Source organism: Mercenaria mercenaria, unplaced genomic scaffold, assembly GCF_021730395.1.
Source record: "Mercenaria mercenaria strain notata unplaced genomic scaffold, MADL_Memer_1 contig_3082, whole genome shotgun sequence".
NCBI lineage: Eukaryota > Metazoa > Mollusca > Bivalvia > Venerida > Veneridae > Mercenaria > Mercenaria mercenaria.
The window spans coordinates 1-62,781 of record NW_026461189.1 but is presented as its reverse complement, the minus strand read 5'-3'; the positions used below and the strand labels follow the sequence as shown (position 1 = coordinate 62,781).

Sequence of the window (62,781 nt, the reverse complement as noted above, 5' to 3'; positions counted from 1 at the left end):
TTCATGAAAATTGGTCAGAATTTTTATCTTGATAATATCTAGGTCAAGTTCAAAACTGGGTCACATGAGCTCAAAAACTAGGTCATGGAAGGGGAGCGGTGGTCTAGTGGTTAAGGTGTCGGCCGCTCAATCCAGGGGTCATGGGTTCGAGCCCCACTGGGGTCACGACCATGACTTCTCATATGACACCAGTACTGGTTTTTCCAGGAAGCGGACTCGAAAGTGGTTCCAATAAGCTTGAAGCTTTCATCACAATCGAGCTAAAACAAATTAGTATAAACTAAAACTGGGTCATGTGGGAAGAGGTGAGCGATTCAGGACCATCATGGTCCTCTTGTTCCCTGTAATTACTGGATAGATTTGCTGCAGACTTAAAATCATCCACATCATATTACACAAATATCCTAACTCCAGCACCAATATTTCATGAACTATGGCCCCTTTTGTGTCCCCATAGTGGTTGAAAACCATTTTCAGGGACTATATGAATGCACTTTTTCATCCGTTATTCTGTCCGTCCATCTGTCTGTCCACAATTTTGTGTCCGGTCCATAACTGTCATTTATTAAGGGAATTTAATATTACTTGGCACAAATATTGCCCATGTCATGTGCAAAACTCTGACCCCTGGCTCAAAGTTAAGGTCACAATTGGAGGTCAAAGGTCAACAGGGCTTTTTCCCCTGTCCTGTCCATAACTCTGCCATCCATGAAGGGATTTTAATATTATTTGGCATAAATGTACCTCATAATAAGTGTGTCATGCTCTATTTTCAGACCCCCTAACTCAAATGTCAAGGTCACATTTGGCAGACAGATGTTAACATGGCATAAACAGGGTCTGTTTTGTGTCCGGTCCAGAACTCTGTCATCCATCAAGGGATTACAATATTACTTGGCATAAAATGTTCCCCATGATGAGAAGACATGAGACAACGTATCATGCGCAACACCCGAAACCTTTAAGCTTTAAGGTCATCTTGGAGATCAAAGGTCAATAGGATTTTTTTCCTGTCCCATCTATAACTTTGTCATGTAAAACAAGATTTAAATATTAATTGGCACAAATATTCCCCAGGATGAGACAGTGTGTCATGCACAAAACTAGGGCCCTTAGCTGAAAATGTCAAGACCACACTTGGAAAGGTCAGATACAAGAATGACTTTGTCCAGAGCATTTCTTCTTCTGAATGGATTTTGACGACAATTGGCATGGATGTTTCTTGGATGGTCCTCTACCAAAATTTTTCAAATGGTTCCGCTTGGTTGCACATAGGGGCCGCCAGAGCTAAAAATAGAAAAATCTTCAAATGACATCTCCTCCTAAACCGATAGTCCGATTTTGAAATATTTTCACACAAATGGTCCTTATGTCACCCTCTAGCCAGATTGTTCAGATTATGTTGATTCGTCAAAAAAACATGGTCGCCAGAGGGCGTGGTCACTTTTCCCTATATGTATATAGTGGAAACTTTAAAAAATCTTCTTGTGTGAAACTGCTGGCTCGATTTTAGAATAATGTTACACAAATGGTCCTTGTGTGACCCTCTATCAAGATTATTCAAATTATACAGATACATCAAAAAACATGGCCACCAGAGGACGTGGTCACTTTTCTCTATATCTACCGGGTATATAGTGGAAACTTTAAAAATCTTCTTGTGTGAAACTACTGGCCCAATTGTAGAATAATTTTACACAAATGTCCTTGTGTGAACCTCTACCAAGACTGTTTAAATTATTTTGATTTGTGAAAAAACATGGCTGCTAGAGGACGTGGTCACTTTTCCCTATATGTTTATAGTGGAAACTTTAAAAATCTTCTTGTGTGAAACTGCTGGCCCGATTTTAGAATAATTTTCCACAAATAGTTCTTATGTCACCCTCTACCAAGATTGTTCAAATTATTTTGATTTGTCAAAAAACATGGCGGCCAGAGGGCATGGTCACTTTTCCCTGTAAGTATATAGTGGAAACTTAAAAAATCTTCTTGTGTGAAACTGCTGGCCCGATTTAGAATAATTTTACACAAATGGTTCTTGTGTGACCCTCTACCAAGATTATTCAAATTATTCAGATTCCAACAGTTTGCAGTCAGTTTTAATCAAACTTGCACACAACTTGTATTGGCATAATATCTCGGTTCCTTCGGGAAACTGGTCAGATCTCATCATAGGTTCCAGAGTTATGGCCCCTTCAAGGGCCAAAATTTGCTATTTTGGCTTGTGAATGCAATAGAGACCACATTGCAATGGATTTCAATCAAACTTGCACAACACAACTTGTATTTATATCGCGGTTCCTTTAAAAAACTTGCCAGATCCTGTCATGGGATCTAGAGTTATGGCCCCTTAAGGGCCAAAATTTGCTATTTTGGCTTTTGCAGGAATATAGAGACTTCGTTTATGGTTTGATTTTATGCATACTTGCAGAATATCTTAAGCAACAATATATCTTGGATTCCATGATGAATCCGTCAGATCCAATAATAGAGGTATGTCCCCTGATTGACCCCTGAAATAGCCAAAATGTGTTAATTTTTACCTTGTGAACACAAAAAAGTGACATTTTACATTCAACAATCATATTTACACACAACTTATTAATAAGATACAATAATATCTCTGTTCCATTCGAAAACCGGCTAGATTCCTTCATGGGTTCTAGAGTTACTGCCCCGGAATGGTGCAAAAGTTTCTATTTTGGCACTTTCAGCCATATGGAGGTTTCACTTTTTATGCTTTGATTTGATACAAACTGCCAAGAATGTTAATCTTGATGATCTCTAGGCCAAGTTCGAAACTGGGTCATGTTAGGTCAAAAACTAGGTCATCAGGTCAAATCAAAGGAAAAGCTTTCTAATACCCTGGATGCAACATATTTGATCCTATTTTCATGAAACTTGGTCAAAATGTTTATCTTGACGATTCCTAGGCCAAATTCTTACCTGGGTCTTGTGGGGTCAAAAACTAGGTAACTCACTCAAATCAAAGATAAAGTATATTAATAATGTATGGGCCATATTAATGAGTATATCTTCATGAAACTTGGTAAGAATGTTATCATGATGTTTCTTATGCCAAGTTCGAAACTGGATGATGTGGGGTCAAAAACTAGGTCACCACTCAAATCAAAGGAAAAGCTTGTTAACACTGAAGAGGCCACATTTATGACCCTATCTTCATTAAACTTGGTCAGAATGTTTATCTTGATGATTCCAAGACCAAGTTTAACAGGTGAGGGATATAGGGTCCTCATGACCCTCTTGTTTAATATAAACTCATATAAAAATTAGTATAATATCTAACAGTTTTCATTGATGATTTCCACTTTTAGTATTTTACCATTCGCACCATTTTGGTAACTAATACCTAGCTAAAGTTGATGCAGTTCTCTACCTTGTACGATAAAATACACGCCTATGTGTGGCTGAAAATATGCATAAAGGCTCTTAAAGTTTTTATCTCACTTGTCACAGGTGAGCTTTTGTGATCACCATTTGTCTGTCATCCTCGTCCGTCGTTCGTCCACAATTTCCTTGTGAACACGATAGAGACCACATTTTGTATTTGATTTTTATCAAACTCGCACACAACTTGTATGGGCATAACATCTGGGTTCCTTTCGAAAACTGGCCAAATCCCATCATGGGTGCCGGAGTTACGGGCCCTAAAATGACCAAAATTTGCTATTTTGGCTTGTGAACACGATAGAGACCACATTTTACAATGGATTTTAATCAAACTTGCACACTACTTTTGGTATAATATCTCAGTTCCTTTCGAAAACTGGCCAGATCCCGTCGTGGGTTTCAGAGTTATGGTCCCTTAAAGGAATGAAATTTGCTATTTTGGCTTTTAGGCAATATAGAGACTTCTTTTATGGTTTGATTTGATATAAACTTGCAAAATATTTTTAGCAACAAAATATCTTGGATTCCATGATGAATCCGTCAACTCCAATAACAGGTACTGGAGTTACAGCCCCTGATTGACCCCTGAAATAGCCAGAATTTGTTAATTTTACCATGTGAACACGATAGAAGTGACATTTTACATTCAATTTTAACCACACTTACACACAACTTAAGTCACAATAAAACTTTGTTCCTTTTGAAAACTCGGTAGATTCCATACTGGGTTCTAGAGTTACTGCCCCGGAATGGGGCAAAATTTTCTATTTTGGCACTTTCAGCCATATAGAGGTTTCATTAATTTTATGCTTTGATTTGATACAAACTTGCACAGAATGTTAATCTTGATGATCTCTAGGCCAAGTTCGAAATGGGTCATGTGGAGTCAAAAACTAGGTCACCAAGTCAAATGAAAGGAATAGGGTGTTAATACCCTAGATACCACATTTATGACCCTATCTTCATGACACTTAGTCAAAATGTTTATCTTGATGATTCCTATGCTTTGAAACTGGATCATTTGGGGTAAAAAACTAGGTCACCCGGTCAGATGAACGGAAAAGCTTGTTAACACTCTATGGTCCATATATATGATCCTATCTTCATAAAACTTGGTAAGAATGTTTTTTCTTGATGATTCCCATGCCAAGTTCAAAACTGGGTCATTTGGTGTCAAAAACTAGGTCACACTAAAATCAAAGGAAAAGCTTGTTTACACTGCAGAGGCCACATCTATGACTCAGTCTTCATGAAACTTGGTCAGAATGTTTTTCTTGATGATTCTAAGGCCAAGTTTAACAGGTGAGCGATATAGGATCCTCATGACCATCTTGTTGTCAAGTATATGCCCTAGGGTCCATAAACAGTACAGGGATATTAAATGCATGTGAAGTTGTGTATCAGGGGATTTGTTTGGGATTTCAGGCAGCAAGTACAGAGTTATAGCTCTTTAGCCAAAGATTATGTAATCGAACGAAAAGCTTGTGCCACTCAGATATCAATATGTATTTGACCTAGAGTCATGAAACTTAATAGGAATGTTGTTCAACACATGAAGTTGTACACCTTGAGTTTTATTTGGGATTTACCCCTGCCCTTAACCCCCACCACCGACCCCCATCCCCAGCCCCCAATTTCTTGTTTACTGTCATTTTCTTTTATTTTGTGTTTCTTGATGATGTTTTGTAGTATTCACTGTTTTCCACAAATCCTATTATTAGCAGTTGTAGTAAAAATAACACACAGGTATTGTTATCACAGTATTTATTGATTATTTCACAGGGCATCAGATAGTACAATTTCTGATGATTCAACATATAACATTTCTCATTTGGAAAGTTCAAGATCACAAGCCCAGTCATTTGGAGCTTCTCCATTGCAACTCCCGACTGGCTGGGAGGAAAGGGTGGATGCAAATGGAAGAATATATTATGTTGATCATGTTTACAGGAAAACACAATGGGAAAGACCAACAGTGCAGTAAGTTTTTTTAGCTCAGCTGTCACGTAGTGCCCTTCGTCTGTCGTCCGTCTGTTTGTCGTCCGTCTGTCCACAGTTTCTTTTGAACACGATAGAGACCACATTTTGCAATCAATTTTTAGTTCCACTATTCAGAGAATAGGGCGGCTATTCTACTCGCCCCGGCGTCAGTGTCCGCGTCAACGTGAGCTTTCTTGGTTAAAGTTTTTCGGCAACCTTTGTTTTTTTGGTTACTATTGCTTATATCTTATCGTAACTTCACATTAATATTGTCCAGCAAACAATGTGCAGGGGCTGGGCCCATTATACCCAAGGTCAAGGTCACCAAGGTGTTATACTTCAGTTATTAGCTCGACTATTCGAAGAATAGTCTAGCTATTTTACTCACCCTGGCGTCGGCATCGGCGTCACACCTTGGTTAAGGTTTTGCATGCAAGTACATACGGCTTTCATTTAAAGGCATATAGCTTTGAAACTTGTTTTTTATTTTTCTAGGTCAATCACCAACCTCACTGGGTCAAGTCCCATAGCTCTGACATGTATTTTGAGCAAATTATGCCCCCTTTTGGACATAGAAAATCCTGGTTAAAATTTTACATGCAAGTTACTATCTCCAAAACTACTGCAGATATTGATCTGAAACTTCACATGTGTCTTCGAGGTTATAAAACTAGTTGATAGCATCAAGTCCCATAACTCTGACCAGCATTTTGGCCAAATTATGCCCCTTTTGGACTTAGAAAATCCTGGTTAAATTTTTACGTGCAAGTACATACAGCTATTACTAAAAGGCATACAGATTAGAAACTTATTTTTTCTTTTTCTAGGTCAATTACCAACCTCACTGGGTCAAGTCCAATAACTCTGACATGTATTTTGACCGAATTATGCCTCCTTTTGGACTTAGAAAATCCTGGTTAAAGTTTTACATGCAAGTTACTATCTCCAAAACTACTGCTGATATTGAATTGAAACGTTATATGTGTCTTCAGGGTTATAAAACTAGTTGATAGTATCAAGTCCCATAACTCTGACCTGCATTTTGGCCAAATTATACCCCCTTTTGGACTTAGAAAATCCTGGTTAAAGTTTTGCGTGTAAGTACATACAGCTATTACTAAAAAGTATATAGATTTGAAACTTATTTTTTTCTTTTTCTAGGTCAATTACCAACCTCACTGGGTCAAGTCCCATAACTCTGACTTGCATTTTGGGCAGATTATGCCCCCTTTGGACTTAGAAAATCCTGGTTAAAGTTTTACAGGGAAGTTACTATCTCCGAAACTAATACAGATATTTAATTGAAACTTCACATGTGTCTTCGGGGTTATAAAAATAGTTGATAACATCAAGTCCCATAACTCTGACCTGCATTTGGCCAAATTATGCCCCCTTTTGGATTTAGAAAATCCTGGTTAAAGTTTTGCGTGCAAGTACATACAGCTATTACTTATAGGCATACAGATTTGAAACTTATTTTTTTCTTTTTCTAGATCAATTATGAACCTCAGTAGGTCAAGTTCCATAACTCTGACATGTATTTTGGGCAAATTATGCCCCGTTTTGTACTTAGAAAATTCTGGTTAAAGTTTTGCATGCAAGTTACTATCTGCAAAACAAATGCAGATATTAAATTGGAACTTCACATGTGCCTTCAGGGTTATAAAACTAGTTGATTGCATCAACCATAACTCTGACATGCATTTTGGTCAAATTATGTCCCCTGTTGAACTTAAAACTTCTGGTTAAAGTTTTGCATGCAAGTTACTATTTCTAAAACTAATGTAGATACTGGATTGAAACTCTATAGATATTTTAACATTTAGGGTAATATTTTCCTGCTCCTGGGACAATATTTCGAATAGTCTAGCATTGGCTGTCTTACGGACAGCTCCTGTTTTTAATGTTAAAGTTTTTTGGCAACCTTTGTTTTTCTATCATATCTTTGTTACTATTGCTTATATCTTACTGTAAGTTCACATAAACATTGTCCAGCATACAAAGAAAGTATGTGCAGGGGTTGGGCCCATTATAACCAAGGTCAAGGTCACCAAGGTGTTACACTTGGGTTATTTTTAAGGTTAAAGTTTTTCGGCAACCTTTGTTTTTCTGTCATATCTTTGTTACTATTGCTTATATCTTACTGTAAGTTCACATAGACATTGTCCAGCATACAAACAAAGTATGTGCAGGGGGTGGGCCCATTAGACCCAAGGTCAAGGTCATCAAGGTGTTATACTTAGGTTATTTTTAGTAAGGTTAAAGTTTTTAGGTAACCTTTGTTTTTCTGTCATATTTTTGTTACTATTGCTTATATCTTACTGTAACTTCACATAAACATTGTCCAGCATAAAAACAAAGTATCTGCAGGGGCTGGGCCCATTATACCCAAGGTCTGGGTCACGAAGGAGTTATACTTGGAATTATTTTCATGTTAATTTTTCGAAAGCTTCGTTTATAGACATATCTTTGATACTTTAAAAGATATTGACTTTAATTTAAAAATATTTCTTTGTATTCATCATCTGCATTTTTTTTGACAAACTTCGTTTTCTGGACAAAACTTTGGTACTATATAAGATAATGAATTGAAACTTAAAATACATTTTACCATCATCATCATTACCCCTTCCATACTTGACCTTTAACCCCTTTGGGTAGTAGGGTCTTTTTATATCTTGGTGTATCTTCTTTTTAAAGTAGAGGTCTCTTATTGAGACATAAATTTATTTTACTGTCAAATCGCCGAATAGTGGAGCGCGCTGTCTAACGGACAGCTCTTGTAAGCTCATTTGTCACATAGTGACAGAGTGAGCTTTTTTGATCACCATCATCCTTCGTCCGTCTGTCCGTCGTCTGTTCACAATTTCTTGTGAACACGATAGACCACATTTTGCAACAAATTTTAATCAAACTTGCACACAACTTGTATTGGCCTAATATCTTGGCTCCTCTCGAACACTTGCCCGATCCCATCATGAGTTCTAGAGTTATGGCCCCTTAAAGGGCCAAAATTTGCTATTTTTGGCCAGTGAACAAGATCATGACCACATTTTGCAACCTGTCGTGTGTCCATCAACAATTTCTAAAAAATCCTTCTTGAAAACAACTGGGCAGAATTACACCAAACATCACAGGATTGATCCTTAGGTGGCCCCCTTTCAAAATTGTTCAAAGAATTGAATTCCATGCAGAACTCTGGTTGCCATGGCAACTGAAAGGAAAAACTTTAAAAATCTTCTTGTCCAAAACCGCAAGGCGTAGAGCCTTAATATTTGGCATGTAACATCATCTAATGGTCCTCTATGAAGATTGTTCAAATTGTGCTCCTAGGGTGGAAAGAGGCCCTGCCCCGGCGGTCACAAATTTTACTTAGATTTATATAGGAAAAAACTTTAAAAAAGTCTTCTTGTCTAAAGTCACAAGATCTAAGCCTTTGATATTTGGTATGTAGCATTCCCTTATGGTCATCTACCAAAATTGTTCAAATTATAGCCCTGGGGTGAAAAGAGGCCTGCCCCAGGGGTCTGAAGTTTTACATAGACTTATATAGGGAGAAAAAGCTTTAAAAATCGTCTTGCATGAAACTGCAAGGCCTAGGCTGTTGATATTTGGTATGTTGCATCACCTTATGGTCCTCTACCAAAATTGTTAAAATTATGCCCCTGGGGATGAAAGGAGGCCCTGCCCTGGTGGTCCCAAAATTAACATAGACTAATATAGGGAAAACAAATCTTCTTGTCTGAAAGTTCAAGGCCTAGGCCTTTGATATTTCGTATGTAGCATTGCCTAGTGGATCTCTAACAAGATTGTTCAAATTAAGCCACTGGGGTGAAAAGAGGCCCCGCCTTGGGGGGTTACTTGTTATTTGACTTATATAGGAATAAATACTTAAAAAATTATCAGATCATATTTTCTAAACTGTTTAATTATAGTTACCTGATGACCCCTAGTGATTAGGCGTCACTTGACTGTGACCTTGACCTACTGACCTACTTTCTTGTTGTTTTTTTTAGCTCACCTGTCACAAAGTGACAAGGTGAGCTTTTGTGATCGCGCGGTGTCCGTCGTCCGTCGTCCGTCCGTCCGTTCGTGCGTCCGTGCGTGCGTGCGTCCGTAAACTTTTGCTTGTGACCACTCTAGAGGTCACATTTTTCATGGGATCTTTATGAAAGTTGGTCAGAATGTTCATCTTGATGATATCTAGGTCAAGTTCGAAACTGGGTCACGTGCCATCAAAAACTAGGTCAGTAGGTCTAAAAATAGAAAAACCTTGTGACCTCTCTAGAGGCCATATATTTCACAAGATCTTCATGAAAATTGGTCAGAATGTTCATCTTGATGATATCTAGGTCAAGTTCGAAACTGGGTCACGTGCCATCAAAAACTAGGTCAGTAGGTCTAAAAATAGAAAAACCTTGTGACCTCTCTAGAGGCCATATATTTCACAAGATCTTCATGAAAATTGGTCAGAACGTTCACCTTGATGATATCTAGGTCAAGTTCGAAACTGGGTCACGTGCCGTCAAAATCTAGGTCAGTAGGTCAAATAATAGAAAAACCTTGTGACCTCTCTAAAGGCCATATTTTTCATGGGATCTGAATGAAAGTTGGTCTGAATGTTCATCTTGATGATATCTAGGTCAAGTTCGAAACTGGGTCACGTGCCGTCAAAAACTAGGTCAGTAGGTCTAAAAATAGAAAAACCTTGTGACCTCTCTAGAGGCCATATATTTCAAGAGATCTTCATGAAAATTGGTCAGAATGTTCACCTTGATGATATCTAGGTCAAGTTCGAAAGTGGGTCACGTGCCCTCAAAAACTAGGTCAGTAGGTCAAATAATAGAAAAACCTTGTGACCTCTCTAAAGGCCATATTTTTCATGGGATCTGTATGAAAGTTGGTCTGAATGTTCATCTTGATGATATCTAGGTCAAGTTTGAAACAGGGTCATGTGCGGTCAAAAGCTAGGTCAGTAGGTCTAAAAATAGAAAAACCTTGTGACCTCTCTAGAGGCCATACTTGTGAATGGATCTCCATAAAAATTGGTCAGAGTGTTCACCTTGATGATATCTAGGTGAAGTTTGAAACTGGGTCACGTGCCTTAAAAAACTAGGTCAGTAGGGCAAATAATAAAAAAACCTTGTGACCTCTCGAGAGGCCATACTTTTCATGTGATCTGTATGAAAGTTGGTCTGAGTGTTCATCTTGATGATATCTAGGTCAAATTTGAAACTGGGTCAACTGCGGTCAAAAACTAGGTCAGTAGATCTAAAATTATTAAAATCTTTTGACCTCTCTAGAGGTCATATTTTTCAATGGATCTTCATGAAAATTGATCTGATTATTCACCTTGATGATATCTAGGTTAGTTTCAAAACTGGGTCACGTGCGGTCAAAAACTAGGCCAGTAGGTATAAAAATAGAAAAACCTTGTGACCTCTCTAGAGGCCAAATTTTTCATGAGATCTTCATGAAAATTAGTGAGAATGTTCACCTTGATGATATCTAGATAAAATTCAAAACAGGGTCACGTACCTTCGAAAACTAGGTCAATAGGTCAAATAATAGAAAAACCTTGTGACCTCTCTAGAGACCATATTTTTCAATGGATCTTCATGAAAATTGGTTAGAATTTTTATCTTGATAATATCTAGGTCAAGTTCAAAACTGGGTCACATGAGCTCAAAAACTAGGTCACTATGTCAAATAATAGAAAAAACAACGTCATACTCAAAACTGGGTCATGTGGGAAGAGGTGAGCGATTCAGGACCATCATGGTCCTCTTGTTTTAAAGATACATCCTTGAAATTTGGATGACATGTACAGTTTTTGCACACAAAATTTAAAACTGACTTACAGTGACCCTGAATGTGATCTACTGACCTACTTTCTAATATTTTAGCATCTGTGTGTCCATTTAAACGTGTGGCTCATATTACTCAGGAGAGCGATTCAGGGTCATCATGACCCTCTTGTTTTGACTTGTGAACAAGATTGAGACCACATTCTGCAATTGATTTTAATAAAACTTGCACAGTACTTGTATTGGCATAATATCTTGGTTCCTTTCGAAAACTGGCCAGATCCCATCATGGGTTCCAGAGTTATAGCCACTTGAAGGGCCAAAAATTGCTATATTAGCATTTGCAGACATCTCGGAATTCAAATCTCTAGCTCAGAGGCCATGAAAACAGATGTAAAATGTTTAATGTCATTTTTCTTCACTGGTCTGTAACTTGTTTATACATCGATAGACATTATAGTTTGATAGGAATGTTCCTTACAAAGGGTGACATACCCATGACAAGATTTAGATCAAAGGTTAAAGTCACGCTAAGGTTCAGTCTCAATTTTCTCTATTTAACAAGTGTGGGGGATATAAACTTTCTTTTTGTAAACTATATTCAATAGTTATTGTCACAGGAACACTAACCAAAACACCTTACAAAGTGCAACTGGAGCAAGGCCTAAAACAACAGGTATCAGTCAACATCAAGCTAATGATCAAGCAGAAGCTATAAATCGTATGCAGCGGTTACGTGTTGATCTTCCTGCTGAAAATGTTGGAGAGCAGAACCAAGGTGAACAGTACCGGCCAGACAGTTTAATGGTTGGAAAGCATAATGAGAATAGTTATCATTCAGCGCAGTTCCAAACTCAGCAAAGTTATAATCCTTCATTGGCTGCTATGCAAGGAGAGCTTGGAAAGACACATGTACAAGGTGAGCTTTATAGTAATGAGTATGGCCCTGATCTTTCTGGGAGAAGTCACTTTAGTGAGAACAGTACAGATGGACAGTCAGGGAATACAGATGATGATGAACCAGATGCAGCTCGTAGGCGTTCTCTGGAAAGAGAATATAATCAAAATCTTCCACCCCAAACACTTACTGTGACAAGGACTGTGGGTAACTCTAGCAGAACACAGGCAGCAGGTGCAAGTAAATCAGATACTACACAAGCTAAAGTTGGTGGTAATGTAACTGTTGAACCAGGTGGACCAGATGAAAAAGTAGACAGCAGCATTGATAATATAATAAATGAACTGGGAAAAATAAAAGCTGCTGTAAAAAAAAATGATGGAGATAATGTTGTACTCCCAAACCCAAATAGTATATATAACCCAGAAAGTGTAAAACAAAATCCTGTAATTCAAAAGGATCCAGATGTTGTTGATGGTAACACAAAAGAAAGAGATGAAAGACTAAAAGATATTTTTGATTCAGAGCAGGACATGAAAGGGAGACTTAAAGTTTTAAACGAGCAAAATCTAAAAGATTTACTGAGCAGTTGTGGCAATGAACCTGAACACAAGGGAGGATATGGGGATATATTTGTGTGTAAGTATGTTTCTTCCTCGGTTCTGGTATTTATTTAAATTCTAAATAAGTACTTATGTTATGGTGTATTTATCATATAACAGTATACAACTGTGTTAAATCCCATGCCTATGATAAGAAAATCTGTAAATAATTATATGTTGTATTTTAACATAATTATCCATGTTTGCAATAATATTTAATCAGTCGGTATTAATAGCTCATTTGAACACAAAATTTTTGCCCTGTGTTAGGCGTAATGTGATACTTGAAGAATTTTTTACTTTTAACATTTGAGAGATGACAATGTATGCCTAACCTTAATTAGCCTTTGTTAAAATATTAATATCCTTTTCGAAAGTTTCATACTGGGCCATCTGAGCCAAGATCTAGAAGTAGCATTTGAAAAAAAAAATCTATACACGAAATTAATTTTGTTCAGAACAATTGAGGTTATAGTAGAAAGTTATTTGGGTTAACTGTTAGGTCTCTAGGTAAAATCAAAGAAAACCTTGTAAACACTCTAGAGGCGACATTCCCACTAACATGAGACCTAGTCAGAATATTTGTCTTAATGAAATTAATGTCAAGTTTTGAAACTGAATCATCTGGAGTGGAGTTAAAAACTTACCAAGTCACTGGGTCAGATCACAGAAAAAGTTTATGTACACTAGTGGTAGATCTAATTCATATGAAATCTGAGAATCTAGGTTAATTTTAAACTTATTTATGTGGTTAAAATGTAGGCCACTGGATTAAAAAATAGAAAAACTTCATTTGTGCTGAAGTTGGCATACGTTTGTTTTAAATGATACTTGGTCTAAATATTTATCTGATGCACATGAAAGCTGATCAGAATGTGTATCCTAATGAAATCAAGGTTTGAACATTGGTCACCTGGGATGAAAAACTTGGTCACTGGGTCTAATCCTTTAAAAACGTTTGCTAACACAGAGTTTCCAAATGAACTACATTGTACTTAGTAAAATGTTTGTCATGATGAAATCTTGGTCAAATTTTCTGGGTAAAAAACAATGTCACCTGGTATAGTCAAAGAAAAACCTTGTTTTCATTCTGAAGTTATATTCTATGCCTGATAGTCATGAAACTTGATCAGAGTGTTTGCCTTGATGATAGTGTGTCAATCTGTGAATCAAAAGTAATTCACTCCACTCTGCTTGAATGTACTTCAGGGCTTCAAGAGCTAGAAAAATGTTTAAATGGCTTCTCCTAATCATACTTGTCATACTTGGTCTTAATTGAATGCAGTCAGAAACAAGGTTTAAAGGTAATGGTCAGGTAAGTGAGTTCCTTTTGTTTATATATTACAGCCAAAGGAAAAATCCCTGGTATAGACATGCATCTGGTGGTGAAAAGAGTGAAGTTTGGTGAGGAAGCAGCAGAGTTGAAGCTGAGGTCCCTTACAAATGTATGTTATAAAAAAATGCCATTTCACTTAAGGGTATTTAAAAAAAAAAAATATATATATTATGAAATTACAGCTATTTTAGTAATTCAATCATAGGGACTGTATGTTAAATATGTATTAAAGGCAGAGTTAACATTCATGTTTGAACTTGCATTGTTCAGCGATTTTATTCTAACATCTAAGATTTCAGTGACAACTTTTAATAAAATTTTGCATATTTTCACCTTGTGACATGCCTAGCTCAAAAAGTATTTGATATAGATTCATAAAACCTTGCATGAGTCTTAATGAGTCTTAATCATGATATGAACTTGCGCACCTCCTATTTTTCATCTGGCTCCGACACCATTGCCAGAGTTATGGCCCCTGAAATAGTCAAAAATGCACATTTTCACCTTGTAACAGGCCTAGCTCAAAAAGCTTTTTAATATGCATGAGTCTTAATCATGATATGAACTTGCGCACCTCCTATTTTAACATTCATGTTTGAACTTGCATTGTTCTGCGATTTTATTCTAACATCTAAGATTTCAGTGACAACTTTTAATAAAATTTTGCATATTTTCACCTTGTGACATGCCTAGCTCAAAAAGTATTTGATATAGATTCATAAAACCTTGCATGAGTCTTAATGAGTCTTAATCATGATATGAACTTGCACACCTCCTATTTTTCATCTGGCTCCGACACCATTGCCAGAGTTATGGCCCCTGAAATAGTCAAAAATGCACATTTTCACCTTGTAACAGGCCTAGCTCAAAAAGCTTTTTAATATGCATGAGTCTTAATCATGATATGAACTTGCGCACCTCCTATTTTTCATCTGGCTCCGACACCATTGCCAGAGTTATGGCCCCTGAAATAGTCAAAAATGCACATTTTCACCTTGTAACAGGCCTAGCTCAAAAAGCTTTTTAATATGCATGAGTCTTAATCATGATATGAACTTGCGCACCTCCTATTTTTCATCTGGGTCTGCCCTCTATTTCCAGAGTTATGGCTCCTGAAATAGTTGAAAATGCACATTTTCACCTTGTGACGCATCTAACTCTAAAGTGTTTCATATAAATGGATGAAACCTTGCATGAGTCTTTATCATGATATGAACTTACACACCTCCTATTTTTGGTCTGTCTCCGCCCCCTATTTCCAGAGTTATTGTCCCTGAAATAGTTAAAAATGCACATTTTCACCTTGTGACGCACCTAGCTAAGTATATGATATAAAGGGATGAAAACATGCATGAGTCTTTATCATGATATAAACTTGCGCACTTCTTATTTTTTGGCAGGCTCCATCCCCTATTTTTAAAGTTATGGCACCTGAAATAGTCAAAAATGCACATTTCCACCTAATAATTTGCCTAGCTCAAAAAGAATTTGATCTAAATTCATTTAACCTTGCTTGAGTCTTTATCATGATATGAACTTGCACACTTGGCTTTCTTTTTGAGAATATTAGTGCTTATTACAGAGTTACAGCCCTTGAAATAGCCAAAATAGTGGATTTTTTGTTTGTGACGCTCATAGCTCAAAAAGTATATGGCCTAGAATAATGAATCCTTTTCATAAAATGTTTGTTGAGGCTATATTACCCCCTTAAGACTGTAAGACTGCAAACATTTGAATTATTGTCCCTTAATTGTGACAAATGTACCAGTGGGGGGGGGCACACCCTGTGTCCTACAAACACATTCTAGTTACCTCTGAAACTACTGGTCAGAATTACGCTAAACTTGGTCAGTAGCATCCTGGCATGGACCTCTATCAACATTGTTCAAATGGTTCACCTTGGCCCTTAAAGAGCCACCAGAGCTTAAAATGGAAAAACCTTTAAAATAACTTTCTGTCTTCATCAAACTTCAACTGTAACATCATTATAGGGTCCTCTCCCAAGTTTGTTCAAATGCGGGCACATAACCCCTTTTAAGGGCTTTTAGAGCTAAAATTGGAAATACCTTCAAATGACTTCTTCTCATGAACAACTGGATGGATCTTCATCAAACTTGGTCTGTAATATCATTATAAAGCCCTCTCCCAAGTTTGTTCAAACGGGGGCACTTGGCCCCTTTTAGGGCCCGCTAAAGCTGTATATAGTAATATCTTTAAATGACTTCATCTCATGAACTGCAAGATGAACCTTTATCAAACTTGGTCTGAAGCATCATTATTAGGTCCTTTCAAAATTTTTGTTCAAATGGGGTCCTTTTGCTTCTTTTTGGAGGCCAGTACAGTTAAATATAGAAAAACCTTTAAAAGACTACTTGATGGATCTTCATCAACCTTGGTTATATCGTGATTATAAGGTCCTCTCCCAAGTTTGTTCAAATGGGGGTACTTGGCCCCTGTTTTTGGCCACTAGAGCTAAAAATTGAAATACATTTTAAAGACTTCTTCTTATGAGCTGCTAGATGGATCTCTAGCAAACTTGGTCTGTAGCATTAGTTTAAGCTTCTCTCCCAATTTTGTTAAAATGGGGGCATTTGGCCCCTTTTAGGGGCCACTAGAGCTTAAATAGAAATACCTTTAAAACACTTTTTCTCTTGAACCACTTGATGTATCTTCATTAAACTTGGTCTTTAGCATTATTATAAGGTCCTCTCCAGAGGGTCCAAGTGCACCCTTTTAAACAAATATGGATGCACTTGGGGCCATTACAGTTAAGATAGAAATACTTTTGAATGATTTCTTCTGATGGTAATGTGTTTTTGTGCGTGACAGGAAATCATAGAAAAAAACGTTTAAATAAGTTTTGTTTTAATGAACAGCTTAAAGGATTTTCACCAAAATTAGAGATAGAAGCAAATTCAGATGCTTAAGGTTTTCCCCAGGTAAGGGACTTACATGTAGGTCCAAAAGAGTATACAGTGAGGTCCATCCGTCCTATGCAGACTTTAACTCACCAGTGTGAGCGGGCAAGTTAAATTTTACACCCCTGTAAATTAAAATGATGTTTTCGTTAAATATGTAGTCAGTTTGACAGTATGTAAAATTGCCATTATTAGGAATAAAGACCGTTTTAGTAAATCTTGAAGGGTGACAAAGTAACTTGACTTTGTGATGATACTAATTGATGCAAACCGTTACCTCATAGTTTAACAACATCAGTTCCCTTTTCAGTATTTGTCCTTTAATAAAACAATCTGTGTCTGCTAAATTGATAAAATGGGCTGATCCATCATTCAATCTGGGCAATACCACCTATTATTTGAAGGGGCGTTCACTGAAAATTTACTGACTGAATAGCAAAAAGTGCAGACCATGATCTGTGTGCACATACATGCAGGCAAATCTTGATGTGCACTGGTCACAAAGGCAAAATCACTGCCACAATGCCAGCAGACTAAAAGTTTAGATTATTACTATTGTGTTTTGTAATTTTCAGGAAAAACTGTGTGCCAGAGCAATGCATTTTGCAATTGTCCCCTTGCTTGCGATACGAGAAGAGCCTGGAAATAGGTAATGGTGAAATATTTCCACATTTTCATTTCTTCTGAAAGGATTGCCCAATGATGTTTATGCAATATCAAACCAGGAAGACTCCAGAAAAGTTCTGGCTTTGTTTCCCTTCACAAAATACGTAGTAGATATATGGTAAATAATAATGTTACACAAATACTTCACAAAATAGGGTAAAAATAGATGACAGCCTCCCAGAATTTTGACCAGTAAATACATTCATACTCTAAATTGTATTGCAAAATTTCTGGAGATAAAGTTCTCAAGTAATTTTGATGACTTCCTTTCTTCATTGCTGACTTTTATGTCAGATATTTTTAGCTCATCAGAGCACGAAGTGCTCAATCTGAGCTTTTACGAAGTGCTCAAGGTGAAACAATTTGACTGTTAACACACTAGAGGTCACAACTTTGGCCCAATTTTAATGAAACTTATAAAATTTGTACTTCAAGTTTGATTTTTATGAAATAGTTTAACTTACTGAATATGCTTTTTTTAGCTCACCTGTCACAAAGTGACAAGGTGAGCTTTTGTGATCGCGCGGTGTCCGTCGTCCGTCGTCCGTCCGTGCGTGCGTCCGTGCGTGCGTGCGTCCGTCCGTAAACTTTTGCTTGTGACCACTCTAGAGGTCACATTTTTCATTGGATCTTTATGAAAGTTGGTCAGAATGTTCATCTTGATGATATCTAGGTCAAGTTCGAAACTGGGTCACGTGCCTTCAAAAACTAGGTCAGTAGGTCTAAAAATAGAAAAACCTTGTGACCTCTCTAGAGGCCATATATTTCACAAGATCTTCATGAAAATTGGTCAGAATGTTCACCTTGATGATATCTAGGTCAAGTTCGAAACTGGGTTACGTGCCATCAAAAACTAGGTCAGTAGGTCTAAAAATAGAAAAACCTTGTGACCTCTCTAGAGGCCATATATTTCATAATATCTTCATGAAAATTGGTCAGAACCTTCATCTTGATGATATCTAGGTCAAGTTCGAAACTGGGTCACGTGCCTTCAAAAACTAGGTCAGTAGGTCAAATAATAGAAAAACCTTGTGACCTCTCTAAAGGCCACATTTTTCATGGGATCTGTATGAAAGTTGGTCTGAATGTTCATCTTGATGATATCTAGGTCAAGTTCGAAACTGGGTCATGTACAGTCAAAAACTAGGTCAGTAGGTCTAAAAATAGAAAAACCTTGTGACCTCTTTAGAGGCCATATATTTCATGAGATCTTCATGAAAATTAGTCAGAATGTTCACCTTGATGATATCTAGGTCAAGTTCGAAAGTGGGTCACGTGCCGTCAAAAACTAGGTCAGTAGGTCAAATAATAGAAAAACCTTGTGACCTCTCTAGAGGCCATATTTTTCATGGGATCTGTATGAAAGTTGGTCTGAATGTTCATCTTGATGATATCTAGATCAATTTCGAAAGTGGGTCACGTGCCATCAAAAACTAGGTCAGTAGGTCAAATAATAGAAAAACCTTGTGACCTCTCTAAAGGCCATATTTTTCATGGGATCTGTATGAAAGTTGTTCTGAATGTTCATCTTGATGATATCTAGGTCAAGTTTGAAACTGGGTCAGTTGCGGTCAAAAAGTAGGTCAGTAGGTCTAAAATTATTAAAATCTTTTGACCTCTCTAGAGGCCATATTTTTCAATGGATCTTCATGAAAATTGATCTGAGTGTTCACCTTGATGATATCTAGGTCAGTTTTGAAACTGGGTCACGTGCGGTCAAAAACTAGGCCAGTAGGTATAAAAATAGAAAAACCTTGTGACCCCTCTAGAGGCCATATATTTCATGAGATCTTCATGAAAATTAGTCAGAATGTTCACCTTGATGATATCTAGGTCAAGTTCGAAAGTGGGTCACGTGCCATCAAAAACTAGGTCAGTAGGTCAAATAATAGAAAAACCTTGTGACCTCTCTGGAGGCCATATTTTTCATGGGATCTGTATGAAAGTTGGTCTGAATGTTCATCTTGATGATATCTAGGTCAATTTCGAAAGTGGGTCACGTGCCATCAAAACTAGGTCAGTAGGTCAAATAATAGAAAACCTTGTGACCTCTCTAAAGGCCATATTTTTCATGGGATCTGTATGAAAGTTGTTCTGAATGTTCATCTTGATGATATCTAGGTCAAGTTTGAAACTGGGTCAGTTGCGGTCAAAAAGTAGGTCAGTAGGTCTAAAATTATTAAAATCTTTTGACCTCTCTAGAGGCCATATTTTTCAATGGATCTTCATGAAAATTGACCTGAGTGTTCACCTTGATGATATCTAGGTCAGTTTTGAAACTGGGTCACGTGCGGTCAAAAACTAGGCCAGTAGGTATAAAAATAGAAAAACCTTGTGACCTCTCTAGAAGCCATATTTTTCATGAGATCTTCATGAAAATTAGTGAGAATGTTCACCTTGATGATATCTAGGTAAAATTCAAAACAGGGTCATGTACCTTCGAAAACTAGGTCAATAGGTCAAATAATAGAAAAACCTTGTGACCTCTCTAGAGACCATATTTTTCAATGGATCTTCTTGAAAATTGGTCAGAATTTTTATCTTGATAATATCTAGGTCAGGTTTAAAACTGGGTCACATGAGCTCAAAAACTAGGTCACTGTGTCAAATAATAGAAAAAACGATGTCATACTCAAAACTGGGTCATGTGGGAAGAGGTGAGCGATTCAGGACCATCATGGTCCTCTTGTATTAGGATTTATCTCCCTTGCTAACGTTCAGACTCGTCAGACACTTGAAAAATAAAATCAAGCGTCTTAGTGATCGAAACAGGAAGTGAAGCACACGTGCTTCAGTTTATCTTTACGATCAGAACGTTCCAATTATAAAAATTACAATGGGATGGAGGTTAAACTGTTTCATAAAATTCAAACTTGAAGTACAAATTTTATAATTTTACTTCAGTCAAGTTTAACTTACTGATTATGCTTTACCATTAGGATAGATTTCAAAGCAGTACTTAATTACCTCTCTATCCTGGTGGTGATACTGGTAATTTCATCTTACTATCATGATTAAATTTCTGAAATATGTGTGTGGAGTGTCTAAATATGCTACAAATTATGCTATTGTTGGTGAACTGGGTAGATATCCACTAGCTGTAGATGCCATTTGTAATACTGTGAAATATTTCCAACGACTGAGTGTTGGTAATGTCAGTTCATTGTTGTTAGAAACTTTCATAGAGAGTTAAAATCTGAATTATTGTAACAAACCTAGTTGGGTTTCAAGTGTTTATCATGTTTTTTATCAGTTGAACATACAAACTTGAATGATAAGAATTTACTGTCTGTTGTCAAGAATAAGTTGATATGTATGTACAAATCAAAGTGGAGTGAGTCATTGTCATTTTGTAATAATAACAGTATGGGTAAATTAAGAACTTATGCTAAAGGGGGGGTCCCAGTTAGGTGTCTGCGCAAGATGTTTTTTGATTTTATTAATATTTTGTTGTAATATACCTACATGTATTAAGTTTTATTAACAAGTGTTATTGTTACCAGGTTTTACTTACTTCCATAGATATTCACATTTAAAGTGGGTGGGGTAATCTGACATGTGACCAGCCAGGAACACAATTTCTGTTATTCTTTTAAAAATGGTTCAAACTTTTTACCTGAAACTTTCATGATAAAATAACTATGCAATGGACATTCACACAACATGTTGCATTTTAAATTGTACTGAATACTTTTTTCATCACAGAGCCACAAAGTGGTCTAATCAAATTTACTGATTTTCAATGGACGAACTTTACCAAAAAGCTAAAACATTTTTCATTAGTTGAGATATTAAGGTGTTATTTTCAGCAGATATTGTAAACTAAATAAACATTAAAATGACAGTATATCAGTGTACTCTGATTAATATTGGTAGAGTGGCACACTCTCAAACTGGGAAAAAGTGGGTGGGGTAAATAAATATTCGAAGCAACACTACAAAAATTGTGCAGTTGTTACGAAATGGCCTCAGATTGTCTATTACTATCTTAATTGTGCCACCATGAGTGGTGGGGGCATATATATTTGCATTTGTCTGTGCGTCCGTCCGTCAATCCGTCCGTGCGTCTGTCCGAAGTTCGTGACGCGCTTAGATCAAAAAGTATTTGATATAAATTGATGAAACCTTGCAAGAGTCTTTATCATGATATGAACCTGCACACCTTCTATTTTTCGTCTGGCTCCGCCCCCTAATTTTAGTGTTACTGCCCCTGGAATAGTAAAAAATGCACATTTTCTCATTGTGACACGCCTGGCTCCAAAAGTATTTGATATAAATTGATGAAATCTTGCATGAGTCTTTATAATGATATGAACTTGCAAATTTTCTATTTTTCGTCTGGCTCCGCCACTATTTCTAGAGTTATGGCCCCTGAAATAGTAAAAATTGCACATTTTCACCTAGTGACACGCCTAGCTCAAAAAGTATTTGATATAGATTCATGAAACCTTGCATTAGTCTTAATCATGATATGAACTTGTGCATCTCCTATTTCTAATCTGGGTCCGCGCCCTATTTCTAGAGTTATGGCCCCTGAAATAGTCAAAAATGCACATTTTCACCTTGTGACATGCCTAGCTCAAAAAGTGTTTGATATAAATTGATGAGTGTTTATCATGATATGAACTTGCGCATATACTATTTTTATCTGGGTTTGCCCCCTATTTCCAGAGTTATGACCCCTGAAATAGTAACTGATAAATGCACATTTTTACCTAATTATGTGCCTTACTCAGAAGTATTCTCGGTGCCTTACTCAGAAGTATTTAAATATAAATTCATGAAACCTTGCTTGAGTCTTTATCATAATGCGACCTTTGCACACATGGCACTTCTTGAGAATTTTAGCATCTGTTACAGTGTTATGGCCCTTGAAATAGCTAAAATAGTGGATTTTTTGTTTGTGATGCTCACAAAGTATATGGTATAGAATAATGAATCCTTTTCATAGTTTTTTGAGGCTATACCCCATTAAGACTGCAAACATTTGAATTATTTCCACTTATTTGTGCCAAATGTACCATGCGAGGTGGTGGGGGTGGGGAGGGGGACACACCCTGTGTCCTACAGACACATTCTAGTTTTATTAAATACAGACTTGGTTGATAAATTTTAACATTTTTTTCCACTTTAATAAGACTTTATACATGTGTGCCATGGAAAAATCAATGCAGAAAATTTAATGTTAATTTGAACAATAGCTTTCCTCAAAATATACTGCCTCAGGCAAAACATTTTGTGAAATACTTTGAGCTTTCAGGGTTAATTTGGTTTGTCTACATGTCATGTTCAAGGTCCATGCTTTTTCCATGACACACATGTATAAAATGGGATTTTTTTTTGTTACAATTTATCAATCAATGCTGTATTTAATAAAATTAAGATAGTAATAGACAATCTGAGGCCATTTCTTAACAACTGCACAATTTTTGTAGTGTTGCTTCGAATATTTATTTACCCCAACCACCTTTTCCCAGTTTGAGAGTGTACCACTCTTCCAATATTAATCAGAGTATACTGATATACTGTCATTTTTATGTTTATTTAGTTTACAATATCTGCTGAAAATAACACCTTAATATCTCAACTAATGAAAAATGTTTTAGCTTTTTGGTAAAGTTCGTCCATTGAAAATCAGTAAATTTGATTAGACCACTTTGTGGCTCTGTGATGAAAAAAGTATTCAGTACAATTTAAAATGCAACATGTTGTGTGAATGTCCATTGCATAGTTATTTTATCATGAAAGTTTCAGGTAAAAAGTTAGAACCATTTTTAAAAAAATAACAAAAATTGTGTTCCTGGCTGGTCACATGTCAGATTACCCCACCCACTTTAAATGTGAATATCTATAAAAGGAAGTCAAAACTAGTAACAACAATACTTGTTAATGAAACTTAATACATGTAGGTATATTACCACAAAGTATAAATAAAATCAAGAAACATTTTGCGCAGACACCTAACTGGGAACCCCCCTTTAAACAGCAATTTTGTAGAGAGCCATACTTTAATATTTTACATGAAAAAGATGTAAGAGTTTTCTTTACTAAGTTTACATTTAGTGCTCATAAACTTCATGTTGAAACAGGTCATTATAAGAACTTGCCATGTGATCATATAATCTGTAATATTTGTTATGGTTGTGTGGAGGATGAAATTCATTTCTGTATGTGTTGTCCAGCTTATGATTGTCATAGACTTGAATTTTATGAGGCAATAAATAAGTACTCGAGAAACTTTAAAGATATGGACTGTAATACAAAATTTGTATGGTTAATGAGCACAGAAAATGCTAGTGTTATTTTGTTGCTAGCTAACTTCTTGTATAAGATTTATAACATTAGAAAGACTATTGTATGATCTTGCTCTGCTCTGTTCGTTTTGCAGTGGTCATGTTAGTTAGATCTGGGTATCGGTCGCTCTTTGCAGGATTTTTTGGGTGGTCTGGCGGGAGAACAGTCATCTTTTTCTTTTAGATGGCTGCTCACTCGGCATGCTTCTCCTGTCGTCATGTGTTTCCTGGCTGTGGTCTGGTGCATACTTTGATGAGTTGTTTATTGGATGGCTTCTGCGGAACGAACTGCGCAGGGTTTCGTGTTTTTAATGGGAATTTAAATAATATCTCATAATCAAGATCTTTAGAACATCCAATATTTGTGCGTAAGTTACATAACGGTCTGATGTCTCTATCAAGCTTAATGTTTATAGTATTGATAATGATAACTCTACTGTACTTTTACACAATCTTTTTTACATGTAACATCATCTGCAATACTATAGATGATATTATACATGCCTTATAAACACATTTTGATATTTTATTAATCTTCAGTTCCAAAGGAAATATTTTAGCTCATGTGTACATCTAATGTTATTTAAATTAATTGTCTGCTAAACTACAGACAGCTGTCTGCAAAACTATAGATAGCCCTGTGATGCTCTAGAGTTTGACAAATATTCTTTCAATAGTGCCTGATTGTGACAACAGACTGTTTCATCTGAAGCTTATATTATTTTTATGGTGTATTTGCATATATAGGTGTTAGGCCTATTGGGTATGTTATTTTGTTAAGGGGGTGGAGGGGAGAAGCCTTGTAGTAGGCACTGTTAGATTTATTAAGCCTTAGTTAGTTGTTTTTACACCAATACGAATCATGCATTATTTGTGTTACTAATATTATTTTTATTTCCTTCAAATACTTTTATCTATGTGATTATTATGTCATGTAATGTGACCCATGATAAAACAATATTTTATTCTATTCTTGATCCCAATATCACTTGTCTGAATATTCATAATCATCCTAATTGTGGTACATGGTTCTTTTAAAATAATATAAAATAAAAACTTCTTTGACACAATCATCAGCATTTATATCTTGTAACCTGATTATCCCTATGTACATCACTTATATACATATATACATCAGACTCATTATCTTATCTGTATTTCAAATTCATTGAAGAAAATAACCATTTGCGACTCGCTAAAGGGACAAAATTATACTATTTCAAAGAAAATAGCACTTCCAGTGCTTTTTTTTCCTACGGTGCAAGATAATCTAGTAACTTGATATTTAAGCCGACGTGTCCCTCAAATAGTATTTTACAAATGTTGTCTTGCGGCTCCAATCAGATGAAGCAAGGATAGAGTCTTATGAAGCACCTTTGTACAAAGCATAAGAAGATCCAATTGCTCTTGTGCTATGACCACGTGTCCTAAGGTTCCTATTGTTTAATGTCAGCTTTAAAGTCTACAATCCAGTGAGCTATTGTTTGAGAGGTTATAGGTTTGTGAGGTTCTTTCAAACTGAGAAAAACACTAAGTTCCTCTATTCCAGGAATTTGCATCAGGTTTCTTACGGAATTTCTCTGTTTTCTTTAAATAGTAATATATACTGCACTTCAGATCTAGTAACTTGTCTTCTTCAAAAACTGGAATGAATATCTTTGCACCATAATGGTGTTCTCTGTCTTGTTTTGACAAACCTTGTCTTGTAAATGTGATTCCTGTGCTCTGTACATTCACTGAACCCTCTCCTAGCCGCAGGGATTGAAGATCACTGCATCTCCTGAAAGATGTAATTGCAATGTGGAAAACAGTTTTAAAAGTAACTAACTTCAAAGAAGCAGTTTTCAAAGGTTCAAAAGGTTTCTTCCTTAAGGCTTACAATACAGTCTCCAAATTCCACTCTGGTACCAGTCTTCTTTGCGGTGGCCTAGAATTAAAAACACCTCTAATGAGACGAATGATATCTGGATGCTGACCAACCTTGAAACCATCTTTAGTTAGTAAAACAACAGACAGCATGCTTCTGTAACCTGCAATAGTTCTATACATCAACCCTTCTTGAAAGAGATCTGCAAGAAAATCAGACATATCAATCAAAGATGCATTATTGGGATTGATTTCCCTTGAACTTCACCAGCTACTTTTTATTTTGCATTGTAGTCTTTCTGGGTACCAGATCTCCAAGAGGCCCTGAATAAATTTCTAGACTTTCCAGAACAGCCTCTCTTTTCAAACTGTCTGTTGATAGTCTCCATGCCATTAGTCTGAAGAGTTCTGGCTGTGGATGGTATATCTGTGTTTGAGGTTGAACTAGAAGGTCTGGTACTACAGGTAACTGAACTGGACATGCTATCAGTAGCTGGAGTAGCTCCGTGTACCAATGCCTCCATGGCCAGTGCGGATCTATTAGTATTATTTCGCAGTGGAATTGTGACATATGTCTCAGAACTTTTGGAATCAGGCAAATTGGTGGGTAAGCATACGCAAACATGTTCTCCCACAAAATTGAGAGAGCATCTATTGCATATGCTTCCTGAGTTGGAAACAAGTGCAGAAAATTTTCGTCTGATGGTTCATTATCGATGCAAATAGATCCATCAATGGGTGACCCCACATCAAAAAAAATACTCTGCACTATTTCCGTTTTCAAGGACCATTCTGTTGCTAAATTTTTTCTGCGACTCAATTGGTTGTCTAACACATTTTCTTTCCCTGCTATATATACTGCTCGTAAATTGAATTGGTTCTTGATTTCCAGATTCCACAAGTCCCAAGTTTTCATGCATAAATGACTGGACCGAGTGCCCCCCCCAACCCCACCCCGGTGATTGATGTATTGTACACAAGTCGAATTGTCAGATTTTATCAAAACAGATTTCTGTTTCAATTGAGGGAGGAAATGTTTCACAACAAGTAAACACTGCTGCTTCCAATTCTAACAGGTTTGTATGCCATTTCTGTTGTTCTATTGACCAGTTCCCTTGAAAAAATTGGTTCCCCATGTGACCCTCATACATGGTTTTCGAAGCATCTGTTGTGATTATAACTTCTGACATCGCACCACTGTAATTGGCGACCCTTCAAAATGTTTCCTTTTTGTCTCCACAAATGCAAGTGACTGAGTAGGTGTTGAGTTATGGGTATCAACATATCTATTGGACACTTTGAAGGTTTCCAAAAACGGAGCAGATGTAGTTGTATGGAACTCATGTACAGACATGCATTGGGAACCAACTCAATGCAGGTTGCCATTAATCCCAGCAGATGCAAGAAGTCCTGAGCTTTGGCATGTCCTTTCACTAGAGGTTCTAATGCTAACTGTATTTTGCGGAACCTGAGTCTCCTCTGTCGGCATAACCAGGCCAAGATGTAATTGAAAAAGGGCTCCCAGATAAACAAACGATTGACTGGGTACTAAACTGGACTTCTTGACATTTATCATGAACCTCAGGGAGACCATAAGATTGAGACATACATTCTGATCTTTTAGTAAAGATTGTTTTACTTGATTCAGGCAAAGCCAGTCGTCAAAATACACTCCTAGTCTGATGTTCAGTGTTCTCAAATATGCTGCTACTACAGACACTAGTTTTGTCCATACTCTGGGAGCACAAGTCGGACCAAAACACATTGCTTTCCACTGAAAACACTGGCGTAGATACTTTCTGTGATTGGGAAATATTGGAGTGGGAAGGTACACTTCTGCTAAAACTATCGTAAACCCCCAATCTTTTGGTCTCACCATGTTGATCACTTTTGCTAATCTATCCATTTTGATACATGTTTAAAGGTCTTAAATTTATCACTGGATGCATTTGGCCATTCTTTTTTGGAACTAAAAAAGAAGGTATTGTAAAAACCTTCTTGACTTTTTTGAATTGGAACTTTTTCTATGGCATCTTTTTAGCCCACCATCATCATCAGATGGTTGGCTATTCAAATCACTGCGTCCATCGTCCGTCCTTCCGTCCGTTAACAATTTCTCGTTATCGCATCTTCTCAGAAACTACAGGGGGGGATTTTGACCAAACTTTGTCAGAATGATGTATTAGTACCCTAGTTGTGTCCCTCTGAAAATCAGACTGGTTCAACAATTTTTGAATGAGTTATGGCCCTTTGTTTATTTTTATAATTTACATAGATTTATATAGGGAAAAACGTTGAAAATCTTGTCCAAAACCACAGGGCCTAGGGCTTTGATATGTAGCATCATCTAGCAGTCCTCTACCAAGTTTGTCCAAATTATTTCCCTAGGGTCAAATATGGCCCGCCCCGGGGGTTACATGGTTTATATAGACCTATATAGGGAAAAACTTTGAAAATCTTCTTGTCCAAATCCAGAGGGCCTAGGGCTTTGATATTTTGTATGTGACATCATCTAGTGGTCCTCTACCAAGATTGTTCAAATTATTCCCCTAGGGTCAAATATGGCCCGCCCCGGGGGTTACATGGTTTATATAGACTTATATTGGGAAAAACTTTTAAAATCTTCTTGTCCATAACCTACAACATTCAAATTTGGACCACACATATAGTTCTGGGTGGCTAGATGAGCCTTGACATGAGTTGACCTTGATCTTGACCTAGTGACCTACTTCCACATTTCTGTAGCTACAGACTTCAAATTTGGACCACATGCATAGGGTTGTGTACCGAAATAAACTTTGACCTCGACACTGACCTAGTGACCTACTTTCACATATTTGAAGGTTGAAGCTGCAACCTTCAAATTTGGACCACCTGCATAGTTTTGTGTACCGAAATGAACTTTGACCTTGAGATTGACCTAGTGACCTACTTTCACATTTCTGTAGCTACAGCCTTCAAATTTGGACCACATGCATAATTATGTTTGTGTACCGAAATAAACTTTGACCTTGACATTGACCTAGTGACCTACTTTCACATTTTTGAAGGTACAGGTTTCAAATTTGGACCACATGCATAGTTTTGTGTTCTGAAATGAAATTTGACCTTGATTTTGACCTAGTTACCTACTTTCACATTTCTCAAGCTACAGCCTTCAAATTTGGACCACATGCATAGTTTTGTGTACCGAAATGAACTTTGACCTTGAGATTGACCTAGTGACCTACTTTTACATTTCTCAAGCTACAGGCTTCAAATTTGGACCACATGCATAGTTTTGTGTTCTGAATTGAAATCTGACCTTGATTTTTACCTAGTACAAATGTACCTACTTTCACAATTCTCAAGCTACAGCCTTCAAATTTGAAGCACATGCATAGTTTTGTGTACCGAAATGAACTTTGACCTTGAAATTGATCTAGTGACCTACTTTCACATTTCTCAAGCTACAGCTTTCAAATTTGGACCACATGCATGAACCACATGCACAGTTTTGTGTACTGAAATGAAAATTGACCTTGATTTTGACCTTAAGCTAGTCTTGAAATTTGGAACATGCAAAAAAAGGTCAATCGTGGGCACCAAGATCACTCTGTGATCTTTTGTTGTATTAAAATATCTATTTCTTTTGAAATAAGTTCTTGATCTTTTAAAGGTACTATCGTTTGTCTTATGCCGTTGAATTTCGTTTTTTTTACAAACTCTAATTTGTAGCCTTCTGTCAGTGTTGATAAGACCCACTGATCTGTAGTAACTGTTATTGTTTGCCAATTGTTCAGGAAAATTTCAGACTACCTCAGACAGGTATCTCGGGTTTCTAACATATTATATCTGCAGTTTTGCTTACCTTGTAGTCATTTTTTTTTATCTTAAAAGGAGGTATAGCTGGACGATCAGCAGTCTCCCTTGAAATAGACTTTCTTGTGTCAGTATTCCGCCTGTAATTAGACTGAGATTGAGTAACAGTAATTAATGGCAATGAAAATTCTGTTGGTTTATGGCGTTTGTCAGGTTTGTCATACTGACTTTCACTGAACTTTCTTTTCTTCTCAGATAAGTCTGGGACCAGGTCATTTAACTGGCCTTTCTGTACTTTCCTACTTTTTATGCCCCCGAAGGTGGGCATATTAAAATCGCACTGTCCGTGCGTGCGTGCGTGCGTGCGTGTGTGTGCGTCAGGTAAATTCTTGTCCGGGCTGTAACTCTTCCATTCATAAAGGGATTTTGAAATAACTTGGCTTAAATGTTCCCCATAATGAGACAACGTGTCATGCGCACCACTCAGACCCCTTGCTCCAAGGTCAAGGTCACACTTAGAAGTTAAAGGTTAACTGGGATGTTTCGTGTCCGATCCCTAACTCTGCCATTTATTAAGGGATTTTGAAATTACTTGGCATAAATATTTGTCATGATCAGACAACATGTCATAAGCAAGACCCAGACCCCTGGCTCCAAGGTCAAGGTCACACTTAGAGGTCAAAGATTAACATGGTTTGTTTCTTGTCCGGTCTAGGACTCTACCATTGATGACGGGATTTTGAAATTACTTGGCATAAATGTTCCCTATAATAAGATGAGGTGTCATTCGCAAGACCCAGACCCCTAGCTCCAAGGTCAAGGTCACACTTAGAAGTCAAAGGTGTTTCTTGTCTGGTCCATTACTCTGCCATTTATCAAGGGATTTGAAAATAATTTGACACAAATGCTAACCATATTGAGATGTGTCATGCTTATGACCCAGGCCTCTTAGGTCAAGGTCAAGGTCACAAAATGGTATGTGATTTTTTTTGCGCATACAACTGTGGCATTCTTGGGCCTGCTTCGGGGGCATTTGTCACCAATGGTGACAGCTCTTGTTAATTTTTCACTTAAACCCTCACCAAAAACTCCCTTGGCTGATAAAGGTAATTGATGACTTTTGTCTGAACATCTTTCAATGAATCAAGTCCGGAGTCTGAAGCTGCTTTTCTTCTTTCTAAATGGTGATCTAACACTTTCCCAGAGATGTCATACAAGTCTCTCACTGTCTGTATGGCACAATCTAAATTAGGTTCTTTCTCTTTCAAACTATTCATCAAAGAACCAAGACCCTGCTGGAGATATGCCAGAGAAATAATGCTCATACATGACGCAACTTGACCCTGATATGCAAGAGTTTCAATAGGTTTGAATGGGTAAGAATGTAAATGTCTAGACTTACCCCAAGATTACAGCTCGAACCCCGTGTCTTTTCCGAAGCATTGGTTCAATCAAGTCATCAAGTCCAGGAACATTTAAAAATTCCTCTGATTTTTCATTCACAGGAAAACACTGTCTGTAATCATCTCTATATTATTAAGCAGAAATCCTATCAGGAGTACCTGAATGCCAGGACTTTTCAAGAATATCAACTTGCGACTTGTCAAGGATCAAGCCAAACGTAGACTTATCCGAAGGCTTATTTGTCTGAAAAATGTCATCTAATTTTTCTGTATTGCTGACAAATTTTGTGAAGTTACTGTTTTGTCTACTGTCAGAACTTGAAGCTATTGAGACTGAATGATGCAATGCTAAACTTTCATCATCACTGTCATTGTATAAATTTCACATTTCTGAATGGCCCGCCCGCTTAGCTCAGTAGGTAAGAGCGCTGGTCTACGGATCGCGGGGTCGCGAGTTCGATCCTCGGGCGGGGCGTATGTTCTCTGTGACTATTTGATAAACAACATTGTGTCTGAAATCATTAGTCCTCCACCTCTGATTCATGTGGGGAAGTTGGCAGTTACTTGCAGAGAACAGGTTTGTACTGGTACAGAATCCAGGAACACTGGTTAGGTTAACTGCCCGCCGTTATATGACTGAAATACTGTTGAAAAACGGCGTTAAACCCCAAACAAACAAACAAACATCATTTCTGAATGAGACGCTTGTAAAGATAACACATCAGTGTCTCTGTATGATTTAGCACCATTCTCAGCATGTTGACGAGGTAGAACCTCTACCTCTGGTACACTGTGCAAATTCAAACGCTGCCCCGAAGGCCCATTATTAAAATTCTGTAGCAATGAAAAGAGCGCACCAAACTGTGCCTCTGTACCTGTCTCTATGTCAATAATCTTCTTTTCTAAATCTTTCAAAGTAAGACGTTCAGAAGTAGATTTTTCACCATGACCTTTCCCCCCACCGGTGGTTGCACTATAGGCGCTGGCATGTCATCCTCTGAAGGTGAGTCACCTGGCTTGTTACCAGCCTTCACAGTTGCTTCAGTCATGCATACTAAACTTAAAACTCAAAACTCAAAAAACAATAAGAAAATTAATGACTCTTAAATTTTTTTTTACATCTGAACGTTTTGAGCGCTGAAGATAAACTGGAGCTCATGTGTGCTTCACTTCCGGTTTAGAACACTAAGACGCTTGATTTTATTTTTCAAGCATCTGGCGAGTCTGAACGTTAGCAAGGGAGATAAATCCTAATGGTAAAGCATAATCAGTAAGTTAAACTCGATTGAAGTAAAATTTGTCAGAATGTTACCCTCAGTAAAATCTTGGACGAGTTCGATATTGGGTCATCTGGGTTAAGAAACTAGGACACCAGATGAAGTCAAAGGAAAAGTTTGTTAACTCTCTAGAGGCCACATTTATGACCCTATCTTCGTGAAACTTGGTCAGAATGTTTATCTTGATGACCTCTAAGTTTGGTTTTGCTGTAACTCTGCGATTCCAGCAGGTATGCAAATTTTGATTCCATACCTCATGTTTTTATTTCGATGTAAATGAGATGTGAAACCAAAATTTGTAGTCCTGTTTGGCGCCATATAACCTATACTGTGTTGGTGCGCCGTAAAACCCAAATAAATAAATAAATAAATAAATTGAATCTGGGTCATGTGGGGTCAAAAACTAGGTCACCCAGTCAAATCAAAGGAAAAACTTGTTAACTCTGAGGCCCACATGGTAGATGGGGAAACCCAATGTGTAGCCTTTAGAAATAAAGTCGTTACTTACTTACTTACTTACTTACACTCTAGAGGCTACATTTAAGACCATATCTTCGTGAAACTTGGTCAGAATGTTTATCTTGATGATTCCTAGGCTAAGTTTGAATTTGGGTCATGTCGGATCAAAAACTAGGTCATTAGGCCAAATCAAAGGAAAATCTCTTGGTACCACATTTTAAGTTTGAAACTCATGAGAATTAGTCAGAATGTTTCGTTTTTGGTGACCTCTAGGTAAAGTTCGAATCTGGGTCATGTAGGCTCAAAAACTAGGTCACCCAGTCAAATAAAAGGAAAAGATTGTTAACACTCTCGAGGCTATATTTTTTACCCTATCCTTATGAAACATGATCAGAATGTTTATCTTGATGAACTTGAGGCCAAGTTTGAATCTGGGTCATGTCGGGTCAAAAACTAGGTCACTAGGCCAGATCAAAGGAAAATCTTGTTAACACTCTAGAAAGCACATTTTAAATTTGAAACTCATGAGAATTGGTCAGAATGTTTGTCTTGATGATTTCTAGGTCAGGTTTGAATCTGGGTCATATGGGGTCAAAAACTAGGTCACCTGATCAAATCAAAGGAAAAACTTGGTCAGATTGTTTGGTATCATGAAGTTTTATGATTTCGACTCTGGGTTTTCTAGGGTCAAAAACTAGGTCACTTAGTAAAATCAAAGGAAAAGCTTGTTTTTACTGTAGAGTCCACTTTTTTGCTCCAATCTTCACGATACTTTGTCAGAATGTTTGTTTTCATGAAATCATGGACAAATATTAATCTGGGTCATTTGGGGACAAAAACTAGGCCACAAGGTCAAATGAAAGAAAATGCTTGTTTACACTCGTGCTAAATTTTTGGTCCAATCTTAATTAAAATTGGTCAGAATATGTGTCTCCTTGAAATTTCGGACAGGTAAAAAAATAGGTCCGGTTGGGTAAAAAACTAGGTTACTAGGCCAAATCAAAAGAAAAACAAAACACTAGAGGCCACATTTTTGCTCCAATTTTATGAAACTTGGTCAGAATGTTCATCTACTTGAAAACTGAGACGAGTTTGAAACTGGGTCATGCGGTATCAAAAACTGGGTCACTAGGTCAAACATGTTTGTTATGTTGTTTTACTCTGGTGAGCGACCTAGGGCCACCATGGCCCTCTTGTTAGCTCACCTGAGCCAAAGGCTCATGGTGAGCTTTTGTGACCGCTCAATGTCCGTCATGTGTCGTGTGTCCGTCAACATTTTCTAAAAAAAATAATCTTAAAATCTGGGCAGAATTACACCAAACTTATTACAGGAATGATCCTTGGGTGGCCCCCTTTCAAAATTGTTCAAAGAATTGAATTCCATGCAGAACGCTGGTTGCCATAGCAACCGAAAGGAAAAACTTAAAAAATCTTCTTGTTCAAAACCGCAATGCGTAGATAGAGCCTTGATATTTGGCATATGATGTCATCTAATGGTCCACTATGAAGATTGTTCAAATTGTGACTCTGGGGTGAAAAGAGGCCCCTCCCCGGGGGTCACAAGTTTTACATAGACTTGTATAGGAAAAAACTTTGAAAATCTTCTTGTCTGAAACCGCAAGACCTAGGCCTTTGATATTTGGTATGAAGCATTGCCTTGTGGTCCTCTACCGAGATTGTTCAAATTATGCCCCTGGGGTGAAAAGAGGCCCCGCCCCAGTGGGTCTCAAGTTTTACATGGACTTACATAGGAAAAAACCTCAAAAATCTTCTTGCCTGAAACTGCAAGGCCTAGGCTTTTGATATTTGGTATGTTTCATTGCCTTGTGGTCTACTACCAAAATTGTTCAAATTATGCTCCTGGGGTGAAAAACAGGCCCTGCTCTGGGGGTCCCAAATTTAACATAGACTTATATAGGGAAAAAGATAAAAATCTTCTTTTCTGAAAGTTCAAGGCCTAGGCCTTTGATATTTGGTATGTAGCATTGCCTAGTGAATCTCTAACATAATGTATCAAATTATGTCCCTGGGGTGAAAAGAGGCCAATAAAATGTATCCAATTATGCCCCTGGGGTGAAAAGAGGCCCCGCCCTAGGGGTCCCAAGTTTAACATAGACTTATATAGGAAAAAAGAATCTTCTTGTCTGAAAGTTCAAGGCCTAGGCCTTTATTATTGGTATGTAGCATTACCTAGTGGATCTCTAACAAGATTGTTAAAATTATGCCCCTGGGGTAAAAAGAGGCCCCACCCTGGGGGTCACTTGTTATATAAGTTATATAGGAAAAAATACTTTCAGATCATATTTCCTAGACTGTTTAATTACAATTACCTGATGACCCCAAGTGATTAGGGGTCACTTGACTGTGACCTTGACCTACTGACCTACTTTCTTGTTTTTTAAGATACAGCCTTGAAATTTGGATGACATGTACAGTTTTGCACACCGATCTTAAAACTGGTTTTCAGTGGCCATGAATGTGACCTACTGACCTACTTTCTGATATTTAAGCATCAGTTGCCATTTGAAACATGTAGCTTATATTACTCAGGTGAGTGATTCCCACTTTAAAATGGTTTTCACACAAATGGTCCTTATGTAACCTTCTAACAATGTTAATTCAGCTTATTCTGATTAGTCAAAAAACATGGCCATCAGGGGACATGGTCACTTTTCTCTATATGTATATATTGGAAAACTAAAAATCTTCTTGTATGAAACTGCTGGTTAGATTTTGAAATAATTTTACACAAATGGTCCTTGTGTAACCCTCTACCGGGTTTATTCAAATTATTTTGATTCATTTAAAAACATAGCTGCCAGAGGGCATGGTCACTTTCCCTATATTTATATTGTGAAGGGGCCTCAGTGGCCGAGTGGTTAAGATTGCCGACTTCAAATCACTTGCCTTACATCGATGTTGGCCTGAGCTTTACTCGGGGCGTTGAATTCTTCATGTGAGGAAGCCATCCAGCTGGCTTACAGAAGGTCGGTGGTTCTACCCAGTTTCCCGCGCATGATGTAATAATGCACGCAAGGTCCCCTGGGGTCTTCCTCCACCATCAAAAATGGAAAATCGTCATATGATAAATTATTGTGTCGGTGCGAAAAAAATAATTGTTTGTTTCCGGTATCCCGACCTACCTTAAATTTTTGTCCCGACCGTAAATGTTTTTATGGCCTTGGGGAATATCGTTTTCAACCTTTTAACAAAAAGTTGCAAAACTGCACTTTTTATGTTGTAAACATGGTCAGTGGTATTAGAAATCAGCTTACTTATGCTCTAAAGGCATAACCACCTTTTAAGTCATTTGTATTCATTTTTTAACACAAAATTAATTTCCAAAAAGTTTCTCTTATTAAAAAAAATGTTCCAACCTACCTACCTTAATTTTTTTGAGCATGTTTCTGGAAACAAAGAATTTTTTTAGGCCTAAACACAACAAAATAAGTAAAAGTATATAATGAAAAGTTTAAAGATCTTCTTGTGTGAAACTGCTGGCCCAGTTTTGAAAATAATTTCACATAAATGGTCCTTGCATGATCTTCTACCAGCATTGTCCAAATTATTTTGATTTGTCAAAAAGACATGGCTGCTAGAGCGCATAGCCATGTACGTATTAAAAAAAAATCACACAAATGGTCCTTGTGTGGTCTTCTGATATGTCAAAATCCATGTCTGCCAGTGGGCATGGTTGCTCTTCCCTCTATGTTTATAGTGGAAACTTAAAACATTAGATAAAATATAGAAGCATTCTTTCTTGGGCGCAACAATAACTTTGACGTCACTGCATGTTAATGTGACGTCATTCTAGCGTAAGCGTGTTTTAACAGAGACAAGCATATTAGAATTTACAGTAATTGGGAAGGTGCCTTTGCCTGTTCATTTTTATTAGCTTGACTGTTTGAAGAATAAGTAGAGTTATTCTACTCACCAGGGTGTCGGTGTCACACCTTGGTTAAGATTTTAGTACCAGCCCACATTTTGACAAAGTCTTTTGAGATAAAGCTTTGAAACTTTCAGCCCCTGTGTACCATCACCATGTCTAGTTTTACGCAAGATTACATAACTCCATGAAGGATATTGGTTGAATTATAGCCCCTTTTAACATACAAATCTTGGTTAAGTTTTTCGTACCAGTTCATATTTTGTGTAAAGTGTTTGATATAATGGCTTTGAAACTATTTGACATGTGGACTTGAAACTTTGAAGACTAAGTCTTGTTTATCATCATGTTTTCCATCTGTAGGCAAGAGTACATAACTCAACTATTTTGGCTGACCTTGGCCCTTTTCATGCCCCCTGGAGGTAGACATTATTACAGTAAAATTGCACTGTCCATCCATCCGTGTAAATTCTTGTTCCGGCTGTAACGCTGCAATTCATAAAGGGGTTTTCAAAACTTGGCATAAATATTCACCATAATCTTTTAAGTGTCATGTACAAGACCCAGACTCCTAGCTCTAAGGTCAAGGTCACACATAGAGGTCAAAGATTAATAGGGTCTGTTTCCTATCTGGTCCATAACTCTGCCATCCATGAAGGGATTTTAAAAGAACTTGGCATAAATGTTCACCATAATGAGACTATATGTCTTGTGCAAGACCCAGACCCCTAGCTTTAAGGTCAAAGTCACAATTAGAGGTTAACATGGTCTGTTTCTTTTTTGGTCCATAACTAGGCCATTGATAAAGGGATTTTGAGATTACTTGGCATAAATGGCATAACTACCCGGATAACCCCAGGCACTCTCGGGTTTACCCTTGGGACCTCCGTGGCTGAGTGGTTAAGGTCGCTGACTTAAGTCACTTGCCCCTCACCAATGTGGGTTCGAACCTCACTCGAGGCATTGAATTCTTCATGTGAGGAAGCCATCCAGCTGGCTTATGGAAGGTCAGTCGTTCTACCTAGGTGCCCGCTTGTGATTAAATAATGCACGGAGGGGCCCCTGGGGTCTTCCTCCACCAACAAAGCTGGAAAGTCGCCTTATGTCCTATAATTGTGTCGGTGCGATGTTAAACCCAACCATAAAAACAAAAACATATTCTTACTCTTTTTTGGGGTTAACAAGGCGTACAACATCAACATTATTACCTTTATGATACAATTAACTGAATATTTAGATGGGCATATTTTGTGACAGTCTGGAACTCTTGTTTGGATTTAACCATGTTACAGCTATGTACCTTGTTTACCAGATAAACTCCTACAGCTTCCTTTTGGAAGGGATAGCTGCCTGCACATGCACACAGCTTTAAGAAAAATGTATCATGATTTATTTTAAATTTTATACAAGGCAGTTAACTTTCATATGTATTTGTGTTATTACAAGATTGTTAACTTTCATATTATATTAGTGTTACTACAAGACTGAAAACTTTCATACGATGTCTTTGTGTTACTACAAAACAGTTAACTTTCATAAATATTTGTGTTACTACAAGACTTTAAACTTTCATATGTATTTGTGTTACTACAAGACTTTAAACTTTCATATGTATTTGTGTTACTACAAGACTTGTTTACTTTCATTTGTCTTTGTGTTACTATGCTGTCTGATGCTAAATGACAATTTCATATTGACTATTTAAATTTGTAATAAAAAAATATGGCAAGTCTTTTATCATATTTGAGCTTGGTGACTGGTTGTATATGAGGAAAGTCATATTGAATAATTTGGAGTTGAAATTAGTTCAACATTAGGGACCTGGAATTAATTCAAATTATTGCCCATTTTTGACTTAGAAAATTTGATTAAAGTTTTACAGGCTTGTTGTTATCATTGCTTAAATTTAAATTTGTTGTAAATAACTAAGTTATGTAAGGCTGGCCAAGTTATGGTCCTAAATGTTTAACACAGAAGCTGTCAAATAGTGAAGTGCAGCTATTGCTTACATTTTAATTTGAACTTAAAGTTAATATTTTGTTTAGAACTTTTAGAAGATAATTCGATTGAAATTACAGAATCAAGTTCAATTTCAGGGCATTTTATTTTGTTTCCCCATACATGGAAAAGGGGAACCTCAATCATGCAATTGAAGTGGACAATAATGAGATCAGAGAAGGCAGACCGCCTGTGTTAAGCGTTAGCCACAGACTCCGTATAATGTTTCAGATAGCATCTGCCATAGATTTTCTGCATACCCCAGTTCCAGATATAAGGTAGAGAATACATTTTTAGCTCATCTGATTTTTTGAAAAAAAATGATGAGTTATTGTCATCACTTGAGCGGTTGTCGGCGTCGGCGTCGGCGTCGGCGTCTGCGTCGGCGTTGCCTGGTTAAGTTTTATGTTTAGGTCAGCTTTTCTCCTAAACTATCAAAGCTATTGCTTTGAAACTTGGAATACTTGTTCACCATCATAAGCTGACCGTGTATAGCAAGAAACATAACTCCATCTTGCTTTTTGCAAGATTTATGGCCCCTTTTGTACTTAGAAAATATCAGATTTCTTGGTTAAGTTTTATGTTTAGGTCAACTTTTCTCCTAAACTATCAAAGCTATTGCTTTGAAACTTGGAATACTTGTTCACCATCATAAGCAGACCCTGTACATCAAGAAACATAACTCCATCTTGCTTTTTGCAAGATTTATTGCCCCTTTTGGACTTAGAAAATCAGTTTTCTTGGTTAAGTTTTATGTTTAGGTCAGCTTTTATCCTAAACTATCAAAGCTATTGCTTTAAAACTTGCAACACTTGTTAGCCATCATAAGTTGACCCTGTATAGCAAGAAACATAACTCCGTCCTGCTTTTTGCAAGATTTATGGCCCCTTTTGGACTTAGAAAATATTAGATTTCTTGGTTAAGTTTTATGTTTAGGTCAACTTTTTCTCTTAAACTATCAAAGCTATTGCTTTGAAACTTGCAACACTTGTTCACCATCATAAGCTGACCCTGTACAGCAAGCATCATAACTCCATCCTGCTTTTTGCAATAATTATTGCCCCTTTTGGACTTCATTTTCTTGGTTGAGTATTATGTTTAAGTCAACTTTTCTCATAAACTATCAAAGCTATTGCTTTAAAACTTGCAACAGTTTTTCACCATCATAAGTGGACACTGTACATCAAGAAACATAACTCTATCCTGCTTTTTGCAAGAATGATGGCCCTTTTTAGACTTAGAAAATCATGGGTAGGACAATATTTCTATTACACAAAAAAAATCAGATGAGCGTCAGCACCCGCAAGGCGGTGCTCTTGTTTCTTTTGTAAGTATATATAGTCCCCTACTGGTTGAACATTGAGATTTATGGACATGACATGTGCATTGTTTTAGTCCTTCAGTCAGTATCTTCCATTTTGTCTGGGTGAACTCTTTGTAATGTACAGATTTGGTTGATAACTGCCATGTATGGATTGATTTTCAAACCCTAATGTGGAACTCGTGCGACACATTTCCTATAGCTCCCCCCGGGGGAGACGTATTGTTTTTGCCCTGTCTGTCCGTACGTCACACTTCATTTCCGAGCAATAACTGGAGAACCATTTGACCTAGAACCTTCAAACTTCATAGGTTGGTAGGGCTTATGGAGGAGACGACCCCTATTGTTTTTGGGGTCACTCTGTCAAAGGTCAAGGTCACAGGGGCCTGAACATGGAAAACCATTTCCGATCAATCACTCAAGAACAACTTGACCCAGAATGTTGAAACTTCATAGGATGATTGATCATGGAAAGTAGATGGTCCTTATTGCTTTTGGGGTCCCTCCGTCAAAGGTCAAGGTCACAGGGGCCTGAACATGGAAAACCATTTCCGATCAATAACTCGAGAACGACTTGACCCAGAATGTTGAAACTTCATAGGATAATTGGTCATGGGAAGTAGATGACCCTTATTGATTTTGGGGTCACTCCGTCGAAGGTCAAGGTCACAGGGGCCTGAACATGAAAAACCATTTCCGATCAATAACTCGAGAACAACTTGACCCAGAACGTTGAAACTTCATAGGATGATTGGTCATGGAAAGTAGATGACCCCTATTGATGTTTTGGTCACTCCGTCGAAGGTCAATGGCACAGGGGCCTGAACATGGAAAACCATTTCCGATCAATTACTTGAGAACGACTTGACCCAGAATGTTGAAACTTAATAGGATGATTGGTCATGCGGAGTAGATGACCCCTATTGATTTTGAGGTCACTCTGTTGAAGGTCAAAGTCACAGGGGCCTGAACATTGAAAACCGTTTCCAGTCAGTAACTTGAGAACCACTTGACCCAGAATGTTGAAACTTCATAGGATGATTGAACATGCAGAGTAGATGACCCCTATCGATTTTGGGGTCACCCTGTTAAAGGTCAAGGTCAAAGGGGCCTGAACATCGAAAACCATTTCCAATCAATAACTTGAGAACCTGTCGACCCAGAATGTTGAAACTTCATAGGATGATTGTTCCTGCAGAGTAATTATTTGTATTTGGGGTCACTCCATTAAAGGTCAAGGTCACAGGGGCCTGAACATTGATAACCATTTCCGATCAATAACTTGAGAACCTCTTGACCCAGAATGTTGAAACTTCATAGGATGATTGAACATGCAGAGTAGACGACCCCTATCGATTTTGGGGTCACTCCATTAAAGGTCAAGGTCACAGGAGCCTGAACATGTAAAACAATTTCCAATCAATAACTTGAGAACCACTTTACCCAGAATGTTGAAACTTCATAGGATATTTGAACATGCAGAGTAGATGACCCCTATCGATTTGTGACTTGAGAACCACTAGGCCAAGAGTGTTGAAACTTAGCAGGATGACTGGACATGCCAAGTAGATGATCCCTTTTGCAGCCAACCATCATTGTCTCTTTGACTTTCGCTCCTATTGACTTCTTGCCTATAGGACTTTGCATTGGGGGAGACATGCGCTTTTTTACAAAAGCAATTTCTAGTTATTTGTCTGTGTATGGATATTAAATAAAACTAAGGTCTCTATATTAAATATTAATAGTCACATTTTCTCTCTGAACAAACAAACATACATCTGATCATCCCGTTTGCTGGAGAGGATATAGAAATGCAGTATGTCTATCTGTCACACTGGAAGTGCAAGATGTAGAAGATAATCCAGCATCTCTGGTTCTGTAAAGTTCCATACCTGGGATCCTTATTTAAAAATCAGTAATTATACCAACAAAAATATGTGGGTTTAGGGGTTTATGGGAGTCGTCCTGCTGCTGGTTCACTGGAAGAAGTTTGGATTGAAACAAAATGTGTACATTGCATTTCTGGTGCATGAAAAGTAGCTGAATAAAACTGGGTATCACAACAATATTTGGATTTGCAAGGTCAGTGAAAGAATTATGGATGGGCCATTTGACACAAAAGGTATAATTTCTTCTAACAAAGTGCAGGAGTATTTACATTCACAGATAGCTCAAGTTATATCTTATTTTTCAGAGGATTGATACTACACATGGATATTAAATCATTAAATATTGTCCTGGACCAATATCTTAATGCACGGTTGATTGATTTTGGTCTTGCACGCGAGATGAAACATGGTCATGACCACACAGAGACTACAAGTATACAGTATCCTTCAACCCCAGGATATGGTAAAGAGACCCAACAACAGGTTCTGGCGAAACATGATGATTACCGTTATTTTGGTGTTGGTAAGCTTAAAATAGTTCTTTCTAAGATAAATTCAAATTTTCTTGTAGATTTAGGTACCTCCTTAACTTATTAATATATTCCTGTCATATTTTGAAATGAATATGCAGACCACTGCTTTCTTCTAAGTGCAGTAAGTTCACACAAGAACAAGTCAATGCTAGAAATAGGTTTTTTGAACAAAAGTGATGCAATACAATATTTATCACCTATTTTAGCTCACCTGTCACGTAGTGACAAGGTGAGCTTTTGTGATCACCCATCGTCCGTCCGTTCACAATTTCTTGTGAACATGATAGAGACCACAGTTTGCAATCAGTTTTAATCAAACTTGCACAAAACTTTTATTGGCATAATATCTCGGTTCCTTTTGAAAACTGGCCAGATCACATCATGGGTTCCAGAGTTATGGCCCCTTAAAGGGCCAAAATTTACTATTTTTGTGCACACCAATCCCCCCCCATGAGTGTTGGGGGCATATAGATTTGGTCTTGTCCGTGCATCTGTCCGTCTGAAGTTCGTGACGCGCCTAGCTCGAAAAGTATTTGATATAAATTGATGAAACCTTGCATGAGTCTTTATCATGATATGAACTTGCGCACCTCCTATTTTTTGTCTGGCTCCGCCCCCTATTTTCAGAGTTATGGCCCCTGAAATAGTCAAAAATGCACATTTTTACCTTGTGACACGCCTAGCTCAAAAAGTATTTGATATAGATTCTTGAAACCTTGCTTGAGTCTTAATCATGATATGAACTTGCGCACCTCCTATTTTTCATCTGGCTCTGCCCCCTGTTTTCAGAGTTATGGCCCCTGAAATAGTAAAAAATACACATTTTCACCTTTTGACATGCCTAACTCAAAAAGTATTTGATATAGATTAATGAAACCTTGCATCAGTCTTAATCATAATATGAACTTGTGCACCTCCTATCTTTCATCTGGCTCCGCCCCCTATTTTCAGAGTTATGGCCCCTGAAATAGTCAAAATTGCACATTTTCACCTTGTGACATGCCTAGCTCGAAAAGTATTTGATATAGATTCATGAAATCGTGCATGAGTCTTAATCATGATATGAACTTGCACACCTCCTATTTTTCATTTGAGTCTGCCCCCTATTTTCAGAGTTATGGCCCCTGAAATAGTCAAAAATGCACATTTTCACCTTGTGACATGCCTAGCTCAAACAGTATTTGATATAGATTCATGAAACCTTGCATGAGTCTTAATCATGATATGAACTTGCGCATCTCCTATTTTTCATTTGGGTCTGCCCCCTATTTTTAGAGTTATGGCCCCTGAAATAGTCAAAAATGTACATTTTCACCTTGTGATGCACCTAGCTCAAAAAGTATTTATTTAAGGACGAAAATTATGAATCATAAGAATAATAATAAACACAGGTTCTGTAAGACACTTGATTTTAATTACTCAAATACTGACAATATTTCATTTACAAATTGGTGATTCAATATCACATTAATTTATGCAAATTCAGTAATGGAACAAGTTTGGATAAATTGTGGCCGCATCTTTCTGCCTTAATGTCTAGCCTGAATTATGTCAAATAAAATGACCCAGGAATGACAAAGTAATGAAAATTCTAACAACCGAGGACCAAACATGCCTGCACACTTACGTAAACTTAAGGCAAAATTTCTGAAGCGCTATATATATATATCCGGACAATAGCTATATTTCTGCCGTGCACTATAACAGTCGCAATATTTGTCGTGTACAATACACGTACAATAATTTAACACCCATTTCTGCCATACAATATGGGCTATTAATATTTCTGCCATGCACGATACAAGCAAACTCATTTAGCAATATTTCGGCCATACCATATGGAATAGCCATACAACACAAGTACAATAATTTAGCAATATTTCTGCCATGCAAATTACAATACGAAATATAGCGATATTTCTGCTGTGCACAATACAGGTACACTATTTTTGCAATACAGTATACAATACATACATACAATATGGACTAGCAATATAATGTCAATACTGACAAGCAATATTTCTGCCGAGTACAATACACGTACAATAATTGAGTAATATTTCAGCCGTGCGCAATACGGACTAGCAATATTTCTGCCGTGTACAATACACGTACAATAATTGAGCAATATTTCTGCCATACAATATGACACAGACACTAGCATTTTTTCTGCGAACACTATATCAATATTTGGTCCTATCCAGAGAAAATTTATAATGCCAAAGAGACACATAGGAGATACCAAGTATAGCAACAACTTGTGGGCAAAACCTAGTGCTCACAGCAAAAACTAAATTTTGAAATGTACTCCAGCAAATTCACCAGACTAATGAATATTTCACATGAGTAAGACCAACAACCTGGCAAAGAATTGCTAGAATAAGAATATTTACCTAGCAAAAAAGAATGTATGCATATTCAACCATCCCCCTTTTCATGAATATTCCATAAAGCATTAACAGACCATAAAAGAAGATGATGATAAAGGTGCAAATGCATATCCGATAGTCAGAATACCTAATAAAGATGCGACAAGTATATTTACTTAAAATAAATTATAAAATAAACTAGCATTATTATGAAATACCTAAGTTAACAAACACACTTCCATGCGAACAGTTCTTTTCAGTCATAAGATTTAATCAAACCAACGTACTAGTTATATAATGCCTGTTCAGTAGTAAACTAGCAACATAAAATTATGTACAAGTGTTGAAAGAATAAATATTATTTGGAATCCGTGCACCAAAACCCTAAAAAACTCTTTTTTCGAGAAAAATAGGGAAAGCGTTGGACTACATTTAAAGAAATAATATTGTTATTAATTTATGTACATACAATAACCAAAATGGAAATACATACACCTAACATATTCCATAAAGAAACACAAAGTCTTATGAACAATAATTCTGTCAATGTTTCACAATAATAGTTCTGTTTATTTTCTATCTATAATATAAGATGTTAAATACACTACATGCCTTGTCAACTTCTATTATATTTCTGTTTCGTATACAATAGTATACAATGACCATGTCAAAACTTCTCATAAGTTCTCTGTATATATTATACCATGGCACACAATCCACTTGTCTATCACTTTACTATGATGAAATTGCAGTAATCACAAAATATTTTTACCATTATTAACTGCTAACGGATATATACATTAACTAAAACTTTCATTTCCACCTAAAGTGTCAACTCCATACATCTGGTGTGAACTGTTCTCCAAATAACTTGGTAAATTTAGGCCAAGTAAATTTAGGCCTACGCTGCAATCTGATGTAGCAATTCTGACAGTTTCCAAATGCATTCACTAGTTATCTGATTTTGAAATGTTAAGCAAATCTTAAATCTGTATTAGACAGATATCATATGGAACTGTGTCAGTAGTACTAGTTCCAAAAAGTAGCGATCAATGAAGATCACAATCGACCATCTGTATGTACTTAATTAGGCTTACTCATTGGCCTGTTATGTCCATCATTAACTATGGAATGTCCAGTTATAGATACAATAACTAAAACTTTCATTTCCACTTAAAGTGTCACCTCCATGCATCTGTTGTAAATTGTTCACCTAATGACTCGGTAAACAAGAAGTTAAATTCAGACCTATGCTATAATCTGATATAGCAATTCTGACAGTTCCCAACTGTAATCTCTCTCAGATTTTGAAATGTTAAGCGAATCTAAAATCTGCATTAGACCGATATCTTCCGGAACTTTGTCAATAGTAGGTCAAATAGTAGCGATCAATGAAGACTACATTGTACTTAATTAGGCAGTCATTGACATGTGTTGTCCATCATTAACCACTAAAACTTTCATTTCCACCTAAAGTTTCACCTCTATACATCTGTTATAAATTGTTCTCATGATGTCTCAGTAAGAAAGTATATTTATGCTACAAACAGATGTAGTAAGTCTGACAGTTCCCCAGTACATTCTGTTCAGATTTTGAAATGTTAAGCAAATCTAAAATCTGTATTAGACCGCTGTCATCTAGCACTAAGTTAGTAGTTCAAATAGTAGCAATCAAGGAAGACTACAATGGACCATCCTTATTAGCTCACCTGTCACATAGTGACAAGGTGAGCTTTTGTGATCACCCTTCGTCCGTCGTCTGTGCGTCCGTGCGTCAACGATTTCTTGTCTGCACGATAGTGGTTTCATTTATGATTTTATTTTAACCAAACTTGCACACAACTTGTATCACCATAAGATCTCGGTTCCTTTCTTGAACTGGCCAGATCCCATTATGGGTTTCAGAGTTATGGCCCCTAAAAGGGCCAAAATTAGCTATTTTGACCTTGTCTGCACAATAGCAGTTTTATTTATGATTTGATTTTTACCAAACTGGCACACAACTTGTATCACCATAAGATCTTGGTTGCTTTCTTGAACTGGCCAGATTCCATTATGGGTTCCAGAGTTATGGCCCCTGAAAGGGCCAGAATTAGCTATTTTGACCTTGTCTTCACAATAGCAGCTTCATTTATGACTTGATTTTAACCAAACTTGCACACAGCTAGTATCACCATAAGATCTTGGTTCCTTTCTTGAACTGGCGAGATTCCTTTATGGGTTCTAGAGTTATGGCCCCTGAAAGGGCCAAAATTAGCTATTTTGACCTTGTCTGCACAATAGCGGCTTCATTTATGATTTGAATTTAATCAAACTTGCACAAAACTTGTGTCACCATAAGATCTCAGTTCCTTTCTTGAACCGGCTAGATCCCTTAATGAGTTTCAGAGTTATGGCCCCTGAAAGGGCCAAAATTAGCTATTTTGACCTTGTCTGCACAATAGCAGCTTCATTTATGATTTGATTTTAACCAAACTTGCACACAACTTGTATCACCACAAGATCTTGGCTCCTTTCTTGAACTGGCCAAATTCCCTCATGGGATCCAGAGTTATGGCCCCTTAAAGGTCCAAAATTGGCTATTTTGGCTTTTGCAGCCATATAGAGACTTCATTTATGGTTTTTATTTGATACAAACTTCAAAAATATCTTCAACAACAATAAATCTTAGATTCCATGACAAATCAGATCCAATCGTAGGTTCCAGAGTTATTTTATATCTGATTACCTCCCCTGATTGTTACTTTTGTAATCAAAATGGATTTATATCAGTAAGTACTTATAGGACTTATTTGAAATTTCATAATTGTCATTAGTTGGACTGAGACAATCAGGGTAGATAACTATGGACTGATTTTATGTCAAATTACCTCCCTTTATTTCAAATTAAAATGGGTATATCTCCGTAACTAATGAAGATACTGATCTGAAATTTCATTTATGTCAACAGATTTATTTGGCAGAGCCTTCTTTTGTTCACTTACAATATTTTTTTTTTTTTTAATACTTCCCTTTTACGTTACTATAAATAGCTTATTTTTAGGAACTTTTTTATTATTGGCCGTAGGGGAAAACCGAGACCACTTTTCTGTGGTACAACATGGATGGTACCTCCAATTTTTAGGTGCATTTTGACATATCTGTACCTTGTAAGAATTGTTGTTTCTGTCCTTTGGACTTAAATATTTTTACTGAGGACCTTCTTGTCCTCAAGTGCAATGATAACAGGTGAGCGATATAGGGTCATCATGGCCCTCTTGTGTTATTATGCATAGTCACTGACATGTGATACTTATGTCCGAAGGCCACTTTGACGTCATCACAGTGCACTTGGTTGGCTGAAGAATAAAAAAACTGACAGCAGTATCTTTGTAAAATTAACAAATCAACAAATAACAATATGACTAGAATATAAAATTAAACACATGTGAAGGGTGTGGAGGGTGGGAATTTTGTGTCTATTTCACCAGCTGTATTTGACAAAATTAATCGAATGATGTGACGTCAGTGATAAATCAGCTGTTGTAACTGAAGCATTCCGAATGACAAACATAATGACAGATTGTCTAAAATTAGCATCAAACTAAAAATATATCGTCGAGAAAACCAGATAATTTCTGGCCTAAATAAATGCTATTTTATTTCTATTCAGAAATAATCGATATTAATATAAATGGTTGAAAACATGCATAAGTCTTTATCATGATATAAACTTGCACACCTCTAATTTTTTGGCTGGCTCCACCCCCTATTTTAAAGTTATGGCCCCTGAAATAGTAAAAAAATGCACTTTTTCTCCAATCTTAGCTCTTATTACAGAGTTTTGGTCCTTGAAATAGCCAAAATAGTGGATTTTTTGTTTGTGATGCTCATAGCTCAAAAGTATAGGGCCTAGAATTATAATGAATCCTTTTCATAAAATGTTTGTTGAGGCTATACCCCATTAAGACTGTAAACATTTGAATTATTGCCCCTTATTTGTGACAAAAGTACCAGTGGGGGCACACCCTGTGTCCTACAGACACATTCTAGTTGGCTTGTGAACACGATAGAGACCACATTTTGGAATCAACTTTAATCAAACTTGCACACTAGTTGTATTGGCATAATATCTCGGTTCCTTTCAAAAACTGGCCAGATTCCATCATAGGTTCCAGAGTTATGGCCCCTTAAAGGGCCAAAATTTGCTATTTTTGGCTTGTGAACACGATAGAGACCACATTTTGCAATCAGCTTTAATCAAACTTGCACACAAGTTGTATTGGCATAATATCTCGGTTCCTTTGGAAAACTGGCCAGATCCCATCATGAGTTCCAGAGTTATGGCCCCTTAAAGGGCCAAAATTTGCTTTTTTAGCTCGTGAACACGATAGAGACCACATTTTGCAATCAGCTTTAATCAAACTTGCACACAAGTTGTAGTGGCATAATGTCTGGGATCTTTTCGAAAACTGGCCAGATACCTTCATGGGTTCCAGAGTTATGGCCCCTTAAAGGGCCAAAATTTGCTATTTTTGGCTTGTGAACACGATAGAGACAACATTTTGCAATCAACTTTAATCAAACTTGCACACAACTTATATTGGCATACTATCTCGGTTCTTTTTGAAAACTGACCACATCCCTTCATGGGTTCCAGAGTTATGGCCCCTTAAAGGTCCAAAATTTGCTATTTTGGCTTTTGCAGCCATATGAAGACTTCGTTTATGGTTTGATTTGATACAAACTTGCAAAATATCTTCAACAACAATAAATCTTGGATTCCATGACTAATCTGTTAGATCCAATCATAGGTTTCGGAGTTATTTTATATCTGATTACCTCCCCTGATTTTAATCAGAATGGATTTATATCAGTAAGTACTTATAGGACTTATTTGAAATTTCATTATTGTCATTAGTTGGACTGAGACAATCAGGGTAGATAACTATGGACTGATTTTATTTCAAATTACCTCCCTTTATTTCAAATTAAAATGGGTATATCTCCGTAACTAATGAAGATACTGATCTGAAATTTCATTTATGTCATCAGATGGACAATCAGTGAAGATACATATTGAGCCTAGGACCCTCAAACTTGGTATGGAGATTGGCCCTGACTAGGTCAAAAGGGATTATTACATGAAAATATTTATCCTGATGATATTTAATGTGTATGCCTGTGCAAAGAGCTATAAAAATAAATAGATCGGCAACTTGAAAGGCATATAGAGCAAATCTCGCCAACATCCCATGATAACGGAACGAGATCTCGTTTACTGGAAGTGGCGCTTTCTCCACGCGCCATTTTGTATACGAAAGCAATTATTCATCGGTAAAATAATTATCACCGTATGACCACGCTTCTTTTGATGGCAAGAAACGTGTACTGTGTGTCTTAAGACTGTTTCACATTAACCTAATGTTGTTTTAGAAGCTAACATGTATTTTAAATGTAGTTTTAAAGGTACAAATTGTAACTCCATGCTCGCCGATGTTTGTTTTTACTAAGATAACGCCGATTCACGCTCTGACACGAGATCACGAGAGATTACAGCCAGTTGCCATTCTGTGTATTTTATACTTCTTCGGCCTATGTGATCTATGTCAAAACTTGATCATATCATTTTGAGCAATGGTACTCAGGTGAGTGATATAGGGCCATCATGACCCTCTTGTTTTAAATAATATTCAGATATCACATTGAGGCAATTCAAAAATGTTTGATTTTGATCACCTTAATTAAAACGTTGATAAAACGAGCAAAGTTGTAAATGTATGGCAGACTATGTATGTTTTTATTGTATAATGTCTCAACTTTTGAAGCGCTAAAGATGTTTGACAGTATTATCAATAATCTTACAAGTATTGTACTTTTTTCAGTCTGTCTGTCTTCACAACTTTGTTAGAATTTATAGATGCAAAAATATGCAGGTATTTTGATAAAAGGGTAACCTTCAAATAAAATCTTCCAAATAGTGAATAGATTAACTGAACAAAATGTACATTTATTTTGGTATTGACATATGACTGTTTAACCTCAACATCCAAAAAACTGAACCTATATTCAGACAAGACTATTATTTCATATGTCAGCTGTTATTACAGCATGTTACATTTCTCATAAGGATAAAAATTTTACTGTTCAAACATATCTGCTTCTTCCGACTTATCCTGTACAGTGTGATATGTTCATTAAATATTTTTGACTGCAGTAATGCGTGAGCTTTTAACTGGAAGAAAACCATCAGTGGAAGGAGTTCCTGAAGATAAACTGATGCATCAGTCTGTGAAGATGATTAAAAAAAACAAGTTAATGGTTAGTTTAGTCCATTTTAGATATTTGTAATATTGCATAATTATCATCGTCATTTTTGTGTCTACATTTTGTGGAAGAATTAAATAGCGAAATGGAATTCCTCAATTCATTTTTAGTCAGTCCATCATACTATGGTCCATATCTCTGCCATTCTTAAGGGATTAACATATTATTATTATACTACCAAAATGAGGTATTAATTGACATTACAGGTCTAATATATGTCAATTATATGTCTATCAGTCTGTACATATGTGTTTTAGCAATTTCATTTCCCTCAATTACTTGACAATGCTATAACTTATTTAACTGAAACTTGGTCACATGTGGTTTTGTTATGATAAAATGTCTGTTAAAAGAAATTGAACCACTGCCCAACCCTTCCTGATAGTTAGAGGCAACTTATATGTCTGAACTCTTTGTTTTGATGTATCTCCGTGATTCCAGTTGATATGAAAGTTTTAATTTCATTCTTTATAGACAGAAATTTTTAGTCCTGTTTGGTGCCATATAACCTTTTCTGTTTTGATGCTTCTTAAAACCCAAATTATTAAATTCTTATATTATTAAGCATATAACTCATTGGTAGAAGATTACTCCTTTGATTTTGAGATCAGTAGCTCAGAGGTCAAGGTCACAGTGACCCGGAACAGTTAAAAAGTTTCTGAACAATAACTTGAGAGTGCATGGGCCTAGGATCATGAAACTTAATAGGAAGGTTGATCATGACCAGGAGATGACCCCTTCTGATTTTGAGGTCAGCAGGTCAAAGGTCAAGGTCACAGTGACCCGGAACAATAAAAAAACCGTTTCCGGACAATAATTGGAGCACGCTTGTGCCTTGTGTCACGAAACTTAATAGGGAGGTTGATCATTACCAGCAGATGACCCTTATTGATTTTATGGTCAGTAGGTCAAAGGTCAAGGTCACATTGATCCAGAACAGTAGAACTTTTTTTGCCAAATAACTAGAGAATGCTTTGGTCTAAGATCACATTTGATACAGAGATCCTTTATGACTGATAAATGACCCATAATTATTGATTTGAGGTCAGTACTTAAAACGTCCTGTGCATAGTGACCAAATAATTTCTGTTCCGTTTACAGTAACTGAATGTATCATGGGGGCATTTTGTGTTCTACAAGCTCTTGTTTAAGTGGACTTCATATTTAGGAATTTTCTCCATTTCTTCATATTTGGTTTTTGTACCCCCCGACAACAAAGTTGTAATGGGGTGGTATACTGGTTTCAGGTTGTCTGTCTGTCCGTCCGTAGACACAATCTTGTGCGCACCATCTCTCCTCATCCCCATGACACAATTTAATGAAACTTCACACAAGTGATCAGCAACAACAGTAGTTGTGCATGGGGCATGTTAGGTTCTTTCAGAAAAAAAATTGCAGAGTTACGGGACTTTGTTTTTTGTTACTATACTATATACATAGACACAATCTTGTGCGCACCATCTCTCCTTATCCACTTGACACAATTTAATGAAACTTCACACAAGTGATCAGTAACGACAGTAGTTGTGCATGGGGCATGTTGGGTTCTTTCAGAAAAAAAATTTGCAGAGTTACAGGACTTCGTTTTTTGTAACTTTACAATATACATAGACACAATCTTGTGTGCACCATCTCTCCTCATCCCCTTGACACAATTTAATGAAACTTCACACAAGTGATCAGTAACAACAGTAGTTGTGCATGGGGCATGTTAGGTTCTTTCAACGACAAAAATTGCAGAGTTATGTGACTTTGTTTCTTGTTAACATACTATGTACATACAGTCTGCATATGCAATCTTTTGCGCACCTAATCTTCCGAACACTTGCACACAATTTAATGAAACTTCACAAAGTGATCAGTACCAACCCTAGGTTTGCATGATGCATGTTACATTCTTTTAGATAAATATTCTGCATAGTTATGGGACTTTGTTTTTAGCTCGACTATTCGAAGAATAAGTAGAGCTATCCTACTCACCACGGCGTCGGCGTCGGTGTCGGCGTCGGCGTCGGCGTCACACCCTGGTTAAGTTTTTCGTACCAGTCCACATTTTGACAAAGTCTTTTGAGATAAAGCTTTGAAACTTTCAACACTTGTTTACCATCACCATGTCCAGTTATAGGCAAGAGTACATAACTCTGTCAAGCATTTTGACTGAATTATGGCCCCTTTTGACTTAGAAATCTTGGTTAAGTTTTTCGTACCAGTTCATATTTTGACAAAGTCTTTTGAGATAAAGCTTTGAAACTTTCAACACTTGTTTACCATCACCATGTTCAGTTGTAGGCAAGAGTACATAACTCCATCAAGCATTTTGGTTGAATTATGGCCCCTTTTTGACTTAGAAATCTTGGTTAAGTTTTTCGTACCAGTCCACATTTTGACAAAGTCTTTTGAGATAAAGCTTTGAAACTTTCAACACTTGTTTACCATCACAATGTCCAGTTGTAGGCAAGAGTACATAACTCCATCAAGCATTTTGACTGAATTATGGCCCCTTTTGACTTAGAAATCTTGGTTAAGTTTTTCGTACCAGTTTATATTTTGTGTAAAGTGTTTGACATATGGCTTTGAAACTTTTATATCTTGTTCAGTATAATAGTCTCTATCAAAAGGCAAGAGTACGTAACTCTCTCATCTTTTTTGGCTGAATTATGGCCCTTTTTGAACTTGGAAATTGGTTCTGTTTTGTAAATGTCCATGTTTTGTCAAGACTATTTGACATATGGCTTTTAAACTTTAAACACTTGTTTATCATTATGATTTCCATCTGTAGGCAAGAGTACATAACTCTGACAATTATTTTGACTGAATTATGGCCCTTTTTGGACTTTGAAATTTGTTCAGTTTTTCTTACAAGTCAGCGTTTTGTCAAAACTGTTTGAACTGTGGCTTTGAAACTTTTAACACTAGTTTATCAACATGATTTCCATCTGTAGGCAAGAGTACATAACTCTGTCAACTATTTTGACTGAATTATGGCCCTTTTTGGACTTAGAAATTAGTTAAATTTTTCATATAAGTCCATGTTTTGCCTAACATATAACTTAACATATTTGCCATCATGGTCACACATTGCCATTTAGTGCAAGACTAATTGAAATCCACAAATACAGGAACATTTTTTGTTTAATCCATTTTTTTGTTTAGTCTGAAAATCTATGGAAATATTTTGACCCCATTCTTCAATCAATTCTTCCAATAGTCGAGCGCGCTGTCATCCGACAGCTCTTGTTTGTTACTATACTGTATACATACAGTCTATATACATACAGTCCACATAATTATGCAGTCTTGTGTGCGTCAAATTGCAATGTACTGTGTCAGTGCATGCTGGGGGTACATTCATCACCTTTAGTGATAGCTCTAGTTGAGTCTAGTTTTTTCCAGCTTAAAGATTTGTATGTAAGGAAAAGATTCTGCTAAAACAGAAAGAAAATTACTGTTACATTTATTGTATTGATTGTCAGAGTGAGAAGGTTTGTATGTGACTGTTTATCTAGATCTATAATTTCCTTCCAGGATATGTGGAAGAATTTAAAAGTGGAGCCACCTGTGACAAACCCCCTTGTGGATCTTACAGAAAAATGTATTAAAGATAAGCTAATGAAGTCAGAAACAATAGTAACTGAATTAAAGGTAAGAAAGAAGTAAATTGAATTTTGAAATTTTTCAGTTGATCCTACAGTAGATATAGATAAAATTATGGCTCTTCTTTATGAGAAATACATTGTAGGCTTAGGATATTTAGGATGTCCTGATTTCAGGCTATTTTCTGCCAGAATTTCACAAAATACTGTAAAGCTAGAAATGTTAAATTAGCGCCTTTTGCGGATAGTATATTTCCGTGAAATTAAATATCCGCGAAAAACTGATCTAACAAAAACGCAAAAGATTCTAGCTTCAGCTTAAATAGATCACCATAAAGTTGTTCTGTACTTAAACATACCTGGATATTAATGACTCAAATTCCAGTACCATAACTGTATAAAATGAGTGCACAAGTCCACATTAACTCAATTTATTGACAAGTTATGTCTCCCACCACACAGTGGTGTGGGAGACATATTGATTTACTCCAGTCTGTCTGTGTGTCTGTCTGTCACAAAGCTTGTCTGCACTCTAAGTCGAACATTTGTCATCCGATTTTTACCAAACTTGAACAAAATGTGTTTGACCATAAGACCTCGGCCAAGTTCGATAACTAGCCAAATCGGTCCAGGCGTCTTGGAGTTATGGCCCTTGAATTACCAAAAATCGGTCTTTTTACTCTTGTCCGCACTCTAATTCGAATATTTCTAATCCAATCTTCACCAAACTTAAACAAAACGTGTTTGACCATGAGACCTCGGCCAAGTTCGATAACTAGCCAAATCGGTCAAGGCATTTTGGAGTTACGGCCCTTGAATTATCGAAAAATTGGCCTTTTTACTCATGTCCGCACTCTTAATCGAACATTTCTCATCCGATCTTCACCAAACTTGAACAAAATGTGTTTGACCATGAGGCCTCGGCCAAGTCCGATAACTAGTTAAATCGGTCCAGGCATTTTAGAATTACGGCCCTTGAATTACTGAAAAAATCCATCTGTTTACTCTTGTCCGCTCTCTAAGTCGAACATTTCTCATCCGATCTTCACCAAACTTGAACAAAATGTGTTTGGCCATAAGACCTTACCCAAGTTCGATAACTAGCCAGATCCGCCCAGGCACTTTTCATTTATGGCCCTTGAATTACTGATTGGATCCACTCATCCAGACCATCTAATTGGATCCACTCGTCTAAAACATCTAGAGAAACTAACATTTTTTATCATCTAAGGGGCAGTTTTGGGAGACATGCGCTTTTCTCAAAAGCATCTCTAGTTTCTGTATGATGTAACAGCCTTTTCAATATCGACAGCCAATGCGATATATTATTTGTAAGTAAAATATTGTGTCTATTTCTGCTAAGTGTGGTTTAATCGCCTAACAAATGATACTGCTTTATAGTCTTTAAATGGCAAACAAATGACAGTGTAATAACAGCAATTTACTGACTGTCAATAATCGGGTGTGTGAAAAAGTCCGTATCTAAAAAGGATTTCTCTCTATCTGTTCTGGGGGCTTTATCTCAAGCTGTACCTCTGGTCAGATCGCTCTGTGTCTGTACTAGTAGAGGGTGATTTTCGCGCCCTGTGCGGCTACGTTTCCTATTTGTAAAGCGCCTTTGAACGTGTTTATCATGAAAAGGGCGTTATATAAATCTGGTATAATAATAACCGTTGATATGGATGAAAATGATTGGGGTACATTTATAATTAAAGGGTACAAAAACTGAACGTTTTCGAGAATACTATTAATGCAACTATGCCGTGACACTTACCCTAGTATACTAAATATGTTCACTTGCGACTTCATTTTCGCGTGATTTGTGGTGGATATGGTTCCGCGAATATTTGTATCCGCGAAAATGTCCACGTTTTGAAAAACGCGAAACATAGTATCCACGAACATTTCTAGGTTTACAGTAACTTTATTGGAAAAGGATATTTCAGGCTTCATGATGTAGATTTTTAGTCTTCAGATGTTTAACTGAATTCCAGGCCTGGATACATTGATTGGTGAAAGAAGTGTTTGGATGAAAAAATGAAGTAGATGTACACAAATAAAGCAGTATCACATTATTGAAAATAATAATAAAACTGTGTCATGAATTATTTTAAAGTGCTTTGTAATAGCTTTTCTAGGAAGCACTTTAGTAGAAAAAAATTATTTTCTTGTATTATTATACCCCTAGATAGTATAATATGTCCCCTTATTGCTTTTTGGGTTAATATGTCAAAGGTCAAGTTCTCAGGGGCTTGACCCTTGAAAATGGTTTTGTCTTCAAACTTGATAGAATGATTGGGCTTATGATGTAAATGACCCTATTGTTTTTTAGGGTTAGATGGTCAAGGTCATAGTGATCATGGGACTGAAAATGAGACAGCCCATCATGGGGATCATACATGTTTTAAAAATATCTCTTGTCAGTACATAGTTTTTGTTTTCAGAATCATCTCAATCACACAAATACAAAAAGATGGGAGACTAGTAGTGTAGTAAATGATCAGTCCAAAAAATGTGACATGTGTTTGGAATATAAAGGAGGTAATACTTATTTTGGTCAGGTTGATGCAATAGCTCTCGCTTTTCGTGCTTAAGGAGTAGTTGTTTTACTGTTAAAGGAAGAGCTACATTTTTTGAACAGTCAGGTTCCAGAAATAGGTATAGCCATAAAGTAATAAAAATGTATAAGTTTGTTGAATTTGTCAAATTGTTAATTTGTTTTTTTATTTCATTAAAATAGCTTAAATGTAAACAAAATGTTTACGGTTATGTCGGACTAAGATTGTTAGTTCAAAGAAGAATTTCAAATAAAGTGTGAAGAATGTAATCCAAATGACAAAACTATTGAAAAAAAAATCCAAAGTATGAAATTATTGAAAATGAATAAACCAAAGTATAAAATTGTTAAAATAAAATTATTGTCAGGATACGAGTTATATGACCCAGGGAAGTGCCTACACCTTTAGTTATCTTGAACAATGAAATGGGTCCAATCGCTAAGGTGACTATGTCTCAGACTAGCTGACAAACTATGGAGAGGACTTCAATAAGCCTACTGGCTTCCAGTCCAATCCAAAATTTATGTATGTAACTAATTATTTAAAATGTACATATTGGGAAATAAAATATGTTTAAACCAAACAATGTAGAATGTCCTTTGTTAAAACGTATAGCTGGCGAGACCAAATATCTCATATATAAAATTTTCCTCTGGCTACCTTGCCTAAATGATTCGTGTAGCAATGATTCGTAAATGATTTCAATTATGAGCTAGATAATTTCAGGGATCAGGCAAAAATTATTGTTTCAACTATCAACCTTCAACTCAAAATCAGCAGCTTAAACTCCTATAGGCTGGAGATACTATATTTGACTGGTCTTTGTGTCGAAGTTCCCGTCAGACAATGTCTTTGAACAACAACGTACGAGTCTTATCGCATAGATGCTCAGCCTATGTTCTCTTAATTAAAGCTGCAACTCAATAAGATTGTCCTAACTCCTGGATGCTCAGCGCCTATATGCTATCACTTATAGCATTCAACTACCATATAGGTATAACCCTGATGCATTGGCTGTACTTCGCCAATAACGCTGAACTTCGTCTATAAGCTGGAACTCTTCTACTTTCTCAGTAGATCACCAAAACACCTTTGTCTCTGCTTCAGCTTTCCGATGCTCAGCCTATATTTGCTACTGTCTATAGCATTCAACTACCCTTAAGGTAAAACTCCTATGCACTAGCCCTATAGCTCAAAACCTTGTTGAAATTCTGCAACTCTCTTTAGTCTATGAACTTCAAACGTTTTCTTTTTAATAATTTATCCGACCTGACAGTGTAGTTGCAATTAACTTCCTCATCAAGGTACTGGTATAAATTATTAATTGAATCCTCGATGTATCTTCTTCAGTCGCTGGATACAGAGTGATCTCTCTGTTCAGTTCAGTTATTTAAGTTTAATTACGGTCAATCCGCCCTTTCAGACACAATGAAGCATATAAATGCCACGTAGAGTATAGACCGCGAACATGCCCCTTTTTAGCTCACCTGAGCAATGCTCGGGTGAGTTTTTCTGATCGCTCTATGTCTGGCGTCCGTCGTCTGTCTGTCATCTGTCTGTCTGTCAACATTTAGCTTGTGTATGCGATAGAGGCTGTATTTTTCAACTGATCTTCATGAAACTTGGTCAGAATGATCTAGGCCGAGTTCGAAAACGGGTCTTCTGGGGTCAAAAACTAGGTCACTAGGTCAAATCAAAGAAAAACCTTGTGTATGCGATAGAGGCTGTATTTTTCAATTGATCTTCATGAATATTGGTCAGAATGATTACCTTGATGAAATCTAGGCCGAGTTCGAAAAGGGGTCAACTGGGGTCAGAAACTAGGTCAAATCAAGGAAAAACCTTGTGTATGCGATAGAGGCTGTATTTTTCAGTTAATCTTCATGAAACTTGGTCAGAATGATTACCTTGAAGAAATCTGGGCCGAGTTTGAAAATGGGTAATCTTGGGTCCAAAAACTAGGTCACTAGGTCAAATCAAAGAAAAACCTTGTGTATGCGATAGAGGCTGTATTTTTCAATTGATCTTCATGAATATTGGTCAGAATGATTGCCTTGATGAAATCTAGGCCGAATTCGAAAAGGGGTCATCTGGGGTCAAAAACTAGGTCACTAGGTCAAATCAAAGAAAAACCTTGTGTATACGATAGAGGCTGTATTTTTCAGCTGATCTTCATAAATATTGGTCAGAATGATTACCTTCATAAAATCTAGGCCGAGTTCAAAAAAAGGTCAACTGGGATCAGAAACTAGGTCACTAGGTCAAATCAAGGAAAAACCTTGTGTATGCGATAGATGCTGCATTTTTCAATTAATCTTCATGAATTTTGGTCAGAATGATTGCCTTGATGAAATCTAGGTCAAGTTCGAATATGGGACATCTGGGGTCAAAAAGTAGGTCACTAGGTCAAATCAAAGGAAAAGCTTGTATATGCCATAGAGGCTGTATTTTTCAATAGATCTTCCTGAAATTTAGTCAAAATGATAACTTTAATGAATTCTAGGCCGAGTTCGAAAATGGGTCATCTGGGATCAAAAACTAGGTCACTAGGTCAAATCAAGGAAAAAACTTGTGTTTGCGATAGAGGCTGTATTTTTCAATTGATCTTCATGAATATTGGTCAGAATGATTGCTTTGATGAAATCTAGGCCGAGTTCGAAAATGGGTCATCTGGGGTCAAAAACTAGGTCATATCTAAGAAAATACTTGTTTAAACTCAAGAGACCACATTTTTAGTCCAATCTTAATGAAATTTGACCAAAATATTTGTTTTCATGAAATCACTAGGTTAAACATGTTTACACTGTTATAGTATGTTTCTCAGGTGAGCGACCTAGGGCCATCTTGGCCCTCTTGTCATGTTCTTAAAGTGTGTTTTGGTTCTAATGTAGGGGTATTGATTACCACTCTGCAATTCCCAGAGAGTTTCGTCCAATGAGCATGAATTTAGAAGTGATCTCTCTGTCATCATACCTTAGCAGACGTGAGCTTTGATTGGTGCTATTTATAGAACTTGTTTCTGATTGGTCCAAATCTGTACATACTATTTCACAACGGGTACTTGCTTTAACAAATAATTGGTTCCCTTTAACTATTTTATATAACATAATGTGTGATGCTGGGCTCCAGCAAACACTATAATTAACCCAAATCGTCCATAAATGACCCAAATCCTATTATCAACAGTAATTCAACAATAATTACAGAAATGAAAGCATGAAAAGGGAGTCAAGCACTATCTGTGCTCATGTGTTACGTTATCCATATATCAGATATACAAATTATTCTGACAATAATGCGAGGTATGAAATTATTGAAATAGAATATTCCAAGGTATAAAAATATTGAAAAAGAAAAATAATCCAATGAAATTATTGAAAAACAAAGTTAACCAGAGTAGATAAAATATGAAAAGTTTTTCAGTCTTTTTCAGTATTATTTTGCATATTTCGTATAAGTAATTTTATGTAATTGCAGATTTTTGTATAAAGGTGAAAATATAGTTTATTCTGTTACTCTACATTTAGAACATGTCAGCTTAATGACCCTCTTATGAAATTTCAGTGGAAGAGCCGGTTTTAATTCACAATGGTTGTGAACACCCCATGAAAGTATGTGTGTCATGTATGAGGAACTCTTACTGCAACCCAGTGGTGTGTCATTCTTGTGATACAGTTTTGAATCCAACTATAGGTAAATGATTTTTAGTATATTTTATTCTGAAAAACATTTACAATTTATGTAAAGTAAAAATTGTTATTAGTTAGTTACTAGGGATATAAACTGCACATGAAAATTCAATGTATGATATTTCTAGTAATACAGGTCATTCCCTTGTTAGAATCTCAGAAGTCTGTTAAATCAGTTTTCGAGTTCTATTCATTGATAAGACATTTTCTGAATTGAGCGCTTAATTAGTACTAATAGATATAATATTGCATTGTAAGTTTACCTAATTATCATTACTTACCTGAAAAAAAATATCTACTTGCCTATCAGTTATCACTAGTGATTGATTAAGTTATGTATAAAACTACATGTATAAAACTACAATTTAGAAGTCAAATAATTTAATTTATAAATGTCACAAACTGTATGAGTGAAATGCGTAACAGAATTGTGTCTGTGCTTTGACCTTTAAGGAAATGACCTTCAGACTATTCCTAAACAAAATAAAATGAAAATTTAAACATATTTTGAAATGATTGCTGTATTTCTTCAGAATGCTTTGAATTTAAGTTACTAGCAGATTTTATCTAATGGAAAAGCAAGAGACCCCCAAAGTCGGCATAGCAAAATCGCACTTCCGTCCGTGTGTGTGTGTGTGCGTGCGTGTAAATTCTTGTCCGGGCTGTAACTCTGACATCCATAAAGGTATTTTGAAATATCTTGGCATAAATATTCACCATAATGAGACGACATGTCTTGCATAAGTCCCAGACCCCTAGCTCAAAGGTCAAGGTCATACTAAGAAGTCAAGGGTTAGCAGGGTCTGTTTTGGTCCGCTTCATAACTCTGCCATTCTTAAAGGGATTTTGAAATTACTTGGCATAAATGTTCCCATAATGGGACGATGTGTTGTGTGCAAGATTCAGACCCTTAGCTCTAAGGTCAAGGTCACACTTAGAGGTTAAAAGCACCATGGTCAGTTTCTTGTCCAGTCCATAACTTTGCAATCGATTAAGGATTTTAAAATTACTTGGCATAAATGTTTCCTATAACGAGATAACATGGGATTATGGAGTAGACGACCCCTTTTGTTTTTAGCTCACCTGTCACATAGTGACAAGGTGAGCTTTTGTGATCACCCTTCATCCGTCGTCCGTCGTCTGTGCGTGCGTCCGTGCATCCGTCAACAATTTCTTGTCTGCACGATAGTGGTTTCATTTATGATTTTATTTTAACCAAACTTGCACACAACTTGTATCACCATAAGATCTCGGTTCCTTTCTTGAACTGGCCAGATCCCGTTATGGGTTCCAGAGTTAAGGCCCCTGAAAGGGCCAAAATTAGCTATTTTGACCTTGTCTGCACAATAGCAGCTTTATTTATGATTTGATTTTTACCAAACTTGCACACAAATTGTATCACCATAAGATCTTGGTTCCTTTCTTGAACTGGCCAGATTCCATCATGGGTTCCAGAGTTATGGCTCCTGAAAGGGCCAGAATTAGCTATTTTGACCTTGTCTGCACAATAGCAGCTTCATTTATGATTTGAATTTAATCAAACTTGCACAAAACCTGTGTCACCATAAGATCTTGGTTCCTTTTTTGAACTGGCCAGATCCTGTTATGGGTTCCAGAGTTATGGCCCCTGAAAGGGCCAAAATTAGCTATTTTGACCTTGTCTGCATAATAGCAGCTTTATTTATGATTTGATTTTAACCAAACTTGCACACAACTTGTATCATCACAAGATCTTTGTTCCTTTGTTGAACTGGTCAGATTCCTTCATGGGTTCCAGAGTTATAGCCCCTTAAAGGTCCAAAATCGGCTATTTTGGCTTTTGCAGCCATATAGAGACTTCATTTATGGTTTGATTTGATACAAACTTCCAAAATATCTTCAACAACAATAAATCTTGGATTCCATGACAAACCTGTCAGATC

At 36.8% G+C, this 62,781-nt stretch overlaps 1 protein-coding gene across 1 annotated transcript; it reads left to right on the top strand.

Annotated features, from left to right (window-relative positions):
- Window positions 1-5,173: 5,173 nt before the first annotated feature.
- On the top strand, window positions 5,174-60,863 carry LOC123535348 (uncharacterized; the record flags this gene model as incomplete). Its single annotated transcript, XM_053533765.1, is given in 10 exon segments — window positions 5,174-5,391; window positions 11,819-12,735; window positions 14,046-14,143; window positions 17,528-17,601; window positions 38,700-38,879; window positions 42,117-42,334; window positions 50,910-51,013; window positions 54,545-54,661; window positions 57,057-57,153; window positions 60,735-60,863. Coding segments are annotated over 9 exon segments (1,831 nt in total), but the record flags the coding sequence as incomplete, so codon positions are not given.
- Window positions 60,864-62,781: the final 1,918 nt, after the last annotated feature.